We start from the raw sequence: 72,089 nt of genomic DNA on the forward strand, positions 1-72,089 counted from the left end.
CTGCCCTAATAATGAGAAAGTTTTATGTTGCAAGTATCATCTCCTTATGTAGAAATGTAAATAGTTTAACCTTTTCATATCCCTTATGATTTATTTTTCCTGTTTACCTTTTTATGCTTCTTTAGTGTCTTGTATTTGAAAGTCAAATTTTCTATTCAGCTCAGGTCTTTTCATCACAAATGCCTGAAAGTCATCTCTTTCATTGAATTCCCATTTTTCACCCTGAAATATTTTATTCAGTTTTGCTGGGTAAGTGATTCTTCATTGTAATTCCAATTCTTTTGCTCTCTGGAATATCATATTCCAAGCCCTCTAATCCTTTAAGGTAGAAGCTGCTAGATCTTCTGTTATCCTGACTATGGCTCCACAGTACTTGAATTGTTTCTTTTTGACTGCTTTCACTATTTTCTCCTTCACCTGGGAGTTCTGGAATTTGGCTATAATATTAATAAAGGTTTTGCTTTTGGAATCTCTTTCAGGAGGTGATTGTTGGATTCTTTCAATCTCTATTTTACCTTCTGCTTCTAGAATATCAGGGCAATTTTCCCAGACAATTTCTTGGAATATCATGTCTAAGCTCTTTTTTTGATCATGGCTTTCAGGTAGTCCAATAATTTTCAAATTATCTCTCCTGGATCTATTTTCCAGGTCAACTGTTTTTCCAAGAAGATATTTCACATTTCCCTCTATTTTTTCATTCTTTTGGTTTTTCTTTATTGTATCTTGATTTCTCATAAAGTCATTAGCTTCCATTTGCTCAATCCTAATTTTTAAGCAATTATTTTCTTCAGAGAGCTTTCTTATCTCCTTTTCCATTTGGCTTTTCAAGCTGTTGACATTTTTTTGACCCTCCTGCATCACTCTCATTTCTCTTTCCATTTTTTCCTCTACCTCTCTTACCTTATCTTCAAAGTCATTGTTTAGTGTTTCCATGACCTAAGACCAATTAATATTTTTTCTTGGAAGCTTTGGATGTAGGAGCTTTGACTTTGTTATCTTTTTCTGAGGATGTATTTTGATCTTCCTTGTCACCCAATAAACTTTCTAGTTTCCACAATTATTTCTGTCTGCTCATTTGCCAGCCTATTTCTTGACTTTTAACTCCTTAAAGTGAGGCAGTTTCCTGGCTGCACTGTCCCAAGCTTCAGGGGGTCCCAGGTAGTACAATTTAAGGAGAGGCACGTTCTACAGTCCCCTGGGCTGTGCTCTGATCCAGTAAGCACAGACCTACTTGTTCTTTAACCTGGGAACAGAATTCTCTTTTATTGTTCTTGCAAGCTCTGGCATGCTAATGGTCTCCCCAACCTGTGCTTCCACTCAAGACTGCTTCCTGGTTCCAAGCTTGGGCAACAAAACAGAGTCTTGTATCAGAGCCCTGCAATCTCCCCCTTGTAAATCACTTGACCACCTCACCAATCCATGAGCTGAGTTCCAGAAATAGCTGCTGCCTCAGCTGATTCTGAGGTTCCAGAGGCTGGGTCTGTGAGGTGTGGCCTAGATCTACACTCCACTTTCATTCTGGCATAACAGACCTTTCCTGACAACTTTCTAAACCAGCTTTAGCTTGAAAATGATCTCACTCCAGCCTTTTTTGGGTTCTGCTGCTCCAGGAATTGTCTTATGGCATTATTTGAAGGTATTTGGAGGAATTTGGGGGAGAGGTCTGAGGAGTCACTGCCTGTCCTCCACCATGTTGGCTCCACCCAGGAAGTCCCCCTTACTGAAATATAATAACACTGGCAAGCTATTACTATTGAAAAGATGGGCCCTTGCTTTTCTGGAAGCTTTTAGTTAGTAAAAGATCTTTTCAGGTCTCTATTGCAATTCAACCTTGCACTCCTATGGTTCAAATTTGTGCTTAGCTTATTGTTCACCTGTATTTCCTGTCCCAGATTTTTTACACTGTTGGACAAACTATAGGGCTACGTCTGCAGTATATGTGGTTCATCCATACAATCTGGACAAAAGATATTCTCTCTTGTGTGGATATACAAGCCACACTTCTTTAAGTGCTTATGATTATTTTTTAAAAAGAGGCTCTGCAGTATTCTTGGGCTTAATGCAATAAACATAATTTCAAAAGAATAAAATGTCGGACCTTTGTTGATACTGAAAAAGGGTTATTGAGAGAACATCAATAATTACCAACTTATATACCTACTCTACAATCAATATAAAATCATTATAGGTATTATTTATATCTGAATCAAGGGAATCATGGATGAATTTATTAGTGAGGAACAAAGAGGCTTTCATAAGGAATGGTGCTGTTATTGTTTGTCCTTTATTTTCTTTTTTTTTTTTTTGGTGAGACAATTGGGGTTACATGACTTTTCCAGGGTCACACAGCTAGTAAGTGTTAAGTGTCTGAGGCTGCATTTGAACTCAGATCCTCCTGAATCCAGGGCCAGTGCTCTATCACTGTGCTACCTAGCTGCCCCTGTCCTTCATTTTCAAAGAGGGCCAATGATATCATGGTGTGATGTCTTGGTTTGTGTATGAATTGGATTTGAGTGAGCTAGAGTTGTACACAGTCTTCAGACTCACTTTCTCTTCCAGAGCCATCAAAGTCTAGTGGCATGAAAAAAGTCAAGATGACTGGTGATATCCCAGAAGGCAGTGAATGACCTTGTCATCTTCAATGTCTAATCAAACTCTAGGTTCCCCACAACACCTGCTTTAGCTACCTACATGGCCATTGGAACAAATTGTTCTCATTCATCCATTCCACTGGGAAAGGTCTTCACATGCTTGTGGTAAACACTGCCCTAAGTCACTGATGGGTTTGATGCCCATTAGTTACCCTCAACCTGCTTTAGCTCATCTGCTTGGTCTGCTGAGATGATTTACTGAGGTGTGTTCATTGCACAATGCTACAGCTTCTTAGAGTCACAGGTGAGATTTGAATGTCACGTAGCCACCTAAGATGGATGAGCAATCCTGAAAAGGGCTTGCCAATTCCTCACACCAGAGGAGCTAGCATTCTTTTAACACCTCATATACCCCTTCACAAGGAGTATTCAACAATGGACCACATATTTATAATCTCATAGTTAATGGAAAGATATAGAGAACACAAAATACCATTGTGCTTACTGTTTGTTGATTATGAAAAATATTTGATTTCACAGAGCCAAATGCTAACTTACAGCTTCTTTTACAACAAAGTATCTTCTTTATAAATGTCAAATTTATTTAAGATTTCTAGAAAGATGCAATAATAGAAGTAATCTTGTTTAATGACCCTCTGATGATAAACATTTATTAAGCACCTTCTATGTGCCAAGCACTTATCATAAATATGTGTGTTCTATTGCCCTATGATAGTATGCTGAGCTGGTGAGCTGGTACATAAGACTGGTGCTTAGTTTTACAATATTCCCTTCTCTCTTTTGTAGTCTGGGATACTCCTCCAGTCCAGGTGTAATTTTTTTTTCTTTAGAAAAAGTCATCCCTCCACCCCTGTCCTCAAACTACTGCAATAGCGTATCAGTCCAGCCAGGAAATTATCTACCTACTTTTGCTAATTCAGTTGCTCAGAGGGACAATTATGAAGGTATTGTCTCTACTGAAGAAAGTTTAAAATGTGAACAGAAACCTCATTTTGGCAAGTTATATCATTTTACAGTCTATATTCCTTCTTATTCTTTTTTTTGTTTGTTTGTTTTTTTTTTTTTTGCGGGGCAATGGGGGTTAAGTGACTTGCCCAGGGTCACACAGCTAGTAAGTGTTAAGTGTCTGAGGCCGGATTTGAACTCAGGTACTCTTGAATCCAGGGCCGGTGCTTTAACCACTGCGCCATCTAGCTGCCCCCCCTTCTTATTCTTAATGAACCCATTGACTACTTCATGGAAGCAATACTACAGTTTAGCAATTTGCTAATAAACAGCTTTATTCTTTGACCCAGCATTACCACTACTAGATCTGTTTCAGAACCTATATGTTTTAAATATTTATAGCAGCTCTCTTTGTGATGTCAAAGACCTGGAAATTGTGGGGATACTTGTCAATTGGGGAATGGCTGAATAAGTTGTGGTATATGATCATGATGGAATATTGCTGTGCTATAAGAAATGATGAGCTTGATGATCTTAGAAAGGCATGGGTAGACTTGCATGAAATAATGAAGAGTGAAATGAGCAGAACCAAAAGCACATTATATATAGTAATAGCAATATTGTTTTAAGAACAACTTTGAATAACTAAGTCATTTTGACTATTGTAAATATCCAAATTAACCACAAAGGACCTATGAAGATGCTGTCTGCATAAAGTGAAAGAATGGATTAAGGAAAATATGTACAAAATAATTGTGCATATATGTGTATATATGTATATTTGCATCTAATGGTAGCCATCTCTAGGATGAGGAGAAGGAAGAGAAGGAAAAAGGAAAAAAAAGAAAATTACATGATAACTTTATTATATTAAAAAGTAATAACAAGTTGTACATAATAGATTTGCAGTTTCATATGCAATCATCTTTTTCCCCATATTCTACTATGTTATATACAAACTTGTTTTATTTCTTAAGTTCAAAATAATTTTTTTAAAGTGTTATCACATTTTACACTCTGAGGAAGTAGTCAATTAAAAAAAGATAGAAATAGAATATTTTCTCAAAGAAATAAGGATAATAGCTCCAATTTCCCAGAGAGACAACAGGTTCTTAAACAGGAGAGGGAAATTGAAGTTATGTTTGGGGGGTGGGCCAAGAAGGAATTTAAGAGTCCCTTGACTAGGTCTACATCCCAAAATGAATTTCAGCTATGTAGAATTCATTTATAGTACTGGAACTCTGGGATTCTGGAAGCTGGGCATCTTGTGAACTTATACATGATTGCATTTCCTCTGCCACTTCTGCCTCATCCTAGTTGCAGCAGCTTCTCCTTCTTCTCACAAGCTAAAAGTTGGAAGAGAGTTGTTGAGAAACAAAGGCAGTCCCTCCTGCAGTCTCAAGGCCAGGAGAAAATTCACCAGGAGGGCTGAGGAGAATTGTCAGATATTTTTGCTTAGATCAGCAAGCATTTATTCATAATCAATCAATCTGATCTCCTTAGGGAGGTCCGGAGGACATGTGGCCAACATAGGACCATACAGGAGAGGCAGCACTGGATGGTGCGAAGAGAACTTACCTCAGAATAAGGGAGACCTGGGTTCAAGTCCTGCTTCTAAATACATTGTAGCTGTTTGACCCAAAGAATATCACTTAATTTCTCAGTGGCCCAAGAAATATTATGGACTGTGAAGTTAAGCTCCAAATATTCAGTGGGAGAGGGAGTTTTCACATTTGAACATTTGCACTGATAAAGTCATACATTTGAGCAAAAAGAATGAATAAGGTAAGTTGTGTGTATATACTGTGGTAGAAACAATAAAGTTAATTCATAAAATATTATGACTAACACAAAAAGGTAAAGAATACCGTAATACAAGACTTTTAATTAGAAGGCATTTAACACAGATGAGAAATTAAAACAACAACAAAGTAGGAAAAGGGGGAAAAAGTTGTTAATCCTAAAGAAAAAACTTTTACCAAAAAAAAATTGTTTTGAATCTCAGGGATGTGTCAGAATTAACAGTTTTTTAAAAAAGGAAAACATAATATTTCACTAATGAGTTTTAATATTGAAACTGGTCAGAAGTTAATATAGATTTTACTCCCTTCAGGCAACATCAAGAACAAATGAAAGAAAATGATAAAAAAAATAAATCAAATCAATGCTTAAAAAATTCAATGAATTCTCACATTAAAAGAAAAGTTAACAGAATGGTTCAAGAAACAAAATTTAGCAACTTGTTTTTAGGAAGGACATCTACTGTAAAAAGGAAATACTAAATTAAAATATATCATATAACTACTACAAGTTCAAAAAAAAAGGAGTGACTATGATGGTATCTGATAAAACAGAATTCACACTAGAAAACATTGAATGAAAGAGAGGTGGACAATATAACATGAAAGATGAACAAATATGCAATAATTCTTTACTTATATAAGCCAAATAAAACAATTAGAAGAATGGGTAACTAAGTCAATGAAAATATTATTGTAGTGAAGTATTTTAGCATTTCCATTAACAGACTGTGACAACACAAATCAGAATGATTAAAAATATTATCTAACCCTCCAAATATAACCCTAAGCCTAACCCACTCCAACCCTGACCCACCCTCTGACTCTCATGGACCATGTAGAGATGTTAGTTGACTAAGTTTGTAGTGAATGGGGAACTTTTGATTGGCTATAGCGTTATTCAAAAGGCATAGCTGGCTTCCACCATCACACTCTTAATCTTTCAGGCTACTCTATTCCTGGTGTTGTAACTCCATTGTCCAAGATAGCTGGTGAGTGACTATACTATAAGGGGAGAGTCTAGGACACTTCTCTCTCATGGTACCCTGGAAAGCTTAGGGAATCCATATGTAGTAGCCTGTCTCTTGGAGTATGTATCCAGAGTATACATCCTACAAATAGAGAGGAATATGAAACACTAGACTATATATTTTATGAAGTAAATATTGTTGTTGTCAGTATTATGGGCTCTGATTCTAGTGGGTCTAATGCCAACTTGAGTTAATTCCCCACACCTCCACTCAGAGTTGTTGAGAGCTCAAATCAGCCAATTTGAATTAATTTTATCTCTGGGTAACCTAAAAACCAGTTGTGGGCTCTTTAGGCAAAGAATATATAAGGACTATTCTATGACTTGGTCAAGGAGGCTTCTGAGAAATCACAAAATGTCCTTTCAGGCTGCTTTTACCTGAGTCTCACTCAAGTGAGACTCACTTTGTTTTCCTTAAAAGAGTTGTTTTCTCTGATTCCTCAAACTTTGAGTGACCCATTATATCAGATGTAAAATCACTTCTCAAATAGAAGTTGTTATTTTATTTTTTTTTTTTAGTGAGGCAGTTGGGGTTAAGTGACTTGCCCAGGGTCACACAGCTAGTAAGTGTTAAGTGTCTGAGGCTGGATTTGAACTCAGGTACTCCTGACTCCAGGGCCGGTGCTCTATCCACTGCGCCATCTAGCTGCCCCTTGTTATTTTTTTTTTGGAGTGAGTTTGCCTCCCTACTAATAGTCATAATGCCTTTTAAAAATGCAAGGTATTTATTGGTCAAATAAGCGTATTTGAAATGATTAGAGATCAGAGCCTATCCCCCCTCTATTGTCTTGTCCTATCCTTTGCCATAGGCCTAGGAATTCCCTTTTTTAAGGTCACAGCAGTCCCTTGATCTTTTCCCTGGTCTACAATTCATTGAGTGCTTTTTTAAAAATAGTCACTTAGAAAATAACCATTTATTAAGTGCCTGCTAGGGGCCAAGTTCTGGGGATACAAAAACAGATAAAAAGAAGTTCCTGCTCTCAAGGTGATCACAGACTAATGGGGGTGGGGGGCAACTTGCAAACAACTAAGTATGAATAAACTATAGAGAGCATAAATTTGAAATAATTAGCAGAGAGGAATATGATGAGGAAAGACTTCCTGTAGAAGATGTGATTTTCGCTGGGCTGTTACATGATTTCTGGAGTCCAGAGCCATTATTTCTTGATATTCAAGAACTCTTGGATTAAACTGTTATTTAATAATTTCAATTAAGGATTAGCTGAACACAGAATAAGAACTCTAGTGGGCTGATCATATTTTTCAATCATTTTAGGAAGGAGCCAGAGAAGTCAGGTGTTTGTCAATGGCACAACATCTCACTTAAGGATCTTAGGTGAAAGCCCAGTTCAAAACCCTTTTCTTTTATTCTTTCTTCATAGGCAGGTTGAAATCCATTTCTCTTACTCTCTCTTTGTTCTTGTGGTAAATGGGAATAATAACAAAGCCTGCTTCATAAGGTTGGTCTAAAGATCAAATATGCTAATATGTATAAAGTACTTTGCAAACCTTAAAATACTACATACATGTGAACTATTTTTCTTTCCTTTTGAGGAAAGGAGCAGTTCTCTGCCACAAAAAGTTTAGTCAGTACTAGATTTTATCCACAAGGGAGAATAGGAAAGAGATTTTAGAGGCCTCAGCACTGGAAGTGACAGTCAAAATATAATTAATTGTTTGTAGATGACTTAATAGTGTCCTGCCTTAAGCTACCTACTACCTCAAACAAGAAATTTAAGCAAGATTATTAATTGGGCAAAGTCGCAGAATATAAATAAGATTAACTGACAAAAACATTCACATGCTAATCTGCCAATAAAGATCATAAAATGCTATAAAAGCACAATTTATAATAACAATGAAAATTATCAAATATTTGAAAATCAACACACCTAGGAAAACACATAACTTCAATAAGGAAAGTTATAAAATTATTATGACTATATAAAGAAGGCTATAAATTTATTATGAAAGAAGACATTTTTGAGTCCTTAAGTATTACATAAATATTAGAAGTAAAAATAATAGCAGTAGGAGTCTAATAGTAGTAATAGTAGCAGTACTGAAGGAATAATTAGTGTCCATGGATGTATATTTTACATAAAAGGGACAATATTCTTCACATTTATTTTATATATTTAATATATTGGGAGTCAAAATACTTAGGGATTGCTGCATAGAGCTGGATCAGACAATGATGAAATTCACATGAAAAACAAATTGGCAAGAATTTTAAGGGGCACACTAAAAATAAAAAGCTGATGAATGTCATCTTGAGCTACTGGACCTTAAAATAAATTACTAATCAATTCTCATACAAAGTCTGGCATTAGGTAAAAAAAAATAAATCAATGGCACATAATAGAGATACCAGAAACCCAATCAAATGTATATAGAATATAAAAACTGGGGAAAGAATACATTATTTGTTAAATAGTTGGAGAAAGTAATTAGAAATTTGGTGGAAAATGGATTTAAATCCATATATATCAATATATATCTCATAGAATTCCAGCTAGAAATCCTTTTTTTTTAAAAGAAAGACCTATGAATTTAATCATATAAGGAGCTTCCAATGCTCTATAAATGCCAATAAGCACCTCTTTTTAAATTTATAGTCTTAAAACGTTTCCTGTGCCTTAAAGTGGGGACTGAATAGTTCAATAACTCACCAAGGGTTATGTAAATAGTATGTGATAAAGCCAGGGCTTGAGTTCGGCTGTCCTGTATATGAAACCACCTCTCTATCCACTAAGCAATGCTGCCTCTCTAAAGATAGACAAACATTAAAAAAAAAATCTATAAAGGGATGAAAGAAAATGCAATTATCTCAGTTGTGGAGGTGTGGTGACTTTTTTTCCCCTATTAAACAAAAATAAGTAATCATTGTAGAAAAAACACTCCATTAAAATGTTTCCAACAAAAACATGCTAATAATGACCAGTCAAAAAGATGACAGGATACAGAAATATTTAAAGCAAATATTATGATATAAAACTTGACAGCTAAAATCTATTGTGTTTGTTTCCTTATTTCTCACCCTTTGTCCCCCATGCCCCTCATCCTCAGTGGTAAGCAAAGTACCCTAATGCTGGGCTAGAGAACACCTTCAGACTACTTCATTTGGGGATATGCAGAGAACAGCTTGTGTCCCTGCCATGAATCACCTCTTGGGGTGTGGAGTGGGGTGGGGAAGAAAAAATCTCTCAAGTTGGATTTCCAGCTTGCCCTCAGACCCCATACAGCTATCTAAACCTGCCTGTTTTCTTCCTTCTGCTCTGCTTCTTTCCTTTTTTCATCACATAACCAGACTTTGAGATGTCTTGTGGGATCAGGGTTGGATCATTATTGTAGATGTGGGAAGTCTCTGTCTGGAAGAGTTGTACTGTCTCTGGAGTAAGGGGGCATAGATTCAAATCATTCCTTTGATGTTTGCTACATATGTGATCTTGGGGATTGGATTAGATATTCTCTCAGATCCCTTCCAGCTCCTGAGCTATGCTCCTGTGTCCTTGTGAACCTGTGGGAAGTAGTTCTGGTTTGAACAGATTTTTTTTTTTTTGGTTTTGTTTTGTTTTTACCCCTGTCCCTTTAACTTGAGCAGTCATTCAGCCCACTTGATTTCTTCTCCTTATATTCACATGACTAAGTAGAATTAGAATCTGGAGCAGGTAGAAAAGAAGCATTTTCAGGCAGAATCATTAGGCAGCAGTGGTGTGTTGAAGTCAGCTGAGGAAACCCAATAGTTAATTTTTCATGTGGACATATGCCTCAGAAATAGGCAAATTCTATAAATCAGGGATTGATTTATCTTTTTGTTGATTTAACAAAGTGATGGGAAAATGCCAATAATTCAGATTAAACTTAAAACTGCTATATATACATTTTCCACTGGGAAGCTGGTTGTTATATATTTATCAGCAAATTATTACTTAGGAGGGTACCCTAGGGGCACTGACTAAGCACTCTAAGAATTAAAGTTCTCTGATATTAATTCATACAATAAAAAAAAAACTTGGTGTTTTTTTCTTCTTTAGATTTATGTATTGTATATCTGATAAAAAAAAACCCAAAAAACAAAAAACCTTCATTTTTGGAAGGCTAAAAGATTTTGGAGGTTTGGACACATTTTCTAATTCACTATTTTGCCAGCTGTGCCTTTTCTAGGCAGAGGTTGTTGTTGTTGTAGTTGTTGTTGTTGCTGCTGCTGTTGCTCTTGGTTTTCTTTTTTTTGGGGGGGGGTGGGGTTTTTTTGGAGGGGAAGTAAAGAACTGGTTGCTGGTACTCTGCTTTTGCCTTTTCCTTTATGAGGATCTTTGTTGTGTTGGAAGAGTCAGAGGAGCTGAATTAAAATCCTGCCTCTGACCTTTACTACTCAAGTGTCTTTAGTCTGTTACTTAACTTGTCTAGCCTTCAAAAAACTCTATCCAAAACTTGACCTCTTAATGACCCAGCTCCAAACCCAGAAAAATAAAATAAAATTATATCAAATAATAAATAAACTAATAAGCAAGAAAAAAACCTTCCTTGAAGATGATACATCTGCTATATTGCTTCTATTCCTTAAACAAGACCTGTTGATGCCTTTTTAATACACTATTGTGTATTCATTCCCCCCAAAAGAGTATCTTGATTGTGAAAGAATTTAAATATGCATCCTCTAGTTATTGGAAATTTTGAACCATTTAATGCTTGATGAAGGAATTTTTTTCCATTTCTATACAAAAATTCCATCAAGTATTAACAATTTCAAATGAAACATAAATGGAAAAGAGGATGAGGATTCAAAGGAGGTTAGTTATTGGATTTGTCAATTAGGTCATTAGAGATTCAAGAGGGAGCACAGAAGTACAGTGGAACAGAAACTGGCTTAGAAAGGACTAAGAGCAAGTGAGAATGAAAGGAAAAAATGGCAAGTGAAGATATTACTATCCATTGAATTTTTTTTTTCAGGAAGCATAACACCTAAGAGGAAGAGAGTTGAAGGGAGTTGGATAGATTAAAAGTATCAAGAAAGTGTTTTTTTTTTTTTTAAGAATTGATAAGAACAAGAGATGATTATAGGTAGCTTGGAGGCGGGAATCAAAAAAAGAAATTTGAGATACAAAAGGGAGGACTGACTTCTGGACAAAGTCCTGGATAGGGAAGGGAATAGGCAATCATATTTCCATATTTATTCGAATTTAATATCTTCTTTCTGTCATTATATCTATCAATTGCTGTCCTCTATCAGTTGTGGGTATTATATTTTTACCCTTTGTCAGTAGAACAATAGAATATTTGAATAATTAAATAAATAAAATTTTATTTTAGAAAATCAGTAAGAAAAGTAGGTAGTTTTGGCACTACAGAAAGAAAACAGTTCTACAACTGACCACTTATTGTGCATGAAATATTAAGTTATTTCTACTTTCTAATCAAGAACATATAATCCATCACACATATCCAGCTCTGTTGGTTGTAGAACTCTTTCCTGTTTGCATCAATGATTAATACTACACTGGTTATAAATTAATCTCCTTGATGAAACTGAGTATTTTCTGATGTTCTATTTCGACACATGAAGCCTTGAATTATGTTATATAGGTATATACTATGTCCCCCTTTTTCACAAATAAGCACCTCCTGCTGTTAGGATTTTGAAGTTAACAGAATTGAAATGGTGATCCTATTATCTTGAGTTAATGTGTCTTCTAGTTTTGCCTAAATTGAGTAATTTAAGGATCATAGAACTATATCTTGTGAGCTGAAAGTAACTTCACAGATCATCTTATTTCTGTGCCCTCCCATTTTACAGGTCAAGAGACCCAGGACCAGAGAAGTTGAATAATTTTCCCAAATATAAATTATGTTTAAAGCCAGGTTTCCTGATACCAAATGGAGTGCTCTTTCTACTGTCATGTTTATTTAAAGAAAATACTAATGATCCCTTGAGGATATTATGTATAATAAATATTATCAGAAAAAAGAAACACATCAGAATTGAAGTCATTTATGGTATCAGTACATTTACTTATACCTAAATCACAGAATTCTCTCACCTACAGGCAGATATTTCCAGGATTACTATTGATTTAGTACTTTCCAATTTTAGCAACCACAATAACAATAGTTCACATTTCTAGAGAGCTTTACAATTTGCAAAGTCCTTTACATACATTATCATATTTGATGCTCACATCAACCCTGTGAGAGAGGTGCCCTTATGATGATGATTTTATAGACAGAGGCTCAAAGGAGCTTACTCAAATAGCTATTCTGTAGCTGTAATTAGGGCAATAATTGTAGATAACAAAGAAGCTTGAAGGAACTATTCAGATCACTTAGACAAAACCCCTTGTTATTCAGGAGGGAAAAATAAATTTAAAATATTTTAATAATCGAGATTTTCTTATCTTAATTAATTAGTTAATTAACCAACCTTACTAGTTACCTATGTATACAACACTATTCTTTAATTATCCAGGTTGTTTGCTACTAATCATCTGGTTAATTATTCAGCCCTGCTATTTGTCTGTGTAGATGCAAACTCAAGATGTAAATGAAGAAATCATATATTATAAAACAGCCACTTTCTAGATCTTGAGCTCCTTGAGGTCAGGGATTGTGGTTTTGTTGGGTTTTTTTTTGGGAGGGGAGAGGTTTTTTTTTAATCTTTTTTTACCTTTCTTTTCATCTCTAGTGCTTAGTACCATGCCTGGTATGTAGTAAGTGTTTAACACAAAATCTTTTTGACTGACTGATAAGAACGTTGCTAAAAATGTTGAATTGAGTTCTGAACAGCTTGATTCAATAAAAGAAAAAAAATAAACTACTTAGTTTAGAAAAAGAGGAATTAAAACAATCAAAGTGGTTAAGGGGCTTAAAAGAGAAGATTAAATAAATTGGAATTATAGTTTAGATGAGCCATTAAAAATTTATTGCTTAGTCATAGAGGAGACATTTGTAGTCCATATGTGCCTTCAGTGTGTGAGCATACAGAATGGGTGATTGTAAAAGAGAGATTTAATCAGAAGGAGGAAAACCACAAATACAAAAGAGAACTTAGTCCAGATACTAGAAAATTCTTAGACAAGACTTACTATACTGAGAACAGAAAAGGAAGACCCATCACTAAAGATATTTAGCTGAGGAAGGAAAAAAAGTCTTGACCATGAAATACATAGTCCCTGTATGTGGTACAAAAGCCCAATAGTTCTTTTTATCCCCTATTTGTATTGCATTCATATAATGGATATCCAGTTATTGTTTTATAGTGGCATAAAGATTTTTTTTCACTACTCTGATCCAATTTGATTTGTTCCAAAGAAGACGAGTGTTTGGTTCTTAATTTTATGACTAAAGTGATATTTGGAAGTTTTTTTTGAAATGTTGTAGCTAAATTGGGGATAGTTTGCATGGTAAAGTATTTCTTTGTTGAATGAGATTCATCGAATAGAGAAGAATGTAATTTTGATTTTTTTATCCTAGGGGAAGATATTTTTTCCCTCAAAATATGGCATCTTATATTCTTTGTAAGGTGATAATATACTGCATAATTTTGAGAGCAATGACATTTGACTTTTGTTTTTAAGCACAGAAAGCAAAATGGAGGCCTACATTAACTACTTTCCACAGAATGATAAAGGTTTACTACAGTTAATGTTGAAAGAGGTTTTTTATTTTTCTCTAACACATAACATAGACAAGATTCCTTTTTCAAAAGCATAAATTTTATGTAAAGTTCCAATATCCTTTTCATCAGCTGGAGTGGACTTTGGCAACAGACATTAAATATATATGTCGCCATTAAATTACTCATAATTGTTGGATAAGGGTAATCTAATTTTCAAACTGTACTTAGTTTAAATAAATGATTTTTATATTACATATTTATGGCCTGGAATGTATTAAATGAACTCTGGAAAAATTAGGTCTAAACATTTAGTCATTTTTGGCTCATTTGGACATGTCACTAATGAATTCTCCAAAGGGGGATGAAGATATAAAACAATATTTTAGGATTGAAGAGCTACAAAAGTATCATTTCAATTGACTTCTTAGTTTAATTTGTAGTTTTAAGCAATATAAGTATGAAGATGAAATCAATGAAATGAAATTTTGAATATTATGTAAAAGTTCTCCTGAATGATGAGAACTGATGACATAATAGCTTGGCTCAGAAATATAAGGGCTACTGAAAAAAATTCTTATAAAGATCACTTTTTTCTCTTTTAACTTCAGGACCATAATTAGTGAACCTTTCAGCATTTTGGGTAGATTTTTATTTTCTGGGGGTGGGGGTAGATCTTTAATGGAGGATTTCTGGGAGGATGTAGTCAAGAATCATGTGAAATGAGAAGTCATAGACAGGTTAAACAATCAGGATTGATGGAGGAATATTCACAAAACTGAGGTGACAGTCTGATTGAAGTATTAATAAAATCATAACATACATATTATTTTTATCACTATTAATAGCTAAATTCCATTTCTGTAAATATCATCACAATAAATGCCTTAACAAAAAATCCAATCACCTTGATAGTTTTCTATGCAATATTCAACACAAAACAATAGACAATCCCTAAGAATTCCTTAATAATGGAATTTAACCTGTAATATCATGTTTTCTCAATTTAGAGTCAGTCAATAAACCTTTATTAGGTGCCTCCTATGTGCTAGAGCTTTGTGCTGGAGAGACAAAGAAAGGCAAAAAAAAAAAAAAGGCAATGCTTGCTCTTGTGTAATTTAAGATTCTAAATGTGGATTCTAATGTGTTCCCCCAGTTTGGGGGAAACTGACTAAAAATCACTGATAAAACGAGTTTAGGTTTTTAAGGGTTTATTGGAAAATAGAAAGAAAAAGATTGAGAACAGAATTCTAACAGCCTGGCATTCCTATCTTTCCTCAAATTTCCTGTGAAGTCCTCTCCCGCCACCACCATCAAGTCTGGAAGCCAAAAAGGCCAGTGCTCTCTGCGCAGGCTCCCTTTCCTCCTTCCTTTGATAGACAGCACCCATGAGCAAACGTCATTTCCTGATGCCAAGGAAAAGCCACAATGCCTCTGAGGCATTTTCCTCATGGTGGAGCTCTCCACAGCAAGTCTCCAGTAGGTGGCGTCATTCCAATCATTACACTCTCAAGGAGCTCACAGTCTACTGAGGGATACAACATGCAAACAAATATTTATAAACAAGCTATAAACATGATAACTTAGAAATAATCCAAGAGTGAAGATGTTAGACCTAAGGGGGCTTTGGTGTCAAAGGAATAAATCATCATACTGAAATCTCCAAGGGAAAATTATGAAATTCCATTATGGTTTCTATGAATTTGTAAAGAAAAGTGTATATATTATAGAAAATTATGATTTGATTAGAATGGATTGTAGAAGGAATATAGACTTCAAGAATGAATTTTTAATTAAACATAATTTGTTAGATTTTTTTCTTTACTCTTAGAAATTCTGCTTTAAACAAATGAGGCCATTGGGAATCATTTGGATGTGTTCTCCATATGTGCTTCTATTGGAGCAAAATTTCAGTAAAGCCAAAAGTCAAGAAGGAAGACACAGAAAATATCTCCATTTCAATTAAGTTAATCCAATTCTATAAACATTGATTCAACACCTACTATTATGTAAAATATAATGTACTAGGTACTGGGGATAAAAAGACAAAATTGAAAAAAAATACTAGCTTTTAAGGAGTTCAGGTTCTATTGGAGAGATGTGACAAGTAAATCAATCAATCAATCAATATGAATTATCTACAAAGGAAGAGAGAACTGACAACTAGGGTGGATGAGAAAAAGGCTCATGTAGGAAGTAATTTCTACATCTATCTACCTATCTATCTATCTTTGAATGTCTGTCCATTCATTCATTCATTTTCGGTTGAAACATTTTCCATGGACTTAACCCAACATTTTATTTGAAAGGCAGAAGCTTCCAAATGTTGACATTTGGAGGAATGGCTTCTTTATGCTAGTGACATAAAATAAGGAACCAACTCTTTGTAAAAGATCTTCCATGCCTATATATAATGATTGTTTTTCCTTTGTCATCTTTTCAAATACATTGCATTTCTTTAAATGTCAACAGAAAAATTACTCTTGTTACTTTCAAAACTCCAAGATTTGAAAACTGGTTTAGTCTGCTTATATTTTCTTCTTAAGCATTTCTTTGCCGTCATTCATTTCTGTGTTTTTGTGATTCTCTCACTACCATTCATTTGGGAACAATCTATTTTGTATTTTCTCTATGATAAGTTTTTATTTGAGTAATGCTAGTATTTGGTCTTATTAAAGTCACCATCAATATCTATATCTTTTTTCTGAGCAAGAATGATTCTTACACCTGCTAATGGCCCTAGAATATATGGTGGAAAGATTTTTTTAACAGTAAAATAAACACTACCAATAAAGATGGTACTAAAGTTAGATAGATAGATAAATAGATATATCTAGATAGATAGATAGATAGATAGATAGATAGATAGATAGATAGATAGATAGATAGATAGATAGATAGAGGGCAGGTACATAATATACACACATGCACATATGTATGTATTTATATATACATATGGGTAGTTCTACATCTATATCTACATCTATATACATATATACACACATATAGGAGGATCAGAAAAAAGCCACTTTCCTTTGTTACTCTAAAGTATTTCAAAGGTCTTATGACATCGGGAAAGCATTGTGTATAGGTCTGGTGATGGGTTGTTTGTCATGTAAGGAAAAGTATCAGTACATTTTGCAAAGATACCCCACTATAATAGAGTACCACCATCCATCCAGTTACCCTGGTTTGCAATTTTGGAGTCATCCTTAAAACTTCCTTTTCCCTTTACTACTCAGTTGTCACCCCTTGATAATTCTACCTCTACAAAAAATTTCACATCTGTCCCTCTCTCCCCACTCACATAGTCATGGCTACAGTAAAAATCAGTTTTTTTCTCTCTGCAGAGCTACCAGGCTGAAATTCCTATACTTCAGTTTGGACCATATCACTATCCTACTCAAAAAACTCCAGTGGATCCCTTCTTGCCTCTAGGAAAGGACACCTACTTCTTTGGCATTTAAAATCCTGCACAGTCTGGCTCCAGTCAAATTTGCCTGCTTCCTACACACCCTATCTCCTTTTGTTACATTTACCTCTTGAAATCTCTAACTTTCTTCAATATTTGGTTAAAATGTCTCCACTTACATAGGCCTCTCTGATTTCCTAACTTTAGTCACAAGTTCCCTACCCATTGGAAACAATCTTGCATTTCATTTGCACACATTGTTGAATTTACTTCTTTATGTTCAGCTTGGTCTCCAAACTCTTTGACGGTAGATAGGGTTTAATTTTTGTTTTCATTCTCAGTACTCAGCACAAAGCCTAGCATATAGTAGGGATTAAATAAATATTAAATCAAAGAATGGTCACCAGGTGATGTTTATTGTTTTTTTGCCACAGCAATTCAAGACAATAGTCTACTCAGTCATAGAATACTTGGAGTCAGTATTGAGGGAGATAATAAGAAACTTCACTGGTGAAATCATGAATCTGTCAAATATTGAGGTAGATAAGGAGTGACTGTAAAAGCCAGAATTTCATTTTATTTTATGATATTTCTGAAATGAACATGTTCAATGATGAAAATAGTGTCTTCTTGTTGTCTGACCATGGGATTTGTTACACCTACATGTTCATTTATTTTATAGGCTTCAGCATGTTCCCAACTTCCTCCCCATGGACCCTTTCTTTGCTGCTAGAATAAGAGAACTGTGGAAAATAGAATTTAATATTTCCCCCTGAAAACAAGTTTGTAGTTGATTCAAGGTGAGGGAGGTAAAGAGAGCTAGTGTTTCTTTTCCATTAATCCCCAAATGGCTTCAAACCATGTGTTCCTTTCCTTTTCAATTCTCTATGAGCCATCTGAGTGAAGGCAGGGTGACTGGAGAGTGGAAGGCAGCTTTATGGCAGTGACTATCCTGACATTTCTTTTCTGGGACACTCTTTAAGCTATGGGGAGAGCAATGTAGTGGAGGCAGCTCTAGGGGTGTAACGGAAAAAGATGTATGCCTGACATACTATTGAGTTTAATCGGTATTACTGACACTTGTGTAATCTAGACAATCAACAAAACAATAAATCAAGCCCTGATCTGTAGTTTGCCGATTTCTGAGGTGTAAATACTCACATTGAAAATTTAACCATCCGGTCACAGCACATCCCTGGCAATCTGTTCTGTGCCACAGATTGAAGATCAACAGGGTAAATTTTGGAGATCAACCAACAGCTCTTCATTAAACCAGTTATAGACCACTGAGTTGGAAGGAATTTTGTTTATAGAATAGTTTTTCACAATGCCAGCAGACAGGAAGTGAATTCTTTGAGTCTGAATTTATTAGCTGTTGCTCTCAAGGTAAAAGGCCTTTGTAAAGAGACCAGGGAACACACTGACTCCTAGAAACTGATTTGTGGGTACAGCTGACACATTGACTTTGAGATTGATAGTGGAGTTAATCTGCAGTGTAGGTCTGGCCATGCCTTCCAATTCAAAATAGACTAGAAAGACCATCCAGATCTCAGCTAGTGGAGTGGTAGGCAGAAAAGGGAAACAGACTATTTCTGGTATGCTGAGACCCCTGTTTGTAATCACTCAGTGCAAACAAATGGCAATAAAACATATTTTGAGTATTCAAGTCAATTCAACAGACATTTATTAACCACCTGTGCTTAATCATCTGTGAGAAATGAGCATTTCTCATTTGTGAACCTTTCATTCCTGGTGAGTATTTTGCTAACCTTAGGATTAGACACATTTCTGACATTTGCTATTTTGATTTTTCAAATGTAATTTAATTGATTAATTTCTGGTATTTTATATATCAATCAGTAAGATGGTCTTTCATTGCTTCTTACTATATCCCTGTGAAGTATTCAGGTCAAATGTGCCTTTATTCTAATTTAGCCAGTGAAGCAGAAACAAAGAGAGATTACTACAGATTTATCTTAAAATGTAGAAAATTAGAAGTAAGTCCAGGCAGCTAGGTGGCACAGTGGATAGAGCCCTGGAGTCAGGAGGACCTGAGTTCAAATTCGGCCTCAGACACTTAGCACTTACTAGCTGTGTGACCCTGGGCAAGTCACTTAACCCAATTGCCTCACCAAAAAAAAAAAAAAAGAAAAGAAAAAAAGAAAAAAAAAAGAAGTAAGTCCAGTGAGTCAACTTCTTTCTTCAGGATCACAGAACTTTAAGGAAAATATCTAGATCAGAGTTTTTAATGGGAGACATGTGAATTTTATTTTGTTTTCTTTTGCTATTTTGATAAGTATTTTAATATAATTGGTTTCCTTTATAATACTATGTATTTTAGTTTATTCATTTAATAACGTAATTCTGAGAAAGGGTCCGTGGATTTTATTGGTTGACCAGAGGTATCCATAACACAAAAATGCTAAGAATGCTTAGTCCAGACTGTCCCAGAGAAATGAAACATTTTAAAGATCCTAGTAATGATGGGTCGAGGGGAAGTAGAAGTTAGAGATGTCTGTTCTGCCTCTCTTGAAGCCCCATCATGACAACACTTCCATACTACATGATGTGTGTGTACTTGGAGTGCAGGTGGGGTGGGGAATTATCTCACTATGATTGAAATGAGAAGAAATATGTTCATCAAATAGGGTGAGGCCTCTGACAAAAAGATCCAAGTTCCTAGGCCAGGAAGAGGAGGCTAGAGACAAAACTCAGCTTAATACCATGAGCTAGCTTAGAGAACCCAAGTTTTTATTTTGTATTACATGAAACCTGAGTCTGAGATTGTCTTACTGGTTAGATGAGGAAATCCTAGCTAAGACACTTGAATGAATTCAGACCTGAGAAGCTGAGGGAGGACTTTTTGCTGATATCAAGCAAGATTTTCTGTCTTTTCTAAAAGAACTTAAAAAAAAAGTCTAGGGGCTTTAAGGTAAAGAAGATGGAAATCCTTTCTTTTCCTTTGAGAAAGATATCCAAAGATTTTAGTTGGTCCAGAAGCTATAAGCAATGGAGTAACTGGCTTAGCACTAACTAGTAAAGACTTTAGCAGAGTAACGCCTAGTGATGTGGACCACATGTTTGGACAAACAGTGCCAGGTGGAGCCTATGAGAGCAACACAGAGTGAGCCTGGCAAATGTGCTGCTACACATTTGTTTCACGTGGGTGCCCACTCATACCCACTGATGTTGTAGTGGAAGTAGAAATAGACCTCAGATTTATGGGGAAATGTATTGTTGATAAATTCCTTTGTTTTCAACTAGTTCCTTTTTCTGGCTGATTACTAAAGGTAAAGGTAAATGTTGACAAAGTAAAATTTAGACTCCCTTGTTTCCAGACCTAAGCCCTGGCAAGCAAGTTGCATCCTTATCTTGGAAGTCTAACAACCGTTTGTGATCACCTTCTGGATGATCTCACTCTCTGGGCTAGTCACATAATTCACCAGGTGTTCTCTGGTCAAAGACAAACACTGGAAAAAGTTGAAACTCCTTTCAGTGAATCAAACTTGTCATATGCTTGCTGCTCTCTCATTGTTAAGTTTACAATTCACCGAACAGTCACTAGTATAAGTATTGATTGATATCTCCCCATACTACCTCAGGTCTCCACCCTCCCCCCACTAGGGGTCTTGGCACATGTGTCTATAGCTCCACCTTGCTTGTAAGCCTTTTTTCTTCACTCGGAAAATAAATTTTCTCTCTAATTCCTGACAGCTGTCTCTAGCCTATTTTGTTCTGCTCCAGTCATACATAGATTAGAGACTGGTTCTGGAAAAAGTCTGGTTGACATTTTAGACCTAAAAGGGATCTTAAAGATCATCAAATCTAACTCTATTCTACAGATGACAAACTGAGGCACAAAGAGATAAAGTGACTTGACTAGGGTTACAACAACAACATAGAGAATAAGTGTATGGGGGAAGATTTGAATCCAGGTCTTCCTGTTTAAAAGGCCAACGATATATCTCATATATATGGCTTCTACAGGGGTATGCTGGAGCCAGTTCATACTGTCTTGAGAGCTCATTGTTAAATATTCAATGATTCAGTGTAAGTATGTACACTTTGGAACTTGGCTAGCCCTACAAATCAGGATTTGATTTATTGTTTTGTTGCTTATCTAGAATTAAGAAAGTGATGGGGAAAATCTTAACAATGTGGATTAGACTTTTAACTGTGTCCTGTTTTTGGAGAGTTAGTTGTTACATATTAATCAGCACATTCCAGCTCATATGTCTTTACCTAGGATTTAAAGAAGATAACTTAGCCTGTATCTCACCTAAAGAGGAAAATTTCAGGCTGCTCACTGTATCAAATAGGTTTATTTCATCTGTGCAATAGTGACTCTTCATTCCCCTCCCTGAACCCATTCACCTGAATTCAAAGAAATTTAGTAAGCATTCATTAAGTGTCTACTGTGTATACGGTAGTTTGCTAGAAACTGGCTAAAAGTTACACAGCCCCTGTTCTCAAAGAGCTTACATTCTACTTGGGACAAAAATCATAAATATTAGGACCAGCACAAATCTTAGAGTTTATGTAGTCTAATTATTTCATTGTGCAGATGAGGAACTCAAGATCAGAAACTAGCTAGCTGTTGATCTGAAGAGTTATTCAGTCAAATAGCAATTATTAAGTACCTACCATGTGTAAGGCACATAAAATCAAGAGACTGAGTTTCTAGTTCTAAATCAGTGATGGTTCCATTGCTTCATTCCATAGATTTCATAGGATTAGATGTTAACATGAAGGTATATAGCTCTATCATATATTGGCCAGGCCTAGGTTATGAATGTCCTTTGTGTCCAAGAAACACTCTGATCAAGCAAAGAAACCAAAAGTATAAATGAATAATAGTATATCTCACCACTGCCAGTTTCTATCGTCTTTCTCCAAGTGTACTTAAAAGTAATGGAAGCCTGGGTTTAATAGTAATCTAACTCACAGGAAGGAATTATAAGTAAAAGTATCAATATAAGCCTCTTTTAAAAGAAGAACAATATGCAGATTTTAATATATTCATAATTTAATAATAATATTATAGTAATTTCAGATTTCCTGACTACAGTACTTTGAACATGTAATCAGACCAAATGTACTTCACTAGCTTTAATATCTTAGGGGGACTCAGAGTGAATTTTGAGTCAAGAGATAGAAGGAAAATGCTGGTTCAGTTTTGTTTTTCTTTCTTCTCTAACCAGCCAGAAAGAGAAGTAGTGAGTAAAGGACAAACAATAACAATGAAACTTAATTTATGTATCATATAAAATATGCTAGCATTTAGGTGTCACAAGTTCCAATGCATGGGTTCCCACACTGCATAATAAACTAATGTAGTAAGGAGAGTGGTTTCAAAGAAAGAAAAAAGGACATTATCTCCAAATATGAAATGTGACCATGTGATATGCTTTTAAATTTCTGAAAATCATAATACCCTTATATAAAAATGGAATATCCTGGATAGCCTCCAACTAAAATAAAAATAGTCAGTTTCCCTAATTGAAATGCTTTTCCCCCCAAGTGCTTTCAACTCTAATTTTTATTGAAAAAACTATAAAACTCTTGGTTCATTGCTTCTAATAAAATAAATTTAATCTGAATACTTGAGAATTTAATCAGATGATAGCATTTCAACTGTATTACTAATATGACCATAAAATAAATAAGTGAGCACTAAAAAAATAAAAACACCCCACCATACAAACAAATCTTGTCCCTCACTAGTGCCCCATCTATCTTCTCTTGCCATCTCTATGCTGTCAGCATTCTTTGCTCTACGCTCTGGGTTGCTTCTACAGTGATTTTTCACACATCCTTCACAGCTGTCTTGTTACCTTCCAGTTTAATGTATAGAGATATGAAGAATCCCTTGTACCCCATTTATATGCCTTTAGTTTTCAGTCTCTCAATCTGTCACCTGACGGTCCTGGCTATTCCTTTTTAGCCCTGCTCATTAGATCATGTGCTAATGCATGAAAATGCATGTTTTTCATATTGATGTTTCTGAACAATTGGTCTTTAAATTCTTTGGACCTTTGCAAGGTGAAAGCAGTGTTTGAACACCTTCCCTAATGGGAAATTGAAGATATCACAAACTTTATAGGATGTTAAGTGAAAAGACTGAGAGACTAGAATTGATCAGTTATATTTGAAAACTGGGAATTCCCTCTAGAAATGCTTAGAAACACATTAAATGAGATAAGAGGCAATCAGAATATTTCAGTAGGGGATATAATGTTGCTTCTTTTTTTTTTTCCTCAGGAAAAATTTGTAGTTATCTACAAAAGCAAATTTAAAAGTAAATATGACTATGGAACATTGCATATAATGGCATATTTTTTTCCATGTGTCAATTGATTCTAATTATTTCTTTGTCTTCCTCTTTTCTTTTGAAAAATTTACATTCTAGGAATAACTGTTTTGGAAGAGGGGGAGAGAGAAAGAGAGAGAGAGAATGAGAAGGGGGAGAGAGAGAGGGGAGGAGGGAGAGAGATCTAGATATAAAAAGATAGCAAGAAAGTGATTTTTAAACATTAAGCACACACGCACATAAGCACAAGCATAAGCACATATATATTTCCTTATATGTCAAGTAATCTGATTTATTATCATAAAAGTAATTTATTATTTTCTAGTTACATATAGAGAAAGTTTTCAACATTTGTTTTTATAAGATTTCTAGTTTTGAATTTTTCTCCCTCCTTCCCCTCCCTCCCTGCTCCCCAAGACAGTAAGCAATCTGATATAGGTTATATATGTACAATTACATTAAACATATTTATGCATTAGTCATGCTGTGAAAAAAGAATCAGAGCAAAAGGGAAAAACCTCAAACAAGAAAAACAAAAAGTAGAAATAGTATAGTTCAATCTGCATCTAGATTCCACCGTTCTTTTTTTCTGGATTTGGAAAGCATTTTCCATCATGAATCCTTTGGAACAATCTTGGACCATTATATTGCTGAGAAGAGTCAAGTCTATCACAGTTGATCAACACACAATGTTGTTACTGTGTATAATGTTCTCCTCATTCTGCTCATCTCACTTAGCATCAGTTCATGTAAGTCCATCCAGGTTTCTCTGAAATCTGCCTGCTCATCATTTCTTGCAGCACAATAGTATTCCATTACATTCATATACCACAACTTGTTTAGTCATTCCCCAATTGATGGGTATCCCCTCAAGTGCCAATTCCTTGCCACCACAAAAAGAGAAGCTATAAATATTTTCTTTTTTTATCTCTTTGGGAAAAAGACCTAATAGTGGTATTTCTGGGTCAAAGGGTATGTAAAGCTTTATAGCCATTTGGGCATAGTTCCAAATTGCTCTCCAGAATGGTTGGATCAGTTCACAGCTCCACCAACAATGCATTAGTGTTCCAATTTTTCCACAGCTTCTCCAAAAATTATTGTTTTCCTTTTTTGTCACATTAGCTAATCTGATAGGTGCCAGGTGGTACTTCAGAGTTGTTTTAATTTACATTTCTCTGATAAATAGTGATTTATAGCATTTTTTTTTATATGGCAATAGATACCTTTGATTTTTTCATCTGAAAACTGCCCATTCATATGCTTTGACCATTTCTCAATTGGGGAATAACTTAGATTCTTATAAATTTTATTTAGTTCCCAATATATTTTAGAAACTAGGCCTGTATAAGAAATACTTGCTATAAAAAATGTTTCCCAGCTTTCTGCCTCTCTTCTAATTTTGGCTGCATTGCTTCTGTTTGTACAAAACCTTTTTAATTTAAGGTAATCAAAATCATCCATTTTTGCATTTCATAATATTCTCTATCTCTTGTTTGGTCATAAACTGTTCTCCTTGCCAAAGATCTGAGAGGTAAACTATTCCTTCCTCTCCTAATTCACCTATGGTATCACCTTTTATGTCTAACTCATGTACCCATTTTGACCTTATTTTAGTATAATGTGTAAGGTGTTGGTCTATGCTTAATTTCTGCCATCTTCTAATTTTCCCAGCAGTTTTTGTCAAAGAAAGAGTGCCTGTCCCAGAAGCTTGGAACTTTGGGTTTATCAGACAGTACATTACTAAAGTCATTTAGTATTGTGTCTAACCTATTCCATTGATCCACTACTCTATTTCTTAGCCAGTACCAGATAGTTTTGATGACTGCTATTTTATAGTAAAGCTTCAGATTTGGTATAGCTAGCCCACCTTCCTGTGCATTTTTTTCATTAGTTCCCTTGATATTCTTGACCTTTTGTTTTTCCAGATGAATTTTGTTATTATTTTTTCTAGCTGTATAAAATAATTTTTAGGTAATCTGATTGGTATGGCACTGAATAAGTAAATTAATTTAGGTAGAATTGTCATATTTATTATATTAGATTGGCCTATCCATGAGCAATTGATATTTTCTCAATTATTTAGATCTGATTTTATTAGTGTGAAAAGTGTTTTGTAATTGTGTTCATAGAGTTCCTGACTTTGTCTTGGCAAGTAGAGTCCCAAGTATTTTATATTGTCTACTGTTACTTTAAATAGAATTTCTCTTTCTATCTCTTGCTGCTGAGCTTTGTTGATCATCTATAGAAATGCTGATGATTTATGTGGATTTATTTTATATCCTGCCACTTTGCTAAAGTTGTTAATTATTTCAAGTAGTTTTTAAATTTATTCTCTAGGATACCTTAAGTATACCATCATATCATCTGCAAAGAGTGATAGTTTTGTTTCCTCCTTGCCTATTCTAACTCCTTTAATTCCTTTTTCTTCTCTGATTGCTAATGCTAACATTTTTAGTACAATATTAAATAATAGAGGTGATAAGTGGCATCCCTGTTTCACCCCTGATCTTATTGGGAATGTCTCTAACTTATCTCCATTACATATAGTGCTTGCTGATGGTTTTAGATAGATACTGTTTATTATTTTAAGGAAAGCTCCACCTATTCCTAAACTCTCTAGTGTTTTTATTAGTAATGGATGCTGTATTTTGTCAAAAGCTTTCTCTGTATCTACTGAGATAATCATTTGATTTGGGTTAGTTTTCTTATTGATGTGGTTGTTTACGTTGATAGTTTTCCTAATATTGAACCAGCCCTGCATTCCTGGTATAAATCCCACCTGGTCATAGTGTATTGTCCTGGTGATCACTTGCTGTAAACTCCTTGCTAATATCTTATTTAAGATTTTAGCATCAATATTCATTAGGGAAATTGGTCTATAATTTTCTTTTTCTGTTTTGGCTGTGCCCGGTTTGGTATCAACACCCTATTTGTGTCACAAAAGGAATTTGCTAGAACTCCTTCTTCACCTATTTTTCCAAATAATTTGTATACTATTGGAATTAAATGTTCTTTACATTTTTAGTAGAATTTACTTGTAAACCCATCTGACCCTTGAGGTTTTTTTCTTAGGAAATTCATTAATGGCTTGTTCCATTTCTTTTTTCTAATATGGGCTTATTTAAGGATTTTACTTCCTCTTTAGTTAACCTGGCCAATTTTATTTTTGTAAATATTCATCCATTTAATTTAGATTGTCAAATGTATTGGCATATATGTATAGGCAAATTAGTTCCTAATTATTGCTTTAATTTCTACTTCATTGGTGATGAAATCACCCCTCTCATTTTTGATACTGGTAATTTGTTTTTTTTTCTTTCTTTTTTTTAAAAATCAAATTAACTAAAGGTTTATCTATTTATTGGTTGTTTCATAAAACCAGCTTTTAGTTTTAAGTAATCTGATTTTTGACAATGTCCAGATTTACCACCAACCCTAGTAGATTCCAATCTAAAGATTACTTGATTGAATTTATATGTAAGAATATTATGTATTTTATTAAAATGAAAGATTAAATCTTTTTTTTTGTGGGGCAATGAAGGTTGAGTGACTTGCCCAGGGTCACACAGCTAGTAATCATCAAGTGTCTGAGGATGGATTTGAACTCAGGTCCTCCTGAATCCAGGGGCAGTGCTTTATCCACTGTGCCACCTAGCTGCCCCCCAAAGATTAAATCTTTCTTTTTAAAAGATAATCACATCTAGACATTACTACTACTTGAATGAAAAATTCTATTTGATAATCAAATTTCATCTTGTTCAATAAAGAAATCAATATTCTCGAGAAGAAATGTATTTATTTTATTAGATTTTAAGTGAGTTTCTCCCCTATTTATTCATGTCGCTTGCACATTTGACTACAGATTTGAATTACAGCTTTCATTACTGACCTCTGGTTTCCCATGAAGAAAGCATTGAGACTTACTGAATAATCATTAGTGTGTTCTTACCCAGTAAGACTCAAGATAAATTTCTTGTTTTCCATCATTTCCCTATTTTAAAAAACTATACACCTCATAAAAGCAATACATCTACAATTCTATCTCTTAGATCTTCATTTTGTTACTTTGTAACTTAGTTATTGGAAAAAACAAACAAACATGGGGAATGAAAAGGTAGGTTATTTAAGGGGCTGTAGGATTGTTTAGAATATAAACTATTAGTTTATCATTTACGTGCACAGCCTTATTTAAGGTCAATAAGTTTGTTTAGATTATAATCAATTGCCAAATTTATCATTTATATGCCAAGCATTGTTCTCGGTACTATGGATATATAGATACAAAAGTGACAGAGACCCTGCCTTTTTAGTGGCTAGCTTTTACTGGGAAGAGAAAACATATTCACAAATAAAAAAATATATGATGTATATTTAAATAACATATATGTGCATATATGTATATATACACCATGAGTTAAGGCTATGGCATTAACGATTAGGGAAATCAGAAAAGGCATCTTGAAAGAGGTGGCCACTTATTTATTCAATGAAGGGAGCTCAGGGCTGCAAAAAAGGAAAGATGAGGAAGAAGGGCATTTCAGGAATGTGGGACAGCTTTTACAAAGACCCAGAAGTGGGAAATGGAGTACTTTATATGGTAACTGCAAACAGACCAGTTAGAGTATAAAAGGTGTGAGGGCCTTGTGTCGTGAGCTTAAAAAGATAGACTGGAGCCAAGTTTTGAAAGTACAAAATGAGGACTTCGAATATGAAGCTAAAGGCAACTGGGAGCCATTGTCATTTCCTGGTCATATCTGTATTAAGTAATATGCATTTGAAAACTGTTTGGTGGATGAATTGGAAAAGAGGAGAGATTTGATTCAAGTTGATAAACTAGGAAGCTGTTGCAATAACTCTTGGAGACTCAGCTTATCAAGGAAGATGTGATGAAGGTCTGGACTAGGATGTTTGTGGTACAAGTGCAGAGAAGGGCTTTTATGCAAGAGATGGTGAAAATAAGAAGATGGCCTGTTTTTAAGATATGTTTATCTGAGGATACTGTGTCAACTAGTTCATCACCAAATAAACTGGTTAATTCATTTAAATAACCAGTTTGTCTAACAATTCCCTAAACTTCGGAGATTGATTAAGACAGTAAAACATCAGCAGCAGAACCCTAGGTTTAGAATGAGAAATACCTGGGTTGAGATTCTTTAGACACTAGCTCTTTGTGCTATAGTTTCCTCATTTTGGGGATGTGATATTATTATTTTTTATTTTTAATCTATGGAATAAAACAAACATTCCCATAGCACAGTATAATAAAAAATGAATTTACATGAAACTGCAAATCTATTATGTACAAGTTGCTATTTAAAAAATATATAATAAAATTATCATGTAAATTCCTTTGTTTTTTCCCTTTTTTTTTCTTCCCTCTCCCCCAAACCACTGAGATGGCTACCATTAGACACCACTAGACACAGGCATATATGTATGCATGCATGCATGCATGCATGTACATATGTGTATGTATGTGTGTACACACACATATATCATATTCTATACATTCTTCTATTTATCAGGTCTCTCTCTTGAATCAGATAGCATCTTTTTTCATATATCCTTTATTTTTAATTTGTCTGAGTCAAAATGACTTAGTCACTCAAAGTAGTTCTTAAAACAATAGCACTGTTACTATATACAATGTTCTTTTGGTTCTGCTTACTTCCCTCTTCACTAATTCATGCAAATATTTCCATGCCTTTCTAAGATCATTGAGCTTATCTTTCTTGTAGCATAGTAGTATTCCATTTCAACCATATACCAAAAACTTTTTAAGCCAATCCCCAGTTGATGGGGATTCCTGCAATTTCAGTTCTTTGCCACCACAAAGAGTGCTTATAATTAGTCTATAATGTTTTCCTTATACTTCTTCTGGATCTTTTATATAGAATTTGACATTGAGTTCAAGTCTTTTTTCTTACAAATACCTGAAAGTCTTTAAGTTTGTCAAATGTCCTTTCCCCCTCCCCCCATTCAGGATTATACTCAACTTTGCTGGGTAAATTATTCTTAGATGCAACCCCAACTCTTTTGCTCTTAGAAAATGGGAAATCCTGATTGAATTTATATAGTATTTAAATGTTTTTCTTCTTGTTGTTTGCAATATCTTCTCCTTAACCTGGGAGTTTTTAAACTTGGATATGACATTCTTCTAAATTTTCCTCCTAGAATGTATTTTAGACAGATTATTTTTCTTTTTCTATTTTACCCTCTTGTTCTAGAACTTCAGGGCAATTTTCCTTAATGATTTTTTGTAATCATTAATTGCATCCAGATTATTTCTTTTAAAATCACAACTTTCAGGCAGTCTAACAGTTCTTCTATTGTCTCTCCTCCATCTCTTCTAAAGATCCCTTGTTTTTTAATGAGGTGTTTCAGATCTTAATATATTTTTGTGCTTATTTTATTTCTTGGTGTCTTACAATATTATTTGATTCTTCTTTCTCAATTCTAGTTTTCAAGGAGTTAAAAGGGGGGCAGCTAGGTGTTGCAGTGAATAAAGTATTGGCCCTGGATTCAGGAGAACCTGAGTTCAAATCCAGCCTCAGATACTTGACAATAGCTGTGTGACCCTGGGCAAGTCACTTAAACCTCATTGCCCTGTGCAAAAAAAAAAAAGAGAATTTAAGTCAAGAAATAGGCTGGTAAAATGAGCAAACAGAAAAAAATGCTGACTCTAGAAAGTTTCTATGGTGACAATGAAGATCAAAATACACACCCAGAAGAAGGTAACAAAATCAAATGTCCTACATCCAAAGCTTCCAAGAAAAATATGAATTGGTCTCAGGCCATATAGCACTCAAAAAGGACTTTAAAAATAAAGTAAGAGAAGTAGAGGAAAAAATGGAAAGAGAAATGAGAGTGATATAAGAAAATCATGAAAAAAGTCAATAGCTTGCAAAGCTGAATCGGGCAAATGAAAAAGAAGGTACAAAAGCTCTTTAAAGAAAATAATTGCTTAAAATTAGGACTGAGCAAATGGAAGCTAATGACTTTATGAGAAATCAAGAAACAATAAATCAAAACCAAAAAATGAAAAAAATAGAAGGCGATATGATAAACAACTGACTTGGAAAATAAATCCAGGAGAGATAATTTTAAAATTATTAGACTACCTGAAAGCCATGATCAAAAAAAGAGCCAATGCATCATCTTCCAAGAAATTTTCAGGGAAAATTGCTCTGATATTCTAGAAGCAGAAGGTAACCTAGAATTTGAAAGAATCCAACAATCACCTCCTGAAAGAGATCCCAAAAGGAAAACCTCCAGGGATATTATAGTCAAATTCCAGAACTCCCACGTCAAGGAGAAAACAGTGCAAACAGCCAGAAAGAAACAATTCAAGTATTGCAGAACCACAATCAGGATAACATAAGACCTAGAACCTTCTACATTAAAGGATTGGAGGGCTTGGAATATGATATTATGGAGGGCAAAGGAAGTGGGATTACAACCAAGAATCACCTACCCAGAAAAACTGAATATAATCTTTCAGGGGAAAATGGGAATTCAATGAAAGAAAGGACTTTCAGGTATTTGTGATGAAAAGGCCTGAGCTGAATAGAAAATTTGACTTTCAAATACAAGACTCTAGAGAAGCATAAAAAGTTAAATAGGAAAAAGAAATCATAAAGGATATTAAAAGTTTAAACTGTTTACATTCCTATTGCCTAGGGTCACACAGATAGCAAGTGTCAAGTGTTTGAGGTCCGATTTGAACTCAGGTCCTCCTGAATATAGGACTAGTGCTTTATCCATTGTGACACTTAGCTTTTCCCTGAAGAGTATATTTAGACAGAGGGCACAGGTGTGAGTTGAATATGAAGAGGTGATATCTTTAAGAAATAAATAAAGCAGTGACAGGAATGCACTGGGAGAAATGCAAAGGGAGAGGTGGAATGAGGTAAAGTATCTCATATAAAAGAAGCAAGAAAAAGCTTATAGAGTAGAGACAGAGATGGGGGAGATATAGGGGAATGAGTGAGCCTTACTCTCATGAGAATTGGCTTAAAGAGGAAATAATGTACACACTCAGTTGAGTATAGTAATCTATCTTTACCCTGCAGGAAAGTAGGAGGGGAGGGGAATAAGGGAGAAGGGTAAAAGAAGGGAGGGCAGATTGGAGGAGGGGGTGGTCAGAAGCAAAACACTTTAAAAAAAATTATAAAAGTATTTTATTATTTTCCAGTTACATATAAGGATAGTTTTCAACATTTGTTTTCATAGGATTTTTAGTTCCAAAATTTTCTCCCACCCTCCCTTCCCTCCCTCCTCCCCAAGACAGAAAGCAACCTAATATAGGTTATATATATGCAATCACATTAAACATATTTCTGCATTAGTCATATTGTGAAAGAAGAGTCAGATCACAAGGGAAAAACCTCAAAAAAGAATGAAAAAACCAGCCCCAAAGTACAAACAATATTGTTCAATCTGCACTCATAAACCATAGTTCTTTTTTCTGTATGTTGAGAACCTTTTCTAACATGAAGTTCTTTGAAATTGTTTTGGACCATTGCATTGCTAAAAACAGCATTTGGCTTTTTAAGCTGTTCACTTTTTTCTCATGACTCTCCTGCATTTCTCCCATTTCTCTTTCCATTCTTTCCTCCATCTCTCTGTATTTTCTTTTTTATGTCTCCTACTTTCTCTTCAAAGTCCCTTTTGAAGCACTTCCATGGCCTGAGACCAATTCATATTTTTCTTGGAATCTTTGCATGTTGGAGTTTTGACTTTGTTATTATCTTCTTCTGAGGGTGTATTCTGGCTTACTTTGCCCCCCCCCCCAAAAAAAAGCTTTCTATTGTCTTCTGTCTCTGCTTACTCATCTCTACCTGGAAGAAGAGGTCTGATTAAAATCTGATTATCTATGTTTGGAAGCTTGGTGTGCCTATGCCCCTCCCCCAGGGGCCACCACCAATTGATTTGGCTCACTGGTTCAGAACCAGGGCTCTTCACCCCCACTCTGGCAGAGATTGCAGCCACTTCACACCAGCCAACTGCCAAATCCCCTCACCAGTCCATAAGCTAAGTTTCAGAAGAAGCTGCTGGCCCTGACTCTGAGACCTTGGAGGTGCAATCCGTTCCTGGCTGGGTCCAGACCAAGTGCTGAGCTCCTCTATCAGAATAATCAGCAAGTGATCACAGTTGCTGTCTTTTGCTGGAAAACAGTCTCACTCTGTTCTTCTGTGAGTTAGGCTGCTCTGGGGGTTGTTTTATGTCATTATTTTGGAGTGAGTGGATGGTTTATCAGGAGCTTGTGGGAGCCATCTTGGCTCTGCCCCAAGAAGCAACACATTTTTGAGGAGGGATAGAGTGAAAGAAAATAGAAAATAGAGTCAATGTCATGGGGGAGGGAATAGGATGGACGGAAATACAGTTAGCAGTAGTAACTGTGAAAAAATAATTGAAGTAAGTTGTTTGATAGGCCTCAGTTCTCAAACGCACAGAGAACTGAGTCAAATATGATAAAATGGGAGCCATTCCCCAATTGATAGATGATTGAAAGACATGAAGTTTTCAAATGAAATAATCAAAGCTACCTATAGTCATATGAAAAAAATACTCTAACTCACTATTGATTGGAAAGATTCAGGTCAATACAAATTTGGTTACTACCTTATACCCGTTGGATAGTATGATAGGATAGCAGAGGAAAATTACAAATTTTATGGGGGCTATAGGAAAAATGAGACATTAATGCACAGTTGATGGAGTTGTAAACTATTTCAAACATTCTGTAGAGCAATTTGTAACTATGGTCAAAGGCTATGATAATCTTTGACCTAGTAATATCACTACTAAGTTTGTATCCAAAAAGAGATAAAGAAAAAAAAAGTTGAATTCAAAATTGGGGAGATGCCCATCAATTGGGGAATAGCTGAATAAAATGTGGAATGAGATTATGATGGAACACTATTGTGCTTTAAGAAATTTTGAGTGGGATGCTATCAGAAAAACCTGGAAAGACTTACATGAGCTGATGCAAAGTAAAATGTACAGTATACAAAATAACAGCAATATTGTCTGTATTGTGAATGACTTTGTTATTTTCAGCAATACAGTGATCCAAGACAACTCTGAAGGACTTATGAAAAAATCAGTCCATCTACAGAGAAAGAATTGATGGTATCTGAATACAGACTGAAGCATAATTTTTTTGTTAGTTCCTTTTTCTAAAGGTTTTTTTGTCTGTTTTCTTTCACAACCTGACTAATGTGGATGTTTTACATGACTACACATTTATAACTTATATTGAATTGCTTGAATTTTTAAGAGGGGTTGGAGAGGGAGGGAGGAAGAGAATTTGGAATGCAAAGTTTAAAAATAGATGTTAGGCAACTAAGATTATGAAGATCTGATTTGTGAGGAATTGACATTCAAATTAATCCCTGACAGGGGGATATACAAGCTTATAAGTCTAGAACCCTATAGAGCTCCTTATAAGAGAATAGCACATTTGCTCTTAGTACAATGTATATTCATTGAAGGTAGGATATTTTGGTGGGAAGGAGGAGGGTGGGCATTCCCAGTGCCTACCACATATACTACCATATAATATTAAATATATTCTTGAGAGAATTGAATTGAAATAAAAGATATTCCTATACCTAGATTACTGGAAATCCTTGAGACAAATGACATTGTTTTTTAGTGCTTACCAAACTGTATTCTGGCCAAGACAGAATGGGAATTGACCCACTGACCCAGGAGCACTTTAAACTGGCATGACTAGATTCTGGAAACATTCATATTTTATTCATCATGAAAATTTGGGTACAGTCTGTCTTTGATGTGAATAACTAATAATGAAGTTGGGTCATGAATATGACTAGAACTGTATTTAGAATACCCAACACAGATCCATATGGAGTTAGTGGGAATCTGTAGCATCATAAAGATTACAAAGGGATAAAATACAGAATTATAGCTGTACCTTTCAGTATCTTTGGTTTCATCAATATCATATGAAAGGAGAGCCTCATTTAGAAGATTTAGACACCTCTTCCCCCCTCCCCTCTACCATAGGTATATATGCTATTGATCAGCTTAGCTACCTGCTTCTCTATAAACCAAGTTGTTTTTCCAAATCCCATAATCAGTTTATGAAGGAAGAATTTTTAGGTACCCAGTTTTTAAGGTGTAATTTTTTTCCCCAGGCCAAAGCCCAATCTAATAGGGAAATGTAACTTTTCATTATTTAATAACAAAACAAAATAAAACAAAACCCCTCCACAGATAATTTGGTAAATTAAAATAGTTGACCATTTTTCAGAGCCACTTCATTTTTTTTTTTTTTGCTATTATTATTACTACGTTTGTATTTCTGCTGCTATTATTCCTTAGTTCTGACTCGGTTTTCTTTCTGGTAAATGAGGGGTGATATTGCTCAGGGTTCAATTGATCATGAGCACTGAAGAACATTCTACAGATATAGACACTACCTGATCTCCTCATTCCTCATTGTACAACCCTTTCTCCTTCTCTTTCTCTCTCTCTCTCTCTCTCTCTCTCTCTCTCTCTCTCTCTCTCTCTCTCTCTCTCTCTCTCCCTCTCTCTCTCTCTTTCTCTCTCTCTCTCTCTCACTCAGACTTTATGCTTGTCCATTATACTGTCAGAAATTTTGCTCTGACTGATGACTTGTCAGGTTGCCCACTCATTTTCAATCCGTGTAATAGCTGTGCAATTACACAGCAGGTAGGTTATTATTTTTCTTTAGATGGTAGTCTCCCTCAAAATAAAGGTGTCATTTGCAGAAGAGTCAAATACATGCATTTTAGTATATAAGAGCTAAAATATACAAATATGATTCCCTTGGATTTTAACTCCCCTAATAGAGAATGCCCTGAGGAGAAACAACAAAGTAAATGATGTGAATAAGAATAGGGAAAATGGAAAACTTTGCTAAGGCATTTATATTTACATAAAACTATTAGAACACATGCCCTTGCTCCTTAACCAGGAAGAGAAAATAAAAGAAAAAAGGGAAAAGGCAAAGAAGAGAAAGCAAGGCACCACATCTATCTTTCTATCATCCATCCATCTATCTATCTATCTATCTATCTATCTATCTATCTATCTATCTATCTATCTATCTATCTATCTTCTATATATCTATCACTTTAAAATGTTTGCTATTTAGAAACCTATAGAAACAATAGGTAAAAGAAGGCAAATAAAATCATAGATTTTTAGAGCTGGAAGCATCCATCAAGTTTTATCTCAATTTATAGAGGAATATTTTTTTTTTTTTTAGTGAGGCAATTGGGGTTAAGTGACTTGCCCAGGGTCACACAGCTAGTAAGTGTCAAGTGTCTGAGGCTGGATTTGAACTCAGGTACTCCTGACTCCAGGGCCAGTGCTCTATCCGCTGCCCCAGAAATAAACTTTTAAAGGGTATGGACTGAGAGGGAATTAGGAAAGAAATTGATATGGAAAAAATATAGGAAAGAACTATTTGGGGATGGAGGGGAGAAAATGGGAGTATCTGATCTTGATATTTTTTCTCTATGAGCTAACTACATATTATTTTAAATTTTAAAATTTATACATATAAAATTATAAGGGGGGAAGAAGAAGGGAAGTGTATAATTTTTATGACTGTTAATGCATATTTTAACATTTTTGTTTCCAGCTGTTTATTGTCCATACCATGTCTTGCACAAGATGAAATGTTACCAGCAGGACTCTAAGATGTTTTATGCTAATGAAGGGGAACGTCTTAGACAAGTTGCAAAGATATTTGAGTGACATAACAAAATAATCAAAATATAAATGCAAAGCAAACTAGGGTAATAGTAATTATATTTAATATGTCAAAAAGGCTGATTGACATTTTAATTAAATGAGAAAATGTAATTATTTTTCCTCCCTGTAAGGACCTTAAAAAAGGTGGATGCTTTCAAAAAAAAAAGCACAACCTTATTAAAAAAAAAAACACCAAGAAGTAACAAAGACTATAAAGACCCACTCAATTTTCAGTCTTCATGCCATGAGTTATTAATTCCATGGATCATAAAGCAAAACTTTTTTTAAAAGTTAACTTGCATTTACCCTTTTGACAACAGTTTGCATTAGAGTGATTGAATTTTATTAAGAGAATTGTTTGCCTGAGCTATTTGTCTTCCTTTTGGCAGCTCTGGCATAAATATTTAATTTAATTTATGTTCCAAATTAAAAAAAAAATCTCTATAAAAGCTGAGCAGTACCTGCCCAGTATTAAAAAAAATGAGACTTACTTGCATATTGCTGTGTGCTATTTCTTCTGAAGCAGTTCTCTAAAGAAGGAGATAGCCAAGACTGGAAGTTCTTAACCCTTTCCAAGGTCTCAGGCAGCAATTTACTTGACACATCAGATATACTCCCAAGAGAGACAATAATTTAAGCTAGGTAAAACAGCCCCTCAGACTTAATATGTATATTAAATAATATGCGTGCCTGGTCACATTGCACATACGCCTGTGACTATATATATATGTGTGTATGTGTGTGTGTGTGTGTGTATGTATGTATATATGTATATATGTATATATATATATATATATATAGAGAGAGAGAGAGAGAGAGAGAGAAAGAGAGGTTTTATGAAAAAAAAGTTATAAAACCACATGTAAGATTTTGCTTTTAAAATTAACAAAGAAAGAACAACAAAAACTGGGATAGAGGCTCAATCAAACATTATTAGTAAAAACCTGGAAACTTCCAAGTGAGAAATTCCTATCAATCCAGGTTAGTACCCTGTCTGTAAATTTTAGTTTTAATTTTAAAATTACATATTCATTTTAGTATTTGCTTAGAGTACTGAGTGTTAACTAAATCTACTCTAGGGAAACAGCCAATGTCCATTAAAGGTGAGACTTAATACCATGTCATTCTGGTTTATGATTGATTTACCTCTCCACCGTTTTGCCCACCCTTCTTCTCCAGATCCTATAGCAAAAGGGAAGTTGTTTCCATTGAATTTCTTTTGAAAATCAGCCAGCTCTAAGTTCCTTGTGGATAGTAGTTACTCAGCATTCTAGTTTATCCTCTACTGATTAGGGAGTTAATGAAATTCCTAACCTGGGAAAAGTAATGGTCTTGTGAGCCTCCAGCATGTGCATCCTTACTTTCCTCTATTTGTTTTTTTGTTTTTGTTTTTTTTAATTAATAAAGTATTTTATTTTTTTTCCCGTTACATGTAAAGATAGTTCTCAACTTTTGTTTATACAAGCTTTACAATTTCAGATTTTTCTCCCTCCCTCTCCTCCCTCCCCCATCCCCTAGACAGCAGGTAATCTGATATAGGTTATATATATATATATATACATAATAACATTAAACATATTTCTGCATTAGTCATGTTATAAGAGAAAAAATCAGAGCAATGATGAAAAACCTCAAAACAGAAAAAAACAACAGCATCAAAAACAAAAGAAATAGTATGGTTCATTCAGCATCTATACTCCACAGTTCTTTTTTTTTTTTCTTGGATTTGGAGATCCTCTTCCATCACAAGTTCCCTGGAACTCTTCTGTGCCATTGCATTGGTGAGAAGAATATAGACCATCACAGTAGATCAACACTCAATGTTGATGATACTGTGTAAAATGTTCTTCTGGTTCTGCTCATCTCACTCATCATCAGGTCATGCAAGACCCTCCAGGTTTCTCTGAACTCCTCCTGCTCATCATTTCTTACAGTACAATAGTATTCCATTGTATTCATATACCACAACTTGTCCAGCCATTCCCCAATTGATGAGCATCCCCTCAACTTCCAATTCCTTGCCACCACATAAAGAGCAGCTATAAATATTTTTGTACATGTGGGTCCCTTTCCCCCTTCCATGATTTCTTTGGGAAAAAGACCCAAAAGTGGTATTGTTGGGTCAAAGGGTATGCACACTTTATCACCCTTTGGGCATAATTCCAAATTGCTCTCCAGAATGGTTGGATCAGTTCACAGCTCCACCAACAATGGATTAGTGTTCCAATTTTCCCACAGCTTCTTCAACATTTATTATTTTTCTTTTTCGTCATTTTAGCCAATCTGATAGGTGTCAGGTGGTACCTCAGAGTTGTTTTTATTTGCATCTCTCTAATGATGAGAGATTTAGAGCATTTTTTCATATGGGAATAGATAGCTTTGGTTTCTTCATCAGAAAACTGCCTGTTCATATCCTTTGACCATTTCTCAATTGGGGAATGACTTGGATTCTTATAAATTTGATTTAGTTCCCTATATATTTTAGAGATGAGGCCTTTATCAGAAGTACTGGCCTCAAAAATTGTTTCCCAGCTTTCTGTTCCCTTCTAATTTTGGATGCATTGCTTCTGTTTGTACAAAAATTTTTTAATTTAATGTAATCAAAATCATCCATTTTGCATTTTATAATATACTCTATCTCTTGTTTGGTCAAAAACTGTTTTCCTTTCCAAAGATCTGATAGGTAGACTATTCCTTTCTCTCCTAATTTACCTATGGTATCACCTCTTATGTCTAAATCATGCATCCATTTTGACCTTATTTTAGTATAAGGTGTAAGATGTTGGTCTATGCCTAATTTCTGCCATATGATCTTCCAGTTTTCCCAGCAGTTTTTGTCAAATACTGAGTTCCTATCCCAGAAGCTGGAGTCTTTGGGTTTATCAAACACTACATTACTAGTGTCATTTACTACTGCATTTCCTGAGCCTAGCCTATTCCATTGATCTACCACTCTATTTTTTAGCCATTACCAGATAGTTTTGATGACTGCCACTTTATAGCAAAGCTCCAGGTTTGGTACCGCTAACCTACCTTCCTGTGTATTTTTTTTCATTATTTCCCTTGATATTCTTGATTTTTTGTTTTCCCTGATGAATTTTGTTATTATTTTTTCTAGCTCTATAAAATAATTTTTAGGTAGTCTGATTGGTATGGCAGTGACTAAGTAAATTAATTTAGGCAGTATTGTCATTTTTACTATATTAGCTCTGCCTATCCATGAGCAATTGATATCTTTCCAATTATTTAGATCTGATTTGATTTGTGTGAAGAGTGTTTGGTAGTTGTGTTCATAGAGTTCCTGACTTTGTCTTGGCAAGTAGACTCCCAAGTATTTTATATTATCTACTGTTACTTTAAATGGAATTTCTCTTTCTATCTCTTGCTGCTGGACTTTGTTGGTCATGTATAGAAATACCGATGATTTATGTGGATTTATTTTATATCCTACTACTTTGCTAAAGTTGTTAATTGTTTCAAGTAATTTTTGAGTTGATTCTCTAGGATTCCTTAAGTATACCATCATATCATCTGCAAAGAGTGATAGTTTTGTTTCCTCCTTGCCTATTCTAATTCCTTTAATTCCTTTTTCTTCTCTGATTGCTAAATTAACATTTCTAGGACAATATTAAATAATAGGGGTGATAATGGACATCCCTGTTTCACCCCTGATCTTACTGGGAAGGCCTCTAATTTATCTCCATTGCATATAATACTTGCTGATGGCTTTAGGTAGATGCTGTTTATTATTTTAAGGAAAGCTCCCCCTATTCCTAAACTCTCCAGTGTTTTTATTAGGAATGGGTGTTGTATTTTGTCAAAAGCTTTATCTGCATCTATTGAGATAATCATATGATTTTGGTTGGTTTTCTCATTGATGTGGTTGATTATGTTAATAGTTTTCCTAATGTTGAACCAGCCCTGCATTCCTGGCATAAATCACACCTGGTCATAGTGTATTATCCTGGTGATCACTTGCTGTAATCTCCTTTCTAATATCTTATTTAAGATTTTAGCATCAATATTCATTAGGGAAATTGGTCTATAATTTTCTTTCTCTGTTTTTGCTTTGTCTGGTTTTGGTATCACGACCATATTTGTGTCATAAAACGAATTTGGTAGAACTCCTTCTTCACCTATTTTTCCAAATAATTTGTATAATATTGGAATTAATTGTTCTTTAAATGTTTTGTAAAATTCACCCATAAATCCATCTGGCCCTGGGGATCTTTTCTTAGGGAGTTCATTAATGGCTTGTTCAATTTCTTTTTCTAATATGGGTTTATTTAAGGATTTTATTTCCTCTTCAGTTAACCTGGACAGTTTGTATTTTTGTAAATATTCATCCATTTCATTTAGATTGTCAAATTTATTGGCATACAGTTGGGCAAAATAATTCCTCATTATTGATTTAATTTCCACTTCATTGGTGGTAACATCCCCTTTTTCATTTTTGATACTGGTAATTTGTTTTTCTTCTTTCTTTTGTTTAATCAAATTAACCAATATTTTATCTATTTTATTGGTTTTTTCATAAAACTAGCTCTTAGCTTTATTGATTAATTCTATAGGTTTTTTTGCTTTCAATCTTAATAATTTCTCCTTTGATTTTCAGGATCTCTAATTTAGTATCTAATTGGGGATCTCTAATTTGTTCTTTTTATAGCTTTTTAAGTTGCATGCCCAATTCATTAATCTCCCCTTTCTCTTTTTTATTCATGTAAGCATTTAGCACTATAAATTTTCCCCTAAGCACTGCTTTGACTGCATCCCATAGATTTTGGTATGTTGTCTCATTATTGTCATCCTCTTGGTTATAGTTATTGATTGTTTCTATGATTTCTTGTTTGGTCCATTCATTCTTTAGAATGAAATTATTTAGTTTCCTATTGATTTTCATTCTACTTTTCCCTGGCTCTTTCTTACATGTAATTTTTATTGCATCATGATCTGAAAAGGATGCAATTACTATTTCTGCCTTTCTACATTTAACTATGATGTTTTTGTGCCCTAATACATGGTCAATTTTTGAAAATGTGCCATGTACTGCTGAGAAAAAGGTATATTCCTTTCTATCCCCATTCAATTTTCTCCAGACATCTATCATGTCTAACTTTTCTAGTAATCTATTCACCTCTTTCTTATTTATTTTTTGGCTAGATTTATCTAATTCTGAGAGGGGGAGATTCAGATTCCCCACTAGTATAGTATTACTGTCTAATTCCTCTTGTAACTCATTTAACTTCTCCTCTAAGAACTTGGATGCTATATCACTTGGTGCATACATATTCAATATTGATATTACTTCATTATCTATAGTACCTTTAAGCAAGATGTAATTTCCTTCCTTATCTCTTTTAATGGGATCTATTTCTGCCTGCACTTTGTCTGAGATAAGGATTGTTACCCCTGCTTTTTTTACTTTAGCTGAAGCATAATATATTCTGCTCTAGCCTTTTACCTTTACTCTGTGTGTATCTCTGCTTCAAATGTGTTTCTTGTAAACAGCATATTGTAGGATTCTGGTTTTTAATCCACTCTGCAATTCACTTCCATTTTATAGCAGAGTTCATCCCATTCACATTCATAGTTATTATTACTGTCTATTCCCCTCCATTCTATTTACCCCCTTTGTACTTTTCCCCCCTTCTTTCACCCTATTCCTCCTCACCGACGTTTTACTTCTTACCCCTGCATCCCCCAATCTGCCCTCCCTTTTTATCACCCCCCTCTCTTTTCTTTACTCTTTTCTCCCTTGCTTTTGTCCTCCCTTCTATCAGTTCCCTCCTTTCCCTTCCCCTTTTGCTTCCCTAAAGAGTGAGTTAAGTTTCTTTATCCCAATGAACGTATATGTTATTCCCTCTTTGAATCAAATCTAATGAGAATAGGGTTGAAACAATGTTCACCCCTCCTTTCTTTCCCTCTATTGTAATAGGTTTTTTTCACCTCTTCATATGATATAATTGATCCCATTCCACCTCCCCTTTCCTCTCCTCCCCATAGACTCCCTTTTTAACCCCTTAATTTTTTTTTGTATCATCACATCAAAGACAATTTATATTTATACCCTCTGTGTAAATTCCTTGCCTCTGCCCAAATACATTTACAGTTCTTAAGAGTTATGAGTATTATCTTCCCATGTAGGGATATAAACAATTTAACCTAATAGGGTAACCTTTTTTTTTTCTCCCCCTCTGTTTACCTTTTTAAACTTCTCTTGAGTCTTGTATGTTGAGATCAAATTTTCTATTCAGTTCTGGTCTTTTCACCAGGAAAGATTGAAAGTCCCCAATGTCATTAAATGTCCATCTTTTCCCCTGAAAGAAAATGCACATTTTTGCTGGGTAATAGATTCTTGGCTGCAATCCAAGCTCCTTTGCCTTCCGGAATATCATATTCCAAGCCTTGTGGTCCTTTAATGTTGAAGCTGCCAGGTCCTGAGCAATCCTGACTGTGGCTCCATGATATTTAACTTGCTTCTTTCTGGCTGCTTGGAGTATTTTCTCCTTCACCTGATAATTCTGGAATTTGGCTACAATATTCCTTGGAGTTTTCCTTTTGGGGTCTCTTTCAGGAGGTGATCGGTGGATTCTTTCAATGATGATTTTCTCCTCTGATTCTATGATATCAGGGCAGTTCTCCTTAATAATTTCCTGGAATATGGTATCTAGATTCTTTTTCTGGTCATGGCTTTCATGCAGTCCAGTGATTCTCAAATTGTCTCTCTTCTATCTGTTTTCCAGATCAGTTGTCTTTCCAATGAGGTATTTCACATTTTCTTCTATTTTTTCATTCTTTTGATTCTGCTTGACTGATTCCTGGTGTCTCATGGATTCCTTATCTTCCAAGTGTCCAATTTTAATTTTTAAGGCATTGTTTTCTTCAGTAATCTTATGCACCTTTTTTTCCATTTGGCCAAGTGAATTTTTTAAGGCAGTGTTTTCTTCAATGAGATTATGCACCTTTTTTTCCATTTGGCCAGATGAATTTTTTAAGGCATTGTTTTCTTCAATGAGATTATACACCTTTTTTTCCATTTAGCCAACTGAATTTTTTAAGGCATTGTTTTCTTCAGTGAAATTACGCACTTTTTTTTCCATTTGGCCAGATGAATTTTTTAAGGAATTGTTTTCTGCGGTTAATCTTTGTGCTTCATTTTCCAAGCTGCTGATTCTTTTTTCATAGTTTTCTTGTTTTGCTTTCATTTCTCTCCCCATTTTTTCTTCTACCTCTCTCATTTGATTTTTAATATCCTTTTTGAGCTTTTCCAGGAAGGCTTTTTGTTCTTGAGACCAATTCACCTTCCCTCATGAGGCTTCACATGTAGGCAATTTGAGGCTATTGTCCTCATCTGAGTTTGGGTTGGCTTCTTCCCTATTGATACAGAAGCTCTCAATGGAGAGGGCTCTTTTTTGCTTCTTACTCATTATTGCAGCTTATTTATTTATTTTTTAAGTTGAGGTCTGCTCTGGGGGCACCAGGGTCCCTGTTTTGAGCTTCTTGTGCAGGGGTATAGGTGCTGTGTGACTGTTTTTTTACTCTGAGGCCTTTATGGTGTGTGGAGATCCCCCGCCCTGCACTTCCTGTCTGATTGTGCTCGTCTAGCCAGGCGGCCGCTCCAGGTGTCCATTCCCACCTGACCCGTTCATGGCCCTCCTGGCCAGTGCAGGTAGGTTTTTCCACTGTCCTTCTTGGCCACCAGATTTTTGAACCAGGTTCCAGGGGCCTCAGTTGTTCGGCTGTGGCCCGCAGCTCCTGCTGACTTGTCCTGCCCCACTCGGCACTGGGTTGCTGCCCTGCGCTGGGCCTCCCTTTTGCCCGAGTCAGACCAACCTTTTCCTGAAGTCTTCTAAATTATCTCTGGTTGGAGGACTGTGTCTCTCTGTCCCTTTGCAGGTTCTGTAGTTTCAGAATCAGTCCAGAGGCTTGATTTAATGTTCTTTTTGAGGGAACAGAAGGAGAGCTCAGGCAGCTTGCTGCTTCCTCTCCGCCATCTTGGCTCTGCCCCACTTTCCTCTATTTGTTGAAGGGGTTTTTGTTTGTTTGTTTGTTTTTGTTTTTGTTTTTGTTTTTTAACAGAATTTATTATAAGACAGGTTTTGGATACTTTTCAAAGTGGCTTGGACTCAAGTACTAAAACAGATATTTAGGCCATGTTAAGGATTCCAAGGACAGCATTATAAAAAAGCTCCAGAGAATTCCCTATCATTATAAAAGTTTGCATCATTAAAAAGGAAGTAGATGGGTAGCTAGGTGGCATAGTGGATACAGCACCGGTTCTGGAGTCAGGAAGACCTGAGTTCAAATCCAGCCTCAGTAACTTGACACTTACTGGCTGTGTGACCCTGGGCAAGTCACTTAACCCCAATTGCCTCACCAAAAAAAAACAATCAAACAAAACAAAAGGAAGTGGATGCCCATAGATTACTTAGAGAAAAATACAGCAAAAATGTTCTTGCTACTCAGAGATAGACCATATTAGAAGGAAATAGAGAATTTACTTGGTAATCAGTAGTAGGAATTGCTTGTACATTTTAGTTTTAGGAGGGCATTGAGACAGTAACAGCAATGGTCTAGAAAGTGCCTAGTGACTTAGCATCTTGACAATCTGCTTGGTCGGCTTAGTGGATATATTTCAGCCCTGAAGTTGTAATATCATTTATCCTTCCTACATGCTGAGTAATCTATCTCTCTCCCTTTTCTGTGTCCCATGATCCACTTTCATAGCTCTCTGCCTGGGGTGAGACAAACTTGATTTAGTGTTTGACAGATTAAACTCACACTGACATTGCATCAAGATTCTCTTGGTCTTCTTTTCTCATTTTTGACCTCCTCGTTCTTGGATTCAAGAACAGCGATATAAATAGAAACTGCATCTTTGTTTAAGTAAATATGCTCTTTTATATTCTTGTTTTTTAAAAAATGTAATAACATAATTCACTTTTACATAGTTACAGATCTGCATTGGTAAAGGGAGTTTCCTCATCTCTTATCTGGAGTTCTCTAAACAACAGGTCCTTTAATATAGGGGACTCAGTATGGAAATTTCCTCTACCAATTTAAATCTGCAACTTATGGTCTTAAAGAGTTTCCCCCAGCACTGAGAGTAAAGTAGCCAGTATATATTAAAGGTAGGACTTGAGCACAGGATGGCATAGAATACTTTATTCAAAATCAAGAGGAAGTTAAACTGAAAACCCAAATAACATTCCTTGATAAGCTAAGCCTTATTTATCATCATCAACAAGAATAAAAAAGATGGACACATAAGATAGGTATTTGAGGCTGTGGAAGGAGGTAGAGATGGGAACGCCAAAAGACTTTAATAAAGTATTCTAATTGCAAATACTCTAAAGCACACAAATACAAGAAAGGTAAATAAGTGCAATAACCAAAGAAATAAAAATAATGACATCAATTCCTATAAAATTACTCACATGTTTAGAGGGAAGAAGGGGAGGATGGCAAGAGAGAGAGACAGAGAGAGAGAAAGAGAGACAAAGAGACACAGAGAGACAGAGGCAGAGAGAGAGACAAAGAAAGAGAGAGATAAAGACACAGAAATAATGAAAAAGAGGAAGAGAGAGAACCCAATTGGGTAAAAAAAAGATAAAAATAGAGGTATGACTAAGACTTTTTTTAAAACACATAGAGGATCAAGATATAAGCACAATTTAAAAAAAGAAATGAAAAATGAAGATGAAGGAGCAAAACTGAAGCACCATGATGATATACCCTAAAACCCTCCACCACTTTTCTTACAAGTGAATCAAACAATCTTGTGGGACAAAATTGCAGAGTGAATGGATGCATAGAGAGAGAAATGGAAGAAAAAGATGAAAGGGTTGATCACATCCCAGTGTAACTCTTGTCTCAAAGGACCATTTACATAAGGCTCTCCTCATAGGTGGAGATTGATTACTCAATACTTTGGGCCTATGTGAAGATGGGTTTAGTGAGAGGTGAAGAGAAAAGAGATCCTGATATTCTGGCTTTCAGCTTCAAGAGGGAGGAAACAGCTCCGGTCTCTCTTCAGGTCCCTGAAGGGAGAGAAAGACTGGGGGAAAAAAAATCTAACATGGAGAGGAGAAATCACTAAAATCATGCCCCTTATTCCCTGCTTACTACATAAAAACAATAAAATTTCCCACTTCACTGATACCTGAGATTCACTGATACTCCTGGTTAAGCTGAGTTCTCTTGTTCCCAAGGGAAGAACTTATTTATTCTGTTTATTATCTGTTACATATTCTCTTCTGTATATTTTCATTGATTTCTGTTAACTGTTTGGACAAAGGAGATTATTTACTATTTTCTATGTATGTTCATTGTGGAACTGGTATCTTGTAAGAATGGGATCAAACCCTGGATCGATCCATCTACCTATCTATCTGTCTATCTATCTATCTATCTATCTAGGCTGTGACACTCCTTCCTTCATTGTTAGAAGCAATCAAATACAGCTTGAACCTTGAAATTAAAATTATTTCATTTACTTAAGCCTTGGCTCAGAGGTGCTACTATTAGAAATATATTCCAAGTACAGCAAAGACAAAAAGAAATACCTCATATATACCAAACTATAGCAGCACTTTTGATTTGCAAAGAACTGGAAACAATAGATGCCCATAAATTGGGTAATTGCTAATTAAATAAAGGAATATAATAACATTTGTTATGTGTTATAAGAAACTGATCATGATGACTATGCAGAAGCATGGAAAAACTTACATGAACTGATTCAAGAACCAGGGAAATAATATATGCAAGAACTAGGACAATATACATGGAAAGAATGACAGCAACAAATCAATAAAACCTTAATGCTAGGAAATTATAATGTACAAGCTTATCGTTGAAGAGATTAATACTTTTCCACAAAATTCTTTGCAGAGTTGGGGGGACCATGTGTATAGAATACTGCATTTCCCACCAGATTTTTTTTCAATATTTTGATTAGGTTTGTTGAACATTATTTCTTCCCCTATTTTTCTTCTTTCTTTCTTCTTTTTTCCTATGTGTTATGGCTTGCCCAGGATGAGAGAAGAATGTAGTGGGAAATGTAGATGAAATTAACAAAAATATATCAATAAAATGTATAGTTATCTAATCTCTGCTATTTCTACTTGTTTGAATATATGCAGAAATATTGGAAATATAGGGAAGAAACCCAAAGGAGAGAAGATAAAAAAAAATATTGGTTTTGAAAACCCACTTTGGTTATAACTGGAAAGAGATCTAAGAGCCACAATTTTAATAGAGAAGAGAGTTCATTATTTTGTCTGGGAAAATGTCCTCAGTAAAAATTTAATGAATACCTAATCCACAATGGTGAGTGAGTGGGGCAAGTTGCAAGGGGAAGGCCTGCAGATGCAGAGGTTTTATGCACAAGGGAAGGGTGATTACTTGTCCGCTTATTACCTGGCACCTAAAATACAACATATTTCTATGTATATGTTTATCTATCTATATATATGTTTTATGCATATGCCTTTATACAAAAAGAGAGGGGAAAAGGCAGACAGATAAAGCAACAGGTGTACAGAGATGGCGTGGGGGAGGAGAGGAAAGGTTAGAACCAGAAAGACCTGGCTTCGCAGCCTTCAAAAATGCGCCAGATGATGCAGTGGATACAACACTAGGCCTGGAGTCAAGAAGACATCTTTCTGACTTCAAATCTGGTCTCATACAATTGCTAGCTGTGTGACTCTGGGCAAGTCATTTAACTTTTTTTGCCACAGTTTCCTCATCTGTAAAATGAGATGGAGAAAGAAAAGGTAAACCATTCCAAAATCTTTGCAAAAAAAATCCCAAATGGGATCCTGAAATGTTGTATATTACTGAAAATCTGAAAAATGATTGAACAACAATAACTCCAAGAGACTGAGTCTCCTGAATGATTCTCAGCGCAACTGGATTCTGGGAAACATCACTAGAAAGTTAGTCATTTGAAAATTAGTCAATTCCTATCTGAATTTTTTGGAGGGAGTAGCCATATCAGTCTGGTAACAAATCCATTTGGACAGACACTATTACCCGTATTTGGATAGGCATTATTAACTTTTATAGTTATATGTTTTCTTTAGTTTTAGCCATGTTGTAGATAATGAAAAAATATTAAAAATTAATTTTAATGCAAACAGCACTCAATATCAATTCATCTATTATCTATTTAAAACTAGGTGAACAGTCACACTAATCTTGAACAATCCTAATCCTAAAATCACAATAATCTTAAACTTGGCTTTCTGTCTGTGTGTTGGAGAAATCCAACAGAGCTATCTCTCTGGGTCTAATTAACCAGAACACTGTAAACCTTAACTTGAGGTGATGCCTAACAGAAGTAGGGTAAAGTCATGGCTATATACCACCATCCCTATCCTACCTACCAATGAATTGGTAATGACAAAATTAATTGAGTATTTTTGACTGAGTCCCAGTCAGTGGCTTAAATCCAGCAGGCTGGCTGGTAATTAACTTTGGCCATTAAAACAGCTAAAAATACTACATCATTCATAGTTCACCTTTTCTGATGACAAGACATAACTTTAGTAAATTCAAATATTCTTCAAAAGAATAGAACTTGGTTATTGGTATGAGAATGTATGGGAGTATCTTAATAGAAAAAATAAAAGGTATTGTCTTTTCACAGTACACTGTTCCAACCCTCTGTAAATTCCTTATAATATAAATTATAAAACCAATTAGATTTATTATAATCTTTATCTGTAGAACTCTAGGTTTCTAAAAGTCATACAGGTTGTTGAATCCTCAATATTGCATGAAGGATTGTTTAAATATTTTTTAAAACCCTTACAGTTTTTCTTCAGCAGTATCCAAGGAAACTTCCTCCTTGCCCTTTTATGATTAGAATCCTAGTATCCAATTCAGAGAGGAAGATGGAGGAAAGAAAAATAGTAATATCCCAACTCATTACGCTCAGATTTTGAGGGCCACAGATCTCAATGATAAGAAAATAGGCAGCAGAGTTTTGAGGAAGGGTACAGAAGTACTGGACATGTAGAAGGGTAAGATAGTGGTAAGAAGAAAAGAAAGAACATCATGGAAAGAAATCAGTTATTGATGAAGACAGATAAAAGCTAAATGAAGAGAACAAATGATTGATCAAAAGAAATAGTCATATCAGTAAACAGATGCTTTGCAACTGAAACAACTGATTCTTATTCTCCTGAGGAAGGTTAAGGTATTACAACAAATTCTTCAAGGCCTACTGAAATGGGTCCATAAACTCCAAAATCTTTTATAACGATTGAGAACAGCAAAGTTTTGAAGGAAAATTTGAAATGTTTAGAAATTGGAGCTCTTGAGGGAAAAAAAAAAACAATAGATATAATTAGACTAAAGAATTTGTCAGTCAATCAGAAAGCATTTATTTTTTTAAACTTTTAAATTTTTTTCCCCAAGTTCCAGGTAAAAACAAATTTTCACATTGATTTTAAAATCTGTGTTTGACATCCTCTTCCTTCCTCTCTCCCCAACCGCTCCCTTAAGAACTCAAGCAATTCAATATAAGTCATACATGTTCAGTCATGTAAAATATTACAAACAAACAATAAACTTTAGTAAGAGGAACTAAAAGAAACCAAAAAAATATACTTCAATCTGTATTCAGATACCATCAGATATTTTTCTGTAGATGGATTACATTTTTCCTAAGTCTTTCTAGTAGCTTCCTGCTCTTCATTTCTTTCTTTTTCTTCTTCTTTTTTTTTTTTTTTGGTGAGGCAATTGGGGTTAAGTGACTTGCCTAGGGTCACACAGCTAGTAAGTGTTAAGTGTCTGAGGCCGGATTCGAACTCAGGTCCTCCTGACTCCAGGGCCGGTGCTCTATCCACTGCACCACCTAGCTGCCCCATGCTCTTAATTTATTAAAGCACAATAGTGATCCATCCTAATCTCTGCTTAAATTTTTTCACACTTACTATTGCTAACTGTCTTTCCCTCCATCTTATTATTTCCTCCCCTTGATATTTATTCTATTTTCTTTCACCCTATCCCTCCTCAAAAGTGCTTTGCTTATGACTACCCCCTCTCCCAGTCTGCCCTCCCTTCACCCTACCCCCCTTATCCCTTTCCCCTCCCACTTTCCCATGGGACAAGATATATTACTATACCCAATTGAGTGTGTATGTTATTCCCTCTTTGAGCAAATTCTGATGAGAGTAAGGCTCACTCAAACTAGCATTTATTAAATGATTACTATACTTCAGGCACTATGCTAAGTACTGAGAACTCCAAAAAACAACAAACAAACAAACAAAAAAAAACCCAAATTCCTAACCTCAAGGAACACATAATTACATTCTAACAGATAAAGAGAACAAATAAAAAGAAACTGAAAAAGAGGATTAAGAAGGAGGGTATCTTATGAGGGGACATGATTTCAGCTTGGTGGGAAGTGAAGAGATGGATGACCTGGGCAGACTTAATAAAGGGAGTTACTAGGAAGAGACATCCAAGTAGAGGAAAGGCCTATAGGAATATTTCTGAGAGGCAAATTCTAGGATGAATTGAAAGGATTTTCGAGGATGAAAAATTTCATAGGAGAAAGAGACTTTCAATGGTTGATTTTCTGAGAAAAAACACAATCACATAAGCAAATTGAAATACTAAAATGACCAAAAACATTTAATTAGGAAAAACAAAACAAAAAATGGTATATGACTGGAGGAACACATGAGAACTCTACAAAACAGAAAATAATGAATAGGAAACTTGGAGAAATAGTGCCCAGGTGTTGCTGAGCCTGGAATCACAAAATTTTTGTTTCTGTCATTGTTCAGTCATTTTTCCATTATGTCCAACTCTTTATGACCCCATGTGGGGTTTTCTTGGCAAAGATACTGTAATGGTTTATCATTTCCTTTTCCAGCTCATTTTATAGATGAAGAACTGAGGCAAACAGGGTTAAGTGACTTGCCCAGGATCATAGTCAGGAAGATGAGTGTTGAAGAACTGATGATCTGGAGTCATAAAGACCTGAGTTCAAATTCTGAATTAGACACTGACTACCTGTGTGACTACAGGAAAATCACTTAATATTAATTTCTTCTTTTGTAAAATGGCAATAATTACAGAACCTAAGGTTATTGAGAAGATAAATTAGGTAATATTTATAAAACACTTTGGAAACCTTAAGGAAACATATAAGCACTAGTTGTTCTTATATAATATTGTTATTATTATGCTTGCTATTACTATTGTCCTTAAAACATGATATTCCCAGAAGTAAGGGTATTCAAGATTGGAACAAATCATGAACAATCAAGAATGAAAAGAAATCATGGAAATTGCATAGAAAAATTGTCAGCTGGTATCAAAGTTCAGATCAAGAGAATCCTTTTCTTTTTTTTCTTTTTTAGAGCAATCAGTAAACAAGTACTTATTAAGTACCAGGGACTGTACTAGATGCCAGGGTTACAAAGACAAAAAATGAGAGCCCCCGATTTCAAAGAGCTTATATTCTATCAAGGGAGACAATATGCGTGTATAAATATAGAGAGATAAAAAATAAATACAAAATAGTTAAATACTACCTGGTTGGTGAAGGAGGGCAAAAGCAACCAAGGATGTCTGAAAAATGTTTTCTTATAAAAAGTGATGCTTGAATCAAAAAAATAACTATCTCAAATTAGGAAAGGAAGGAATAGTTTACCTCTCAGATCTATGGAGAGGAAAACAATTTATGTCTAAACAAGAGATAGAGAATATTATGAAATGCAAGATGGAAGACTTTGATTACATTAAATTAAAAAGTTTTTATACAAACAGAAGCAATGCAGACAAATTTAGAAGGGAGGCAGAAAACTAGGAAACAATTTTTACTGCCAGCATTTCTGATAAAATCCTCATTTTTAAAATGTATAGGGAACCAAATCAAATTTATAAGAATCCAAGTCATTCCCAATCGAGAAATGGTCAAAGGATATGAACAGGCAGTTTTCAGATGAAGAAGTCAAAGCCAATCTATTGCCATATGAAAAAATGCTTTAAATCACTATTTATCAGAGAAATGCAAATTAAAACAACTCTGAGGTACCACCTGACACCTTTCAGATTGGCTAATATGACAAAAAATGAAAATAATATATGTTGGAGAAGCTGTGAAAAAATTGAAACACTACTGCATTGTTGATGGAGTTGTGAACTGATCCAATCATTCTGGAGAGCAATTTGGAACTATGCCCAAAGGGCTATGGGACTGTTCATAACCTTTTACTCAGTAATACCACTACTAGGTCTATATTCCAAAGAGACCATAATAAAGGGGAAAAGGACCCACATGTACAAAAAGATTTATAGCAGCAAAGAATGGAAATCAAGAAAATGCCCATCATAGGGGAATGACTAAACAAGTTGTGGTATATGAATGTAATGGAATAGTATTGTGCTGCAAGAAACAATGAGCAGGCAGATTTCAGAGAAACCTGGAAGGACTTACATGAACTGATGCTTAATGAGAGGAGCAGAACCAGGAAAACATTGTACACAATAACAGCAACATTGTGTGATGAACAATGGGGATAGACTTGGCTCTTCTCAGCAGTTTAATGATCCAAAATAGTTTCAAAGAACTCATGATAGAAAATGTTCTCAACATCTAGAAAAAAAGAACTGTGAATTATCAGTACAGATTGAACCATACTGTTTCTACTTTTGGACTATTTTTTTCCTTCTTTTTTGAGGTTTTCCCCTTGTGCTCTGATTCTTCTTTCACAAGATGACTAATGTAGAAATATGTTTAATGTGATTGTACACATACAACCTATATCAGACTGCTTTCCATCTTGGGGAGGGGGGAGGGAAGGGAGGGTGGGAGAAAAATTTGGAACTAAAAATCCTGTGAAAACAAATGTTGAAAACTATTCTCATATGTAACTGGAAAATAATAAAATACTTTAAAAATTAACCATTTCTCTCCCCTCCTTCCCTACCTCTAAAAGTGAAAAAAACAGCAACAAAGAAACCCAAAGTCCTTATCACAAAACTGTATAGCTGAGCAAAACAAATTCCCATATTGCCAGGTCCCCCAAAAAGTGTATGTCTCAATCAGTAATCTGAGTCCATCACCTCTCTGTCAGGGGTCAATAGCATGTTTCACCATGAGACCTCTTTAATTGTAGTTGTTGGTTATTGCATTGATCATAGTTGTTAAGTCTTCGAAAGTTATTCGTTTATATAAGTATTGTTATTGTATAAATTATCATGGGTCTTTTTCACTTTGTTCAGTTCATACAAGTCTTCCCAGATTTCTCTGATACCTTCCCCTTCATTTCTTACAGCACAACAGTATTCCATTACATTCACATATTCTATGTTCAAGCATTTAACATTTCAGTTTCCAATTATTTACCAATACAAAAAGAGCTATCCTGTTTCTCTTTATTTTATTTTTTAGTGGTAGAAAACCCCAGTGGTATTTCACTTTCTGGGTATATACAATTTATTGACTTTAGGGCCATAGTTTGAAATTGCTTTCCAGAATAGTTGGACCAATTCATAGCTTATCTAATATTGAATTAAATGTATATATTTCCCCAGAGTTCCTCCAGAATTCATCATTTTCCATTTTTGTCCATTTTTCTAGTCTGGGGGATATGAGTTGTTTTTTTGTTTTGTTTTGTTTTGTTTGTTTTTGTATTTGTTTTGTTTTGTGGTGCAATGGAGGCTAAGTAGCTTGCCCAGGGTCACACAGCTAGTAAGGGTCAAGTGTCTGAGGCCAGATTTGAACTTAGGTCCTCCTAAATCCAGAACCTGTGCTTTATCCACTGCACCATCTAGCTGACTCCGTGAGTTGTTTTAATATGCATTTCTTTAATTATTATCAACATAGCATTGTTATATGACTTTTGTTGAAATACTTCCTCTGAAACCACATTATACTAAAAGCATCATAGACAAGGGAAAAAATATTAAATAAATATGCCTCAAATGGAATCATTGAAAGATATTTAGGTGAATTGTCCCCCAAAGCCTTTAAGAATAACATAACAATAATACACTTTAATATTCTTCTTTCAGAGCTATATAAATCCAACAGGAAGATAAAGGGAGAAAAATATATGACCAAATAGACTGTTAGAAAATTTTAACTTAATGAACCTCTGGCAACTTTTTAATGATAAGATCAATGAACACATGTTTTTCATTATCCTATGGTTCTTTATTGAAATTGATTAAACACTGTGGCATAAAGGAGGATAAACACATTTAAAAAGTTAAGGTGAAAAAAGAATGATACTCATAATTCAACACAGGAATGCTTATAGTATATAGCCAAATCACTCATCAGAGGAAAATTTATATTTTGCAAGCATAGGGACAAATAGAAAAATATTAATAGAAAATTAGAAAATAACAAAATTATCTGCCCCCAAATAACAATAAAATAATAATCTTGAAAATGATACAATAGACTTTAAAATGACTATAAAATTGATCAAATGATCAGCAGATTTTTAAAACATAAAAAAATCAATAAGCCATTAGCTAACCTCACAAAGAGATGTGAAAATCAAATTATCACACAATAAACTGAAAATGAATAAGCAACCTAAATATAAAGGCCATTTCATTAAAAATACATAAGAGAAGAGAGAAAAGTCCTTATCACAGTTGTGGCAGATAGCAAAGAATCTTTTGCTTAAACAAGGGATAGGGAAGACCAAAAATAAATAAATACATAAATAAATACACAAATGATTAAATAAATAAAGGAATAAGCTAATGAATGAATAACAATGACTATAGATATTATTGACTGCTTGGAATTTTAAAAGCTTTTGAGGGAATTAAATTGTAATCTTCTTATTAGACTAAAACAATGATATTTTACCATTAGCAAATCTCAGTTTCCTTTTCAAATGCAGATCCAAGAAAATCTATCAGAAATACAAAAAACAAAAATAGAGGTGGAATTTATGAATACTTTTTCAGGGTTGTTGCTTGGATTAAAATGACACATTGCCTAATTTCTTTCCTTTTCTGATTCATTGGTAGTATCTGAAACTAAAGATTTTGACTGAAGCATTTGAGCATGTTTAAACTAGAAAAGTTAATACAGAAAGGAAAGCAATGTCTACCAATATTTGAAGGGATTTCATGTAAAAGTGGGATTAGGTGTTTTCTGCTTTGCTCTGTTTTTAGTTTTTATTGTTTTTTTTTTTCAATTTACAATTTTATTTTTCCCAATTACATGTAAAAATAAATTTTAACATTGACTTTTTTTTTTGGCGGGGTAATTGGGGTTAAGTGACTTGCCCAGGGTCACACAGCTAGTAAGTGTTAAGTGTCTGAGGCTGGATTTGAACTCAGGTACTTCTGAATCCAGGGCCAGTGCTCTATCCACTGCACCACCTAGCTGCCCCAAAATTGATTTTTAACACTTTGTATTCCAAATTCTCTTCCTCCCTCCCTCCCCACCCTTAAGAACTCAAGCAATTCAATATGTTATACATGTGCAGTCATGCAAAACATGTCCACATTAGTCAGGTTGTGAAAGAAAAGAGACAAAAAAGCTCTAGAAAAAAGGAACTAACAAAAAAATTTGCTTCAATCTATATTCAGATACTATCAATTCTTTCTCTATAGATGGATTTCATTTTTCATAAGTCCTTCAGAGTTGTCTTGGATCACTGTATTTCTGAAAATAACATTCATAGCAGATCATCTTACAATATTGCTGTAATTTTGTATACAATACTCTTTGCAACAGGTCATGCAATTGTTTCCAGGTTTTTCTGATAGCATCCTGCTCATCTTTTTTTTTTTTAAATAATAAACTACATTTCAAATTATTTCTCCTGGATCTATTTTCCAACCCAGTTGTTTGTTTTTTTTTCCCAAGGAGATATTTCACATTGTCTTCTATTTTTTTCATCCTTTTGGTTTTGTTTTACTGTGTCTTGATTTTTCATAAAGTCATTAGCTTCCATTTGCTCAATCCTAATTTTTAAGCAATCATTTTCTTCAGAGAGCTTTTGCATCTCCTTTTACATTTGACTTTTCAAGATGTTGACTTTTTTTTCATGACTCTCCTGCATCATTCTCATTTCTCTTTCCATTTTTTCCTCTACCTCTCTTACCTTATCTTCAAAGTCCTTTTTTGAGCATTTCTATGGCCTGAGACCAATTCATATTTTTCTTGGAAGCATTGGGTGTAGGCTCTTTGACTTTGCTATCTTCCTCTGAGGTTGTATTTTGATCTTCCCTGTCACAAAAGAAACTTCCTAGGGTCAGTACCTTTTTCTGTCTGCTCATTTTGCCAGCACATTTCTTGACTTTTAACTCCTTCTTAAAGTGGGGCATTGCTTCCAGTGTGCACTGTCCCAAGCTTCAGGGAGTCTCAAGTGGTACAATTTAAGGAGAGGCACATTTACCTCTCCCCAAACCTGTGCTCTGGTCTGCAAGCAACCACAGGCCTTGTTCTTCTCTGACTTGGAAGAGAATCCTTTTCCATTGTGTCTGTAAGCTCTGGCATGCCTGAGTCCCTCCCCTATATTTCTGCCACTCAAGACTGAAACTTGCATTCTTGCTTGGGCAAAACAACAGAGTCCCATCTCAGAGCCAGCAGAGACCCCTGTAATCTCCCCCTGGCCAATTGCTCAACCCACTCAGTATCTGTGGGCTGAGTTCCAGAAGAAGCTGCAGTTGAAGTTCAGAGGCTCCTCTGGAGTGGCCTGCCTGGGGCTGGATTTGCTCATTGTGGTCACAGGACTATGCTGCACTCTCAACCTTGCACAACAGATCTTTTTCTCAGACCTTTTAAATTGTCTTTTGGCTGGAAAATAATCTTACTCTGTCCTTTTGTGGATCTGCTGTTCCTGGAATTGTCTTATGGTATTATTTGGAGTGGTTTTGGGGTTGAGCTCCAGGAAGTCACTGCCCTCCCTCTGCCATCTTGGCTCTGCCCCCTCTGCTTTGCTCTAAAGAACATAAGTAGGAACCATCATTAGAACTTACAGGAAGGAAGATTTTGACTAAATCTAAGGGAAAACTTTCTCATAATTGTAGATGTTTGAAAATGAAATTGACTTCATACTAGGACAGTACCTTATAACTGGAGTTCCTCTGGCAGAGCTTGGATGACTGCTTGTTGAGGTGTTGGAGAAGAAGTTATGCCTTGGCTAAGGATTGACCCTAATGACCCCTGAGATCACTAACTGTGCAATTCTATTTGAAAGATGTTAATGGGAAATTAATGTAAAATATATGGAGCTTAACTTTGTAGATAACTTTTCCATGAAATATCTGTTCATGATGCAAAAGGATAGATGTGTAAAGTTTTAATAACTAGTCACCAAGAAGGAAGAAATGACATAATGAGAACAAACTGCCAATATATTAAAAAAAATCCTCAGATAATCATTTCAGAATACTAAATGCATACACGGTAATTCAAAACAAATTTTAGGGTGTTTCAGACAATAAATTCCCTTGACTAGATCAATGTACTCTACAGTACAAGTGCTTATTTTCGATTTAAATTGGGTTTTGCTGAAGAAGGATTTTATAGACCAAAACATCCTAAAATTTTTAGAATTATATTGCACATATTTTAATAACAATTAAATTGTCATTGCATGCTTTTTTTAACCACATATTTCCTACAGGTGAAGTAGGGTAATGATTATTACTATATCACATGCACACACTATCAAAATTATAGGATTTTTGTTTGATACTATAATTCCTTCTGATATACTCAGAATGAATTTGAACCTAGGGTCTAAATTCTAGGGTATTATTCCAATAGTTATTTGCACTGCATTAGTCCTGAAAAATGAATTTTTAAAAATGTATCTTTCTAAAGTAACTGAATTTGAAGACTCAAGGCTAATTTTTAAAAACTTCATTATAAAACAACAAATGCAAACTTAAATTTTTGAAAGAAATGTTACTACTGAAACACATCTGTTATATTACTTATTTCAGGAATAAGTATAAAATTTTAATGGTTGAAGAGGTGGAGGGTTTTTTCTTTGCTGCTGTCTATAGATTTGAAGGTTGGAAGTAGGCAAAGTAGATTCTCAAACTTGATAGCTGATATGAAAATATGAGGGATCATCTTGACAGCTGTAAACAAATCATCATATCTAAGTTCCCACTGAATTTAATGGAAAATCCACTTGATTGAGAGACAGAGAAAATTGGCTTTGATCCTACCACTTTACTTCCTGTGTGACCTTAAGCAAGTCATTTTGCTTCTGTAAGGTGTATCTTTGGTGGGAGGGGCTGAGGCAGTTAATGTCCCTTCCAATTTTAAACCTAATATCGTGCAGAGTTGGGGGGACAATGTAATGGGTTGCTTGATTTCAAAGTTATTTTGTACTAATACTAATATGAATATATATATACAGATAATTTTATTTTTAATTCTTATTGAAATATTTTACTTTTATATCAATGTAATTCTAAATGTATTTCTTAGGTTTCATAAGCTTTCATAAGCTTGTTTTGTAACAACGAAAAAGAAATAATAGGAAAAAAATAGTTTAGCAAAAAGAACTCATACCTTAACTGGATCTAACTTTATTCACACTCTTGTATGTCTACAATGCAGGAGGTAAGTACATTTTCTCATATCTTTTTCAGGGTAGAGTTTGGTCATTAAATTATAGAATGTTCAATTTCTTTGTTGTTGTTGTTATCATTCCTTCTAGAATCATTGTTGTAGTTGCTGTATATATTGTTTTCCTTGTTCTGGTTACTTCATTCTTTATCAGTTAATATAAACCTTTCTAAATTCTCTAAATTTTTCAAAGGCATCATTTCTTACAGAGTCAAAATATTCCCTTATACTCTTGTATCAATTTTTTTTTACCTTGCCTAATTTATGGTTATATACTTTGTTTCCAGTTCTTTTATATCACAAAAAAAGTTCTATTAAAATATTTTGGTATATATAGGACCTTTCTTTATTTCTTTGAATTCCTTGAAGTATATACCTAACAGTGTGATTTATGTGTTAAAGCATATGAACATGCCAAAACTTGAGAAATTCATAATTTTATAGTTGTATATTAATATGTTTTATGCCTGTATTTTTGCAGTCTCTCCAACACTGACTATTCTCATCTTTTGTAGTCTTTTCCAGTTATGGGGGTATGAAGTTATTCTTTGTCAGATATAAAATTGTCTTAAATGCTTAAATGCTAAGATGTGCTTTTATCTGTAGCAACAGCAGCCTGCAAAGGAATGAGAAGTTTGTCAGTTCCAAAAAAATGTATTTCCTTTTCTATTCTGAATCATATTGGATTAATAGCATCACCAAAAACTGCACCTTAGTGTATTTAGCTCATCAGCCAGAGCACAATGCCCTCATGTAATGCTACCTATATCAATATTTTAGTTCTCCATGACTAAGGGCTAAGCACGTACCTGAAATCATTTACACTATGTGACCACATCAATACCCTAGAGCTTAAGGCCTGAGCAAAATATGTGGTAGCCACAATATTCTGCCCCTTAATGTTAGTCCTGGAAGATTTCACCAGGCCTGCAAAGATATTTTGTGATCCGAACTTTGCTTTTAAGTAATGACAGGTAAAACCCCCAGGGAAGTAGCATGAGAGACAACTTCTAAATAGGCAACAATCATGTAAAAATCCACAGCCACTTCCTCCCTACCAATAATTATGGTATGTCCACAAATATCAACTGGTGAGGAGATAACAGTTGAGCTCAAGGTCAATTGAATATAGGACCAGATAGTTAGTAATAAAAGACCTACTATCAAAACCAGAAGGACAAGGGGGTGGGATAGGAAGGGGTATTTCTGTTCCAAGACATTAGCAAAATTATATCCAAAAACAAAAGCTAAGTGTTTTTAATACTTTGCTTGAAAGTTTTTCCTTGGCCTGAACCTCTCTCCTTATCCTGCTGCTCATTTTTTGTCTCCCTCTCAGTACATCTAATCCTAGACTAGTACAACTATACTTTCTTTCTAGGAGTATAGTAATCTTTTTTTCTCCAGGTGTCCCTTTGCCTATTCTTTGACTTTTCTCGTTTTTTTGTTATATAAATTTCTTATTTTCTCTCCTCCTTCTCCCATCTACCATTGAGTAAGAAAAACAAATTTAAAAACCTAAATATTCATAGTAAAGGACAAATTTCCATATTTGATTTTGACCCATAAATTGGGCCAAAGAATCAATTGGGCAAAACCTTCCCTATCCCACACTTAGCTTTTCCCTTATTTAGTTTGTAGAGAGTCACTTGTACTTCTCCCTTACAATTCCCTCTATTACCCAGCCTCCCTTGGGAGGAGACAGCAAGAAAATTTCCCCAAACCATCTAGGGAGAAAAGATAATGGAAAGTTAAGGGATCTGAACATCATATATTTATCCTAGTAGTAATACAAACTGCTTTCAACATGAAGTCAGATCCATAGATCCTTAGGAATTGAGGCTATGGATGGGGGTGAGAGGACCTTGAAATTGTACTAGAGTTGTGATTAGCAGTACCCTCACTATCCACTACCTTAGTTCCTGTAACTACTTAAAAGCACCACTTAAGGAAATGCTGAGCCAGAGAACCATTCCCACTTTTCCTTTTCTCCTTAATAAACTGTTGGAGATTGTGGGAAGATACCACATCAGCAAGGATCTGAGAGTTTAGTAAAGAGGGAAGGAAAAAAAAAATCAGATCCTTAAGAAGTCCACTCCAGGGCTCAATGCAGCATACTACCTAAAGGTGATAGGTAAATTGAAAACACCACAATTAGTTATGAGATTTGGCCCACTCCTGGGCAGTGCTAGAAGTGAAATAGGTCCCTTGACCAGAGAAAATGGAAAAGAGGAGTACAACTATGGTAGAGACAGCTGTGGCCTGCAAAGCAGTCATAGCAATAGTGTACCTTGAAAAAAGTTAATGCCAGTGAAGGGAAAATGGAAACCTTAATTATTTGGTAAAAGGACAATATGATCTACTTACTAGTAATAGTCTACACAAACAGGGATATGACCATATTGAGGGAGGAGTGCAGGGGCTTAAACAATTGGCAACCTAGACATCTGAGGGCAGTAGCCCATTCTTCATCATGGAATAAAGGGATTTGATGATACTATGCCTACCAAAGCATAGTACCTCTGACTCTATGACTTTAGTAAAAATGCATACAAGGAGGGATAACAATGGCATAAATGAGGCTATTGACAGCATTACTTCATTCATCTGAAGGAGTCTGGGGGCAATGGTGAGCACTGACATGACCCATCTGAACAAACAGACACAGTTGTCTGCATCAGCCATTTCTGCCATTGGTCTTTTTCCCATAGAGGAGTCACCTTGACATTGAGCATTGAGGTTTTCTAACCATTTAGCAAAGTCCAAAGCCCTGACCCAAGAGTCTATATAAATGATGACTTGTATCCTTCTTAAGTAGGATGCCTTCACAGGCCATGCAAGCTGTCATTGAGACAACTTCCCAGATCATTTATCCCTCTGAGACTCACTAGAGTCTGAGTTAAGTGAAGTGCAGGACAAGTGTCAAAAAACATATTTATAATTGACTAAGCCATCTATAAACAAGTCATCAATGTTGTCTAGAGCATCAAGATCTTTATAAGGAAGTTCCCAACCACTTGGAACTAGTGCTAATAAAGGGAGGAACTCAGTACTCTACCCTCAGTAGAAAATTCAGCAAAATTGGGAGGGAGGGCAAGGACTGCTTATTATTAATAGTATAGGATTGTTCAAGCAAATCAAGGGCCTCCCAAAGAGCTTTGCCTAATATAGTGGCCTGGAAAGATCGAATGATAGGATCTCCACAAGTCCTCACTGTCCTCTACCTGTCAACAACAACAACATAATTATTGCTACTAGGTGTCATGGCATATTTATGACTATTACTATATATATATATATATATATATATATATATATATATATATATGATTGATCATTCTTCCACCTCTGAGCCAAGAGTCTTTATTCCTCATATGATAGCTCCCCTAAACATCCCACATGCATAGGGTTTCATATGTGTCAGGATACAGAAAAATTGATAGATGGGGGTTGGGTCAGTGACTGAACTGCTGTCAAAGACCTATCATTTCTTCCTTCCTCTCTTCCTGAGATTTCCTAAACTTTATGTTGAAAGATATACCACCAATCTCTGTCTTAACAATCCCATATCTTAACCAGATGTATAACTACCTAGACAAAGCCTTCTGTCTCCCTGTATTTTGAGGGTTAGAAGGCAGTTTTACTTGAATTGGCTTTACAACTGGGAAACCCACCTTATCCTCAAATTTTAATAGCATATTTGTTCCATCCTTGACAGTAACAGAGGACAAGTTAAGAGCAAGTGATTGCTTCCAGGTGGGAGGGATGCATTCTACAAGCTTAGTTTGCCTAAGGCAAAATATTTTTTAAATTTTATTTTATTTTATTTATTAGCTGATGATTAGTGTTATACTGCCAATCAAGGATCTCTAGATCTTTAGATAAGGAATGCCCTGTGAAATATCATTCCAAATACAATGAGCCAAGAACTTGTACATAGAGGACCAAGCCTTCCTGATTCCCTTCTGCACCCACCAGAACATTACCGATCTATTATGCTTACTACAAAGGACATCAAAGCAACCTCAGAGCAATGGGTTAATTCTCCAAACTTAAGACATTAGATCTCTGGAAACAAATCTGAGTTTGCCTTTCATTAACCAAAAGAAAATAAGCCAAGTCTAAGCCTTTTCTTTCAGATGATATTTAACTTGAAGGCTACTTATTTTCTTCTTTAATCTCTTTCATTTTTTTACCATCCTGAATTAGTACAAGGGTTTCTTTTACCCTCTCAATCCCAGTGCTAAGAAAATGAGGGATGGGGGCAAGATGAGTGGGAGGAGTTAGTGCAAGAAGAATCAGTGTCACTACAATTTTCAATCCCACCCCTTCACCCCCACCTCATTTCAAATAACTCATACTTCCTGGAAAAGAAAGATTTAATTAGAGTAAGAATATAATACCCCATTTGCAGCAGTATCCCTTTTCACAGCTTTAATTGAGCATTACAAAGTCTATCAATCGACTCTTCACCTTCTGGGCACAGGAAACAGGTACAATCTCATTTAATTTCACTTTAATTCATTCAACAACTAGCTTTTTATTGGTAATTAGTAGCTGTCAGGGAAAGGTGAAGTGGGGGAGGTTCTGGCCCTCTTATTCATTCTGGGAAGGCCAACCCCTACTTAGCTTTCTGGGAAAGTTCTATAATTATCCCATTGATCAGAACCATTTCACATACCCCAGGTTTTGTTCTACCCCAAAATAGCGGCCAAATTATCCTACCCCACTATTGCCCCCTTTCTTTTTAGGAAGTCATAAAACCATTATTATTAAATCATAATGAGCATACTAAAGTTTCCAAGCCTAGTAGATTTTGGTCTGAAATGCAAAGTCAGGATTTGGTGAGATTGATTCATTAAGTTAATTAGCCTATGCCCAAAGGGTTATAAAACTGTGCATGCCCTTTGATCAAGCAATACCACTGCTAGGTTTATATCCCAAAGACATCCCCCAAAAAAGAAAAAGACATATTTGTACAAAAAAAATTCTAGCAATTCTTTTTGTGGTGGCTACGAATTAGAAATCAAAGCAATGCCCATCAATTGGGGAATGGCTAAACAAGTTGCTGTATATTATTGTAATGGAATATTATTGTGCTACAAGAAATGATAAGCATGATGATTTCAGAAAGGCCTGGAAAGACTTATATGGACTGATGCAAAGTGAGGTGATCAGAACCAGAAGAACATTGTACACAGTGACAGCAATATTGTTAGATTAAAAATCTTGGATGTCATAACTATTCTCAGCAATGCAATGATCCAAGACAACTCCAAAGGACTAATGATGAAGCATGCTATTCCTCTCCAAAGAAAGAAATGATATTGAATGAACAGACTGAAGCATGCAATTTTTTACTTTCTTTTTTTCCCCTTTGAGATTACTTGTACAAAATGACTAATATGGTAATGTTTTACATTAAAAAAAGAAAGTTAGCAAATGAAAAATGTGGATACTTAAGGGTATTTATTGAATGGCATAGCTATCCTGTTGCTATTCCCCTTTCTCATTCCCTTCTTGTATTCATTGAGTCAGGTGTGGGTCATTAGCCATAGTAAACCACTGGGGAATAAGAAATCTGTCAGGTTTAAAGAGATATACTATTAGTAATTTATGTAGGATTCATCAGATCACCAAAAGCAGACTTTAGTGTTTTTAGCCAATGAGCCGAAAGAAAAATACTCCATGCCTAAAGGCTACACATGCAACTTGAATTATACCTTGTGGTCTCATCAATCTGTAGGGTTCAAGGTCTGGACAGCATATGTGGCACCCACAACAGAAGTAAAACATTAAAGTTGTCTGTGGACATTTCTCTTATTATTAGCGATTTGGAGCAATATTCAATATAGTTTTAACTAGTTTGCTATTTTAAACAACTGTTCAATGTGAATAGATAGGTAGATATCAATGTATTGCCATATTATAATGTATTGATGCTTATTAACATATGAAGATGTATTATTTTATTAACACAGATATTTCCTCTATTAATGTAGACTACTACATCTCAATGCCTCATTAGATTGAATATTAAACAATCATAATCTTTCAGAGTTGGAAGGGATCTCACAGATGATCTGACCCCCTCTATGACATCTCCAATAAATGGTCATTCAGCTGCTTGAAGACTGCCAGCCCATCTCACAGAGAGGGCTCTAATTATATATTAGTGTTCTTTACAAATACAGAGCTAAGATCTTCCCTGATGCAATTTCTACTTACTATTCCTATTTCTGCCCTGTGGGATCAAGCAAAATGAGTCTAATACCTATTCCATATGATGTTGTTGTCCTGCCACTGGATTTCAATGATTCTGGGGAAGAGAGTGAGGCTGACAACTTTGTACAACAATGCCTTGCTTAAATCCAATTCATATGCAAGTTAAGAAATTACCCCATGATGTCATTGGTCCTCTTTAAAAATGAAAGACAAACAACAGAAAAGAACAACCATCTTTCTCCCATGCTCACACTGAGCATTCTCTTCTCCAAGATAGATGTTCTTGGTTCCTTTGATTTCTATTTGGCATGATTTCCAGGCCCCTTGATATTCTGGGGTTTTTTTGTTTGTTTTTGTTTTTTGGTGGGGGCAATGTGGGTTAAGTGACTTGCCCAGGGTCACACAGCTAGTAAGTGTCAAGTGTCTGAGGCTGGATTTGAACTCAGGTTCTCCTGAATTCAAGGCCAGGGCTTTATCCACTGCACCACCTAGCTTCCTGCCCCTTGATATTCTGGACACACTCTTCTGTTTGCCCTGCAATTTGTCAGTGTCCTGCCTAAAATTTTGGTTCACAGGACTGAACATAGTACTCTAGATGTCACTTGACCACATACAGCAGAATGCTGACCTTTCTGGTCCACAATATTATTCCTTTCTTAATGCAGACTAACAAAAACCTACCTTTAAAAAATTTGGCATAACATGTTATTGACTCATATTGAGCTTTCAGTCTCCTAAAATTGGTTGCTCTGGGCCAAAACAACATTATTGGTGACAAGCCTTTGGTAACAAGCCTCTCTAAGCTTATCTAGGCTGGTCTTTAGATAAAGTTATTTTTCAGGCTTTACTATCCAGCTTAAATGAATTTGCTAAAGATTAGAATCTGCTGGAATACCCTGTACGCGACAGGGTCACCTCCACGACATGGCACCAAAGTAGATTTTTAAGGCTATGGGTGAGGGAGAGTAGTCAGGGATAATTTTGTACAAATGCATATGTATGTATGTATGTATGTATGTATGTATGTATGTATGTATGTATGTGTGTATGTGTGTATGTGTGTATGTGTGTATTGTGTATGTGTGTATGTGTGTATGTATGTGTTACACACATACACCTATATATTATATGTGTATATTATGTGTATACATATGAAGGGAATAAATATTTATTAAATATCTGCCAGGCACTGTGCTAAGTATTTTACAAACATTATCTTATTATATCCTCATGATATCCTTAGGTAAATGATATTATTATCATCTCCAGTTTTAGCAAATTGTGGCAAACAGTTTAAGTGACCAGCCCAGGGTCATACAGCTGATAAGTGTCTGAAGTTGGATATGAATTTGTATCTTCCTAACTCCAGAACCAGAACTCTATGTACAGTATCACCTAGCTACCTCAGGCATATACCTTCACATAGATGTTTACATATAATCTGTATGGGTACATACCTACATACCTACATACGTACACACATGTGTGTGTGTACATTGCATTCATTCATTTATGTGTACTTTAAAGATATTTTGAATTAGGTTATCAAGTTATCCAGCAAAACAATTCATGACTTTTCTACTTATGTTAAAAGCTGATAGATATTTAAGCACCTTTGTTTTTTTTGAAGTGTTTCATGACAAGCCAGGATAGGTTGTGGTTTCTACCTTGGCATGAATTTCAGCCATTATAAATCTGAACTATTCATCCAGTAACCTTAACGCACAAAGATGCTGACTGATCTCTGGTGTAATGACCTATCACATTTGTTCTTCATGATCCATTTGTTTCACAGTACTTCTGCAACCAAATCTAAAGAATACAAAAATGATTTGAGAGTAGTCAGCAGAGGCAGAGAAAAATCCTAGTCTGTGTTTTGGATGCATTTGTGGAGGGGACAGTATAGAGAGTAGTTAGAAGTGAAACATGAGACATAATAAAATACCTTTATCTAAAACCATTCTTGTCAATATTCTTCCCAGGACATCCCAATAGAATGAAAAAAATTTCTATGGTTGAAGACACAGTATCTCCAAGTTAAGTTATATCTAGTGTTCATTAGTTTATATGTAAAATGTGGAGATGTTGAGATAAATTAAATGACAGAGATAGGTTAAATTTTTCAAACCTATTCTCAGTTATGTTCTTTATCAATTGAGCAAATGATCAAAATTCCACTATTATGAGCAACAAGCATGAAGGTTTAGAAGCTCAGCTGGGACTAAACTTCAGGGATAAGAAAGAAGGTATCCATACATCCAGTAGGATAGAAATAAGTATTAGGTCAGCTCTGCCCTACCTTCAATACTGGTGTACAGAGGTGTGTGAAACATCTCATCAGAAAAACAAATGATATGGAGAATAGATGGACGAGAGATAATGTCAAAATCGTCAGACTATCCAAAAATTATGACAAAAAAGGAATCTTGATACAATGTTACAAGAAATTATCAAAGAAAATTGCCCTGAAGTCCTAGAACACGAAAGTTATGACAATAATGCATTTAAAGTGTTCTCTATAATCCTAAATGCTATTGTATAAAATAATGACAAATAGAACTCTTCCTTTCCTCTTTTTCCTTTCTCTTTCCCTTTATTTTTCTATTCATAATTTCTTTACCATTTCTCTCCTCTTTACTGTTGGTGACAGCTTGGGTTTTCACCAACCTCAAAAGACAAAGGACAGCTAGGTATTTTGGGTGTTTCAAAGGTAAAACTTGATATCTCCAAGAAAAAGAAAAGGAAACTGGCTTCTGGGAACAGAAACTAGTGACCTTAGCTTCAAATTTCTTAATTAGAAAAATGGCTCTGTATCCTAGCACATATATCTGAAGATACAAATAGTGGAGTAACCAACTCTGTCAATCCCATCATACTTCTAAATATAAAATCCAAAATCTGTGAAAAACACTATGTTCATATTATATATAGGGCATCCTCATGTAGTTTATGATGCACTGACCTCTATTTTATTGTTCCAATCTTCAAAAATCCACCTTAACTCCCTCCCACTTCAACTTCTTCCCCACCCCGAAAAGTAAAACCATTGTTATAAACATATACAGATAAACAAAATAAATTTCTACATTGGCCATGTCCAGAAAAATATGTCTCAATCTGCATTCTGAGTCCTTCACATCTCTATTAATGTATGGGTAGTATGTTTCATCATTGGTCCTCTGGAATTATGGTTGGTCATTATGCTGATCAGAGTCCCTAATTCTTTCAATGTTGTTTCTCTTTGTCACATTGCTGTCATTTTATAAATATTCTTGTGCTTCTGTTCATTTCACTATACATCAATTCATATATGTTTTTCCAGATTTCTCTGAAATAATAGACCTCATAATTTTATAATATATATTATATATGTATACTATATAATAGTATTCATCATATTTATGTTATAATTTGTTCATTAATCCCCAAATTTGAGTACTCCCTCATATTTCCATTCTTAGCCACCTCAAAAAAAGTGCTATAAATATTTTTGTACATCATTAGAGGTTTATTTATTTATTCATTTATTTATTTTTTACTTGGGACTAATCCTTCCCTTAATCTATCCTCCCTTTAATTCTCCCTTCTCCCCTTTCCCTCCTTTTCCCCTGATGAATGAAAAGTACTTCTGTAATTCAACTTTGTACATGAGTATGTAATTGTGTGTTTATATTCTTCCCTTTTTTGATCAGATCAGATGTGTGAGCTTCAAGTGTCAGCTGCTTCTTCCCAGTCATTTTTCTTTGTTTGTATATATGGTAATTTGTACAACCTGATTTTGTGAGACAATTTTCCCTGATGTTCCTTACTTTGCCCATCTTCCTCTGGCCCTACCAGTGCATTCTTCTTAGTTTCTCTTTCCATTCTTCTCTTAAGATCATCAAGATATAACAGAACTACTCACAGATCCTTCCTCTATAACTCCTGATGATGATAAGGTTCAGATGGGAAACATATAATTTCTTGTTTCCGTATTTGAATGTAAGTACTTTGTGTTTATTCTCTTATGGTTGTTCATTTGTGTTTACCATTTATTATTTCTATTGTCTCTGTGTTCAAACATCAAAGTTAATACAGAGCTTCAGTCTTTTCATAAGGTGTTCTTGGAAATCCATTTCACTATGATCTATCTATCCATCTATCACCTATCTGTATATATACATGAACACATATATGCATGCATGTATATGTGTGTATATATGCATGTACATTCATACGCACATGCATATATACATATATGTATGTGTGTATACACATATGCATGCATGCGTGTGTGTATGTGTATGTGTATGTGTATGTGTATGTGTATGTGTATGTGTATGTGTATGTGTATGTGTATGTGTATGTGTATATGTATATGTATATAGTTCCAGTAGGAGTATAGTCAGCATTATTTAGTAACTTATTCTTGGCTGAAAGCCTATATCTTTTTCTTATGAAATATCATACATCAAATTCTTTGCTTCTTTATAGTGGCAACTGCTAAATTATCTGTGATTCTTGGTACTTTAATTTTCTATTTCCAGCTGTTTGTAGAATCTTTTTTTTAATTTTTGGCCAGAATTTATGGATTTTAACCATAATGTTCCAGAAAGTTTATTTATTTATTTATTTATTTATTTTTATGAGAAGACCTTTGGATTATTTCTTTTTCTACTCTGCCCTCTCAGTTTAAGGGATCTTGGCAGGTTTTTTTTGTTTTGTTTTGTTTTTTCAATGAGGCAATTGGGGTTAAGTGACTTGCTCAGGGTCACACAGTTAATAAGTGTTAAGTGTCTGAGGCCTGATTTGAACCCAGGTACTCCTGACTCCAGGGTCAGTGCTCTATCCCTTGTGCCACCTAGCTGACCCCAGTTTTTTAAAAAAAATATATTTCTTGAAATGTGATGTCAAGGCTTCATTTTTGCTCATTGTTCAGGTGATTATTAATTTTTTTCCCTTTAATCTTTTTCTAGGTCATTTGATTTTGGTGATACCTTTATATCTTCTTCTATAATTTTTTTAGTCTTTTGAATTAGTTTTAATGTTTCTTGTTTCATGGGATGGCTTCTATCTGGCCTATTCTAATTTTCAATGATTTTGTTGCTTCAGCAAGATTTCGTACTCTTGTGTCAATCTGCTAATTACCTTTGTAATTCCTTCTCCAATATTTTTCATTTCTTTTCCAATATTTTTTCTAGCACTCATTTCATTTATAGAAAATATTTTTAACTTAAAATACCCCAAACAAACCAAAAACCTCTTGCTTTTTCTCTTCTAGGATTTCTAGATGAATTTGTGTCCAAGCTTTGCTTTACTTTTAGGCTTTGAAGATAGCTATTTTAGAGTCAATCTCTTCTAGGTTTGTTTCTGGAGCATTCTTGCAATCACAATAGCTTTTATGGAGATATTTTATTTTTGCTTGCTCATTTTCCTGATCTATTTCCTGATTTCAGACTTGATTTTAGGTCTGGGCTCTGAGTACTTCTGGAGAGACAGTATAGGCTGGTCCTTTTGTGCTTTCTTGGGGAGAGGTGGGGATAAATTATTTTGTTATTCTGGAATCTGAAGGTCAGCTCTTGCTGGGGACTTGCACACATTTAGTGCTCCCAAATTGGTCTGATCCTGCACAACATTTGACTGCCATCCTCCTTTCTAAAATTTTCTACATAGATTTGGTTCTGAGTAGACTGCTGCTAGAGTCTACTATCATTCAGCAGGAAAATTCTCAGTAACAGAATTTCATGCTCTCCTTTGTTCTGGTATTCTTGCCCTGGTCAATTCCTCAATAGGCTTCAGACTGAATTAGAAGCTAGATCTGAGACTCCACTCTGCTTCTAGCATCTCTGAGTCACACAGTTGCTACTTGCTTTTGAATTTCTGGCACATAGCATAAGGTTCTTTACCTCACAATGCCAAGCCTGGGTACAGGTTCCCATTCTGGATCTCTGACCTGGGACTGGGTAGCAGCTGATAAAGCTACCAGGTGGCATCTGTTCCATTAAGCTACTCCAGCATTGGTCTGGGGCCTCCCCTTGCCCTGGTACATAGTCTCTCCATGATTTGGAGTGTGTTCCTGATCAGATCATTTTAGACCTCTCTGTTAGCCTCCCTAAGCTGACCTGGGTTGGAAAAATGACTTATTGCAACCTTTTCTTAGATTTCTTAATTTAGTTTCAAGTTGGTATGTTTTCTACATCTCCTTGGAAGGGTTTGGTGGTGGTCAGTGCTTACTAAACTTCTTCCTGCAACTCTGCCATTGTAAGGGGCTAAAATACTAGCTGGCCTGTCTAAAATATCTAATGAGTGGCCCCCTAATAAATTATAAGCTTTAGCAAGAGTTTAGACTTTTAAGCATTTATTAAGAAGAATAATAATTTGGTGAAGAGAGAGAGAAAGGCCTAGATTCATCTATGTATCTTGGGGAACTACAGTTCTCCTGCTCTGTTCTCCATGAGAGTCCTGGTAAAAAAGAAAGCGAGAGCGCCAGCCTCGTCCCCTCTTCCTACCACAAGCAAATATCACTTCCTGACACCAAAGAAAAGCCACATCGCTTGCTCTCAGATACCTTCTCTTCATGGCGGAGCTTTCCTACAGTAAGTCTCCAGCAGGTGGCATCATTCCAATCATTACAGTTCCCTCCTTGTTTCTTCAAGAAACATGGGGTGTTTCCTTGATGAAACAGTCAAAAATAACAGAATATAATACCCTATGCTAAGAAATAATATGTTAATAACAATATAGAAAAGGGAGAGAGGAAGAAACTGCACTATGTCCAGCAGTTGTGGTCTACATAGTCGCCATCATAAGCAAACCATGGACTT

Source organism: Dromiciops gliroides, chromosome 1, assembly GCF_019393635.1.
Source record: "Dromiciops gliroides isolate mDroGli1 chromosome 1, mDroGli1.pri, whole genome shotgun sequence".
In the NCBI taxonomy this organism is placed as follows: Eukaryota; Metazoa; Chordata; class Mammalia; order Microbiotheria; family Microbiotheriidae; genus Dromiciops; species Dromiciops gliroides.